The 71,803-nt window shown below is 37.5% G+C and overlaps 3 protein-coding genes and 2 long non-coding RNA genes across 6 annotated transcripts; 2 read left to right on the top strand and 3 right to left on the bottom strand.

The window, feature by feature from the left end:
• Positions 1–3,403: 3,403 nt before the first annotated feature.
• Positions 3,404–9,790, bottom strand: LOC311287935. Of its 2 annotated transcripts, XR_014626844.1 has the most exons (6): positions 8,825–9,790; positions 8,552–8,579; positions 8,144–8,389; positions 7,585–7,746; positions 4,887–4,981; positions 3,404–4,335 (listed from the first exon to the last, which is right to left on the bottom strand). It is a non-coding gene; the product is annotated as an uncharacterized lncRNA (long non-coding RNA). The 2 variants fall into 2 exon arrangements; XR_014626845.1 differs by lacking the exon at positions 4,887–4,981.
• Positions 9,791–23,928: 14,138 nt separating this feature from the next.
• On the bottom strand, positions 23,929–24,958 carry LOC311288447 (aerolysin-like protein; the record flags this gene model as incomplete). Its single annotated transcript, XM_084405867.1, has 1 exon — positions 23,929–24,958. One exon carries the CDS (start codon positions 24,956–24,958, stop codon positions 24,011–24,013), a length of 948 nt encoding a protein of 315 aa, XP_084261993.1. The 3' UTR covers positions 23,929–24,010.
• Positions 24,959–47,068: 22,110 nt separating this feature from the next.
• On the top strand, positions 47,069–55,921 carry LOC311287897 (C-type mannose receptor 2-like). The gene is made up of 5 exons (XM_084405014.1): positions 47,069–47,112; positions 47,290–47,328; positions 47,421–47,792; positions 54,731–55,078; positions 55,243–55,921. Exons 2-5 carry the CDS (start codon positions 47,292–47,294, stop codon positions 55,596–55,598), a joined length of 1,113 nt encoding a protein of 370 aa, XP_084261140.1. The 5' UTR covers positions 47,069–47,112; positions 47,290–47,291; the 3' UTR covers positions 55,599–55,921.
• A 2,253-nt stretch (positions 55,922–58,174) lies between these two features.
• Positions 58,175–67,505, top strand: LOC311288446 (E-selectin-like; the record flags this gene model as incomplete). The annotated part of the gene is made up of 4 exons (XM_084405866.1): positions 58,175–58,204; positions 59,213–59,264; positions 59,841–60,150; positions 67,184–67,505. The coding sequence occupies 4 exons, from the start codon at positions 58,175–58,177 to the stop codon at positions 67,503–67,505; spliced, it is 714 nt and encodes a 237-aa protein (XP_084261992.1).
• A 1,844-nt stretch (positions 67,506–69,349) lies between these two features.
• Positions 69,350–70,335, bottom strand: LOC311287943. Its single transcript, XR_014626854.1, has 2 exons — positions 69,987–70,335; positions 69,350–69,761 (listed from the first exon to the last, which is right to left on the bottom strand). It is a non-coding gene; the product is annotated as an uncharacterized lncRNA (long non-coding RNA).
• Positions 70,336–71,803: the final 1,468 nt, after the last annotated feature.

The following is a 71,803-nucleotide window of genomic DNA, read 5'->3' as shown; positions in this document are numbered from 1 at the left end:
TCGAGCAGCGCTGCGGTCTTAAATGACACATGAGAACCTCGTAGACTCAACCTGCCCCGCTCGGTGTCTGCTGCTCGCTGACGCTTGTGTTTTCTTCTCTTACATTTGGAGCAAAACTGGAGCTGTTAAATAGCTTGTCGCAATCAGAACTAAGTGAACATCAAGCAGACATTCTGGGCTTTCATTAGAGACTAAAAAACGCGAAGAGGAAACGTTACTTTTGCCTTCGTCAGACCAAATCCAAGACGAGCATCAGCCGCGGGGAAAAGCCGTGCTCAAATCTGATGGATAGTTTTAACGGAACAGTTGATAAAAGCATGAACGCGTAATGTGTGTGCTCAGAAAACAGTCTAAACAAGACTTCAATGAAATCAGCATCAGTGATGGGCGTTAGGAGGCTTTCATACAGCTGTTGTTTTGGGCAGCTTGAAGCACACGAACATCATCCGGAGTCTCGACTCTGTCTGTGGCCCTTATCTTCGGTCAGCAGATTATCAATATGTTATCTCATTAAACACGTTAAATACATAATTTATGTAGACCAGCATCATATCACGACATAAATAGTTTAATTGTAATAAAGAATTTGTGTCTACTGATTCGCCATGGCTATGCATTTCAAGACTATTTATTTACCAAATCCCCATCACGTTGGCTACGTTAACTTTCCAATGAAATGCATCACAGTTGTTTTTAAAGTTAAACAAATGAAAATTTATTCGCATTTGATACTCACACTCTGATTGTCATCCATCTTCGCTGGTCCTCTAATTCGGTGGCGTTGTCACTAAAAACATATGGTCCTAGAAATGCGGTCCTAAAAGTGGGGTCCTGAAAATGCAGCCTCCGATTTTGCAGGCAGATGCTACTCGAGCTGGTAGACATACGGCCCAGGCAGTTTTATGCCCCTGTTGTTCCTGATGTGTCCAGTAGGGGGATATACTGTGAAATAACATCATTAAATCGACGCTCAAAACTTACATTTATAACCAGATCAGAGACAGTGTTATCGGAAACACAGCTCAGGTATGATGCGTAATGGAGATTCCAAAGCGCTCTTCTTTGGTCAGAACCACAGAGAGCGATCGCGGATAGGTCCGTCCGTGTGGTGCAATGGATAAGACACATGCCTTTGGTGTGAGAGACCCGGGTTCGAATCCACTGTGAGACACCAATGTGTCCCTGAGCAAGACACTTAACCCCTAGTTGCTCCAGAGGTTTGCGACCTCTGACATATATAGCAATTGTAAGTTGCTTTGGATAAAAGCGTCAGCTAAATGAATAAATGTAAATGTAAATGTCTTAGCGCGCTACGAAGACTCATAGGTAGGTACTAGTCTACCACTAAAGGTATACCATTGCTAGGCGTCTTCAGAGCTGGCGCCCTCCTAGCAACGGCCGCGCTATCATCCTGGGGTGGCAGAGACGAAGATGTGCTAGGTGATGTGGATCTCAGCTCTCTTCATTTCCTGGTTGCAGCGATGACTCTGAGACTGTGTGCGCGTTTAAGGTAGCCTACTTAAACAACAGACAAGGCCGAGGGCTGGGTTAGAAAATATTTGACGTCATTATGTTTTTTAATTTAATCAATGTTGATTATGAAAGTGAGCATGCAGCATGAGAAAGATATTATACATCATGAGATGCGCAATGTCTGGAGACATGGAGTGGGTAAAACATGATTTTGACCACTTCATTGAGTCTTGTTTTGTAGAAAGTCTCTTTTTAAAAGATTTTCGTTTTGTATAAATTGTATCTTAATTTTGATCAATGTTTTATCAACCAATTGCCTGAATTTAATAGATAAGAAGAAAATATATAGCAGACAATGTAATAAGGCGCCAACACAATCACTTGCATTGCACGTGAACTGGAGGGCGCCGAAACTCAGCTTGTGCCTCACAGATTTGAGAAATATAGGCTATCTATTATAGAAAGCTTGAAATGTCTACTTGCAAACGAAAATATTCAAAACCAAAAGAAATAGGCTACTCTCTGAATATGTCATCTGAAATGTGCATTTCTCTCTGGCATTCATGGCGAATCCGCATCGTCAACTTCATCTTTGCAAATGTCTCCTTACTTTTTAGACACATTCATAATCATTACTTTTACCGGTTCTTTGTGGCAAGCTTTATGCATGCGTTCGTGCGCTTGAATGCGGCTATATGTAAACGCTCTTATAGGGTATATAGCCTAAGTAATTAAATTAATGTAAAGGGGCGATTTGTCCACGAATGGCTTAAATGAACAACTACTAGTCGACTAGAAAAAAAAATAGTCGGAAGAAGCCCTTATTCCACATATTTTCGAGCCAGGCAGCAGGCCATTCTTCTGTGTTGAGCGGCGACCCTGCGGAATGAGTGAGCGGAGCGGAATATTCAGAAATGCGCTCTCCGCTCACGAGCTCTGATCGGAACAAACCCGAACCTCACTGTCTGCTGAACTTGCACAGAAACATCAAAATGGACATAACCAGCTTTTTAAAATTGTTCTTAAAACTAAACATTTAGACTATTTTAGCACAAAGTATGAGCTTATTGACGATTTTTTATAATTCTTGACAAATTAGAATATATTAAAAGTTTTTTTTTTTTTTTAAGAAAAACAAACTCATAACCGCGCCGCGAACAAAAAAAGACCCTAATTGGCCCATAAGAAAAAAACAAAAAAAAACAAAAAAAAAACAAGTAGGTGATTGGGTAGATGTGAATTGGCCACCACTTGAAGGAATGTAAAGGAAACATTGTAGTGTTGGCTCTCTCTTACGCCAACATATACGCCCGTTTCTACACAAGAATGATAAATGAGGGCCAATGTGTGTATGCCAGTTCACCGTAGTTGCGTGTGGACCATGCATGGCACTAAATACATTTTTAGGGGGGGGCCTCACACAAAGAGCAGCCTAGGGGCCCCTGACCACCTTAATCCGCCCCTGACTATGGGTGTTTTTTCTCTTCTCTGTATAAGCGCAGTTCATCCCATACAGAAATGTAATATATGTCAATATATGTAAATTACATATATAATGTTAGTGCCCATGTATGTCTGCTGCATATATGAGAATATATGCAAAATTCATATATGTAAAATACATATACATATATGAAACATATATTTCAAAATATATCAAAAATGGCCGTTTTCATGTAAGTGCCATATATTTTCCCGTATATGCACATATATGTAAAATATATGTAAGACGCATATATGTATACATGCATATATGACGCATATATGTATACATGCATATATGACGCATATATGTATACATGCATATATGACGCATATATGTATACATGCATATATGACGCATATATGTATACATGCATATATGACGCATATATGTATACATGCATATATGTACTTATTTCTATAGTACATACTTTCACATATATTAGGGATACAAATCTTATATCTGAATGCCTTGAAATTAAATGCCTATAGTTGGAGATTTTGTCTATTGTGTGAATACCAAATATAGTATTTTAATACAATAATGCAGTGTTTTGTCATTTTTGACAAATACATCCACAAAGTACCATAACCATATGCCACAGCTTTAAAAATGCATCAGTATCACATGCATGTACACTGTAAAACGTTTCACTGTAAATTTAGTTAAATACTGGCAGCTGGGTTGCTATCCACATACTGTATTTTTACAGCACTACTACAGTAAACAGCATTTACAGTACTCCACTGTAATTACCAAATACAGTATATACCACATTTTACATTATTAAACTTGTCGACAGCAATAAATTGTATTTTTACAGGGAATACTGCTTTTATTATTACATAATTAAAATATTATACTTTAAGGTTTCATAAGAGTAGTCACACTAGGAAAAAGAAAACAACATTTTCTGGGTTTTAAAACATTTATTTAGTTAAATTGCCTTCTGTGAACATGTTGGCTGAATTACTTTTTAAACATAAAATGCAATTTTAACACTTAACAACAAACAGGTAACAGTTAGCACTTAAAGGAATAGTTCACCCAAAAATTTAAATTAGCACATGATTTACTCACCCTCAAGTCATCCTAGGTCTACATGGCATTCTTCTTTCAGATGAACACAATCAGAGTTCTATTAAAAAATGTCCTAACTCTTCCAAGCTTTATAACGACAGTGAAATGCTGATTCTTTTTTGAAGTCCATAAAAGTGCAAACGAAATCCCATTCAAAGTCTGCAAGGTTTCGCAGAAGTGAGGACACCTGTAGGCTTACAGTGGTGTTCTTGTTTTGCACAACTTGGCCAGTTTTCTTTGAAGTTACTTGTCCTTACTTTGTTTTTGATCCACGTTCAGGATTGATGTCAAGAAAGCATCTAAAAGGCAGAAAAAAACAACAATTAAATATTATTAACTGAAGGTATATATTTTGACAAAGAGAGACAGCACAAAAGCTGTCTAAAACTGAACATAAAAAAATAAATAAAAAAAATGCAATGTAGGATGTTGTGAAAAAAAAAAATGCAATGTTGGATGTTGTGATCAATAACTGATATTTTTTCTGCCCTGGTAAAATACATCAACTCAATGTGTCTGTTTACATGCGCACTGTCAACTAACTAAATTTTTGGAAGTGGGGTTGCCAGATTTAAAGTTTTATTCTACAACTTTTGTCTACTCATCACCCAGCTCATTAACAATATCATCCCCTCATCCGGTGCCATCAGAGTATCAGTGGAAAGGCAGTCTTTAGACTCTCCGTTTATATAGAGCACACACTGCCAGAATCCAGCCCAAACCTTTGTGACAGAAATAATTTAACTTAATTGCAAGCCTTGCAATGTTTATTGCATATATGACAACATGATTTACCAGACTAAAATGCATGTTTGCACCCAAAAATTTAAATTCTGTCATTATTACTCACCCTCAAGACTTTTGTTCATCTTCGGGACACAAATGAAGATATTTTTGATGAAATCTGATAGTTTTGTCCTTCCATTGATATCAATATCATTGCAACTGTCAAAGCCCAGAAAAGTGGTAAAAACATTGGTAAATATATAGCTACAGTGGTTCAACCTAAATATTATGAAGCAGGGTTTCTGCACATTTTTTAAAGTCAAATTTAAGGCTTTTTAAGACCCGAAGAAATCAAAATTAATACCATGCATTAGGGGTGTGCAATATTGACAAAATGTCTCGATCGATATTTTCAAAGTTTTCTTGATAATAATTAGATAACATTTTACTGATTGTGTTTCTGTGCTTGGTGCCATGGCTTGTTTAGGCCTGTTGACAGCTGACTGACAAAGATATTCATATTTTTCCTATTCTATGCAGTGGTCAGTTTACAGCAGTGACAGAAATTAACATTTTTTATTAAGGGGTAATATTTGCCACCTTAAATTGATTTCAAGGGGCATTTTCACCTATATACGGACATTTGTAGATGTTTCAACAAGATATCTTTCACATCTACTGCAGTCAGATTCACCCGTGTTCACTCTGAAGGAATCACTCACATGGCTGGGCACTTGTATGACACATCAAGGATGTTACGAGGCTAAAAGCAGGTTTAAAACTTGAAGTCAACAGGGTGCAAATTTTAAAAAGAGGATAACACGGTGTAGGCAACACCGATTTTTGTCGTTGTTCTCTGTACTGACAGCACTCCAAATTTACAAAAAAATGAGCTCAATGTTAAAATTGACCGGAGTTCTCCTTTAAGGTTGCACTAGTTACATGGATTATTTAAACCAGCGGTCCCCAACCTTTTTTGCGCCACGGACCGGTTTAATATCAGACAATATTTCCACGGACTGGCCTTTAAGGTGCGGCGGATAAATACAACAAAATATAAAAAATATATAAAAAACAATTAAATATAGGATAAACGTGAATCCAATGTGTAGGCTTACTTGCAATTTTATTAGCAGGGTACTCGTAATATCGCGTCTAAAGACAACTGAGAAAGCCTGAACACAAACAAAAAGCCCCCCAAAAGAAAAAAATCTCCATGTTTACGGTGCTGATGCGATGTAAGGTGGCGCTGCCAATAAAGCACCTAAAAGCTGTCACAAAGAACCGATTTTAAGAACCAAAATGAATGATTATGAATATGTAAAATATAGCAGGAGACATTTTAATTGTTTAAACAAGTGTTTTCTGTGCAAAGATGAAGTTGACAATGCTGACTCGATCTTCGCAGTATGCCTGAACGCGCCCGAGAGAAATGCACATATACGAATTACATAAGCAGAGAACAGTCAGTTTTCTTTTGTTTTGAATTGTTCTGTTTAAAATTAGACATTTCAAGCTTTCTATGTCTCAGGTCTGTGAGGCAAGTAGGCTACCTTATACGCTGAATTTCGGTTAATTTATGAGATCAGCTCCAGTTCACGCGCCCGCGCCTCCGTGTCCTGATTAAATATTTTCTATTATATTTAGGCCTACTTCTTATTAAATCCTGGCAATTGGGTGATGAAACATTGATTAAAATTAAGATACAATTAATACAAAACGAAATACAATTTAAAGACAGGCTTTTTGCTTTCTGTCTGACTCTGAGGTCTCTGTGAAAGTTTTAAAGCAGTCTTTTTGTGCCGCTTTCAGAGCGCTGCACGTCCGTAAGGGTGAACAGTCCCATCCGAACAATTATTATTATTCTTTTTTTTATATATATATTTTTTTTTGTGAAATAGGCTACATTTCTAAATTAATGCGACTTATAGTCCAGTGCGACTTAGGCTATATTATGTTTTTTCTTCTTCATGACGCATTTTTTTACTGATGCGACATATACTCCAGAACGATTTATAGTCCGGAAAATACGTTAAGTTATATAGCCTATTCTTTCTGTGAGGCCCGGTACCAAATGTCCCACGGACCGGTACCGGTCCGCGGCCCGGGGGTTGGGGACCTCTGATTTAAACAATGTTTTTACAAGCTTTCTGGGCCTTAAAAGTTGCAAAGACGTTGCTGTCTATGGGTGGTTCAGAAACCTCTCAGATTTCATCAAAAATATCTTAATTTGTGTTCTGAAGATGAACGAGTAGTCGATTGTCGAGTTCACGCGCGTGATCATAGGTACTAAACCTATTCGCGTGAACTCGACAATCGATTACTATGGCCTTCCACCGAAAACAGGATGTAAACAAAGGTATGAGCGCTGGCTGAATTAACTTCATTTTTATTAATATCTCTAACATCTACTGCAGTCAGATCCACCCGTGTTCACTCGGAAGGAATCACTCACATTTTCTGTGCACTTGTAATGACACTTAAAGGATGTTAAGAGGCTAAAAAGCAGGCTTACTACTTGCCCCATTGAAGTCAATAGGGTGCAAATTTTAAAAATAGAATAACTCGGTGTAGGCAACACCGATTTTTGTCGTTGTTCTCTGTATTGACAGCACTCCAAATGTACAAAAAAATTAGCTCAATGTTAAAATTGACCGGAGTTCTCCTTTAAGCTAAGCCCTGTATGGAAACCAGGGCCATATTGTTCATACCAGTAGTCAACATAATAAATACTGTCAAGTCAAGGTTAGTGACACAATTCAGTCTAATTATATATATATATATATATATATATATGAATGGCAAATATGCCAATGACTAACCTCTGAACAAACTCAAGGTGCTGCCTCTTCCTGGTACTGCAAGCTGAAGTTATAGGAGGAGGAAAACAGTGCTGCCAGGCCAGTGATGAAGAGGCTGTGATCCTTCACACACACCTTGACCTTCCAAACTTAATATCCAGCACTGGTTGCTTAGAGATTGACCTGTAATGGAATAAAAAAAAAAAAAAAAAAGAATAAATAAATAATATTAATAATTAAAATAACTACTGTGGATTCCACTGTGGTTCAATGTAGTTGTCTATTCATAGTTCTATGAATTACATTTTTCAACTAAAAATTAAAATTGGTTAGAATGCTAAAATGCACTGGCATATAATTTTGTTTGTTTTAAGCATAAACTCACTTAATTTTGACTTATTCTTTAAGAAAACAAGACAATTTTTACGTGTCTATTAAATGCTTCTTCATGTAAGAATTGTAGATATCTGGACTGGGAACAAAATAAAAACACTAATTAAGAAAAACATATTTTGCAGTGGGGTGAGTAAATGATGGCTTTTCATTTTAGGTTTCATCTACCCCTTTAATGTTTACATACCAGGAAATAAGTCGTGGACTTTCTGGCAAATGTAGATTGCTGGACATCAGCGATGCAAATTCCTGAAACAATTTTTAAAAAGGACAGCACAACCTTGATCAACAGAACCAAAACATAAAACATATTACAAATTAATGAGATTTGCTGAATAATCTCTACTTATCTGCTTGAAGGATAACACCGTCTAACTTCTTTGAATTAGGGAGTAGTTGTAGGACCATGGGATGGCAATCAGGAATAGGCCTACTACATTTGAAAACAGCATTAGGAACATGGATTTTCATGTGCTAGCAAAATTCTGACAACGATTCAAAAGCACGATCACAGAACTGACAGAATTTGACAGCATTTTTTTTTTTTTACCACATAGGCTAGACTATAACTGTAACACTACTTAAAAGCACTTACATTAACAATGGCCATCAGATTACAAAGCCTAAAACGAAAAAAATATATATCAAATGCACGTCATGCAAATAGCATGGTAAAGGTTGCCTATTATATGAAATGTCGAAGTTAACGTTACTTGGTAAACAGGTGGAACAGAGTCAGTGAATTGCTTGCGCGGCCACGTTAAACCGCGTTCGCAAAATCAAACCAAATACGTGAAAACAATGTAGAAACTCAAAAAAAAAAAAAAAAAAAAAAAAAAAAAAACTTATATAGCTGCTATTGGCTTACCGTATCACTCAGTTGAACAATTCTCCATCTTCTCAAACTCTAAATCCCACTTATCGTCACGCGCAGGTTAGATTATTCAATGACAAATTCTTCCATCCGTCTTCAGGTAGCTGCTACCGTTAACGTCGTCCATTTTCTGCTGCGTCACAGGCAACTAATGTTTGAAACACGAACCGAACCTCAAAAAAGCTTTAAAATTGCTCACAGATTCGCAGACATTGTTTATCTTGATAACAGGAATGATTATTTTGTTCAGTTGAATCCCGCTGACAAAACGAGTTTGCCTGTTGTAGCTGCCTAACGTTACTGTCTGCTGCTGCTGCTCGCATGACGCGTCACATTTGAACTGAATTGAGCGCGAAAGAAATCAATCCCACAATGCAATGCCTTTTCAGTCAGTATGATGGTGGTAACGAATTTATCAGGACGAAAACAGAAATGTGCTGTATATTTACAGCTGTTCTGTAAAAGATACATCTTAATACTGTATTATGGAAATACAGTACAATTCTGTAAGAAATTCGTTATAAATTTACAGTAAAGGGTTACAGTGTATGTTTACATACATTTATTAAATATGTTGAAAACAAATATGTATGTCACATATTTATAATTAATGTTGTCCATATATGCGAGAAACCAATACTATACTGTAATATATGCAGATATATGGTATCATATATGGATGAACTCAAATATTTTCTTCACATGTTTGGACACATAAATGTTCATATATGTTGCAGGCATATATTGTGTTCTCAGATAAGTCAAATATATGTATAGATATATGTTGCAGTCATATATTGTGTTCTCAGATAAGTCAAATATATGTATAGATATATGTTGCAGTCATATATTGTGTTCTCAGATAAGTCAAATATATGTATAGATATATGTTGCAGTCATATATTGTGTTCTCAGATAAGTCAAATATATGTATAGATATATGTTGCAGGCATATATTGTGTTCTCAGATAAGTCAAATATATGTATAGATATATGTTGCAGGCATATATTGTGTTCTCAGATAAGTCAAATATATGTATAGATATATGTTGCAGGCATATATTGTGTTCTCAGATAAGTCAAATATATGTATAGATATATGTTGCAGGCATATATTGTGTTCTCAGATAAGTCAAATATATGTAGATATATGTTGCAGTCATATATTGTGTTCTCAGATAAGTCAAATATATGTATAGATATATGTTGCAGGCATATATTGTGTTCTCAGATAAGTCAAATATATCTATAGATATATGTTGCAGGCATATATTGTGTTCTCATATAAGTCAAATATATGTATAGATATATGTCATGCTATTTAAAATATAAGTACATATATGGCCATATATTACATTTTTGTATGGGATGGTTGCAACGACAGACACCACGGGAAAATCGGACCGATTTTTTCTATAAATAAAGATAAGCTAATGTGCAATCTTTTTTTTTTTTGACTCATTCTTTTTATAAAAATGATTTAAATAGAATTATAAACAATAACATTATAACATGACACACAAAATCAACAACAGACAAGTTCCTATAAAAAAAAATAAGCTAATATTTAGTTAGCCTTGAGAGCGACCGAGAGCGTCAAAAAGGTTGGGCAGGTCTTGACTTTATGCAAATATCAAGTGAAAAACGCGGTCGGCAGCCAATTGCTGTGAGGTTCGGGATGTGACGTCTGTCTTGAGAGTTTAAACATATGCAAATTGTGCCGGTGTTATTGCTGAATTTAGTACGTAAATCGTTTTGTTTACGAATTAGAGGCTTTGCAGTTGTTATAGGCTATGTTAAATATTTCATTTTGGATGTGTTATATTGGCTGGTTTTATAAAAGTGTAATTGAAAGGATATATTTGCTTGGTGCATTTGGAAACAAAGCTGGTCTATTTCTAATGTAATCCCGTGAATCTCTAATGATTATACTGTCTGTGTGTGTGTGTGTGTGTGTGTGTGTGTGTGTGTGTGTTGTAAAAAAAACTTAGATTAAACACACTCGTAACAGACACACCCCAAAGCGGACGCGTTATAGCGTTGCCAGCGGCACTGAGCGGAGTTTTGCCGCTGTAGTGGACTCTCACCGTTAACGGTGCGTTTCCACTGGCGCGTTGCGAGCGGAGCGGAGCGAGCGTTTTCAATTCATTCCTATGGAAGTCGAGCTTCACGCTCGCGCAGTGCATTTTGGGATTGACAGCGGACCGGAGAAAGCGTTGAGAGCGACCGAGAGCGTCAAAAGGTTGGGCAGTTCTCGACTTTATGCAAATATCAAGCGAAAAACGCGGTCGGCAGCCAATTGCTGTGAGGTTCGGCATGTGACGTCTGTTTTGAGAGTTTAAAAATATGCAAATTGTGCCGGATTTTATGCTGGATTTAGTGCGTAAATCATTTTGTTTACAAATTAGACGCTTTGCAGTTGTTATATATATGTTAGATTTTATTTTGGATGTGTTCATTGTGATTATATTGGCTGGGTTTATAAAAGTTTATAAAATTGAAAGGATCTTGCTTGGGGCATTTGGAAACAAAGCTTGTCTATTTCTAAATGTAATCGCGTGCATCGCTGATCATGATTACTGTCCGTGTGTTGAAAAAACTTATATTAAACACACTCGGAACAGACACACCCCAAAGCGGAGACGTTACAGCGTTGCCAGCGGCACTGAGCGGACTTTTGCCGCTGTAGTGGAAACGCACCGTAACCCCCAATTTCCACCGGATGCGGAACGGCTGCGGAACGGCTCCGTGTTCCGTCGTCCGTCAATACCCACCAGGTCCGGATTTGTTGCGGAACGGCTGCGGTCAGGACTGACAGCTGAAGTCACGAGGACCCACGAGATCTCGCGAATTCACGTATGATCGCGCGATACAAGTGCTCAATTGCTGCGAAGCTCTCCGGCATCCGGCAAAAATAGAAGCTCTGCGTATCTGCTCCGGAGGGCTGCGGATCGCCGGAGTCGGAACGCAGCTGTACCGCATTCAGTGGAAATACACTCATTGACTTTAATGGAAACCTATTGACTCCGCCGCCGTGACGGAGCCGTAACGCAGCCGGTGGAAATTGGGGGTAAGCCTTGTTTACACTCGACGCAGCCGCAAGATCGCGAGGCGCGCGCGGCAAAAATGACGTCATTGCGGAGTGGTCATTGCGAACATTCCTTTTGTTTCTCGCGCGTTGGGTTCGCAAGACCCAATTTCGCCTGGTGGTGTGCATGGCACTTTTTGTAACATCGCGCGCGGCGCCGCATCCGAAGATGAACGATTTCGAGGCGACTTTGTCCGAGCTGCTACGTCTGTACCAGCATGTTTATGATCCTTCCATGCGGGACCATAGAGACAGTCAGATGGCACAGAATTCCTGGAGGGAAATTGCGAAGACGTTGGGGAAGGAAGACGTATTTTGTCGAAAAGTTTGGAAAAATCTTCGAGACAAATTTGTCAAAGCCAAGAAAAAAGTCCATGGAAGAAGCGGTGACCCAGGTGGATACAAGAACAATCCGCCAATATTAAACGAACTAAGTTGGCTGTCCCAGTATGTAAAGCACCGTGAAACCGATTCCAATATGGAATTCCAAGTTGAGGTGAGCAATATTTTTAATTACCTTTTCTCTTTTAAAAGTTAAGGAATTTAACTAGTATTTTTTGGGGTAATTTAATTTTGTTTTGACGTAAATAGGCGTAAGATTGTATGATAGGCGTTGTATAACGTAATTACTTAATTAAAAGTTATTGTATGTTTAATTTTTAAGTTATTAGCAAAGTAATACTTTTACTGTGTTGAACATGTAAGTATATAGTAATGTGCCTGAGGAACTTGAATACATTGTGTTTACATAGGCATTCTATATTTCTGTAGCATTGTGTTTTTTAAAAGACTTTTTATTGATTTTATTGGCCACACAGTCACCTGGAACATCTTCAACATCTGCTTCACCTCCAGAGACAACAACTTCGGACACTGAAGATGATTATTTTGAAGATGTCCTGCTAAAAAGACTGGAGAGGCTGGATGAAGAGAGACAAAGTGCCATGCAGCAGGACAATGAGGACTACAGGTTTACATTAGTTTTAGCTGACATGCTTGCAAAAGTGGACCCAAGGAAGAAGCTTGATGTAAAGTTCAAGCTGAATCAGGTTCTTTTTGATGCACTGAGGGACAACGATGCATAGACTTTGTTTGCCATTACACACATTACAAAGTACTTAAAAATTTGTAAACAGAAACTTTTTTTTTTTATCTATTGTGTATTATTTAAAATTCTAATTCATTTACAAAAGATATTTGTATTTATAGTTTGCTGTGAAATAAAAACAAAAACTAAAGATTGTATTTTGTGTTTGCATTCATAAATGTCTTCATAAATAAAAGTGAGGCAGTACACTGATGGTAACAGACAGTGATTAACCTCATTCTTTTGTCTCTATACACATAGAAACTTTTACATTGATGGCGACCAATAAAAGCCTCTCATTTTGTGAATAGAAACACATTTCTATTAAGCACCCAGTTTGCACTTGTCTAAAGTAACTGCTTACATTTACAGTAGCAGAAGTTTGCCCTGCTGATAAAATTAAAGTTTAAACACTCTTCAATAAGGCTTCAGCTGTTTTATTTAGTTTGCATGCAGTGAAAGTACAATAAACCTACTGCATGTATTTTTGTATTACAAACTCAGTTACTGTAAATGCTATATTAACAAAAAATAAAAACTTATATTTTTATTAACATTGCCAAAGAGTAAAAAGGTAACGCATGTTTTTATGTTAGTTAATGCCACATGACTACATTAGTCAACATTTTAAGTGGATCTTAAAAGTTTATCAAAGTTGTCTTAAGACAGCAACAGGTATCATTCAAAAATAATTGTAGAATTTTGATGAAAGGTTTTGATCCACTTCAAATGTTGACAACTGTACGTTATCATCAACAAATGAAAGTGCATTGTAAATTGTTACCAAGCCATTAATGAGGTGAATGACATTGTATTTATAGCTTGCTGTGAAATAAAAACAAAAAGTAAAGATTTTATTTCATGTTTGTCTTCATAAATAGAAGTGCTGCAGTACACTGATGGTGACAGACAGTGATTAACCTCATTCTTTTGTCTCTATACACAAAAACATTTGCATTGATGGCAACCATTAAAAGCCTCTCATTTTGTGAAAAGAAACATTTGCATTGATGACGACCATTAAAAGCCTCTCATTTTGTGAATAGAAACACATTTCCATTAATCACCCAGTTTGCACTTGTCTAAAGTAACTGCTTATATTTACAATAGCAGAAGTTAGCCCGCCCGGCTGATAAAATTACAGTTTAACACTCTTCAATAAGGCTCCAGTTGTTTTAACTACTTTGGATGCAGTGAAAGAACAAGAAGCCTATACTGCATGTATTACCTTTTTTATATGAATTTCAGAAATTACAAACTCAGTTACTGTAAATGCAATATTAACAAAAAATAAAAACTATTTTCATTAACATTTCCAAAGAGTAAAAAGGTAACGCATGTTTGAATGACATTACATTTATGAAATGTTTAAATATCAATCAGGTTTTATCTTCTCACCACTATATTTTTTGTTATTTTAAATCGATCATTGATTTTTACATGAGCATTTTGATACAGTTTATATAACAAGAATGAAAACACAACATGTATAATATGTGTTATTGCTTTATTAAAATTAAAATTAGTATAATAAAGGACAAAACAAACACAAGACAACAACACTGTTCAATAACTTTGTTGCTAGTTCGCAACTTTACTGTAAACAGCCCCTTCTGACAACAGATTCCTGCAATGGTACAAGTCCCTGTTGTGTTTGAAAAATGACTTTAGGTCATTTCTCACTGCAACGGCAGCCCGGGATGCTCATGCAGTTGACATCCTTCCTGCAGCAAGCAAGTTGCTGTCCCCAGAAACAAGCCTTCTCCATTCTCCTGGCATCTGTTCCCCAATTGCTGATGTACCGTCGGCAAAATTTGGAGGAATGTACTTGGATGCAGATGATGTTGCAGCATCAGTGAGGGTTAACATGTTGTGAAGAGCCACACAAGCCTTCACAACATCCACAGCCTTTTCCGGATGAAACTCCATTGGCCGCCCTAGAATCCTCCAGCGTGCCGCAAGGATACCAAAAGAGTTCTCGATGACTCGTCTGGCCCGCGAGTGTCTGTAATTGTAGACTTTACGGGCTTCATCCAAGTTGGCACCTGTAAAACAAACAATTTAACAGATTTAAGATAATGTTCTTTCTTACATTATTCACAATCATATCAAATACATGTTATATTAATTAATGTGGCACAATTTGTTTTTACCTGGATATGGGCGCATCAGGTTCACATGGAGTGGAAATGCAGCATCTCCTAGGAACACATGTGGAAGTTTGATGTTGGTGCCTGGCAGGTTTTCAGGTCGTGGGAGTTCAAGAGTGCCGTTAAGAAGTCTTGAACCATAAATGCTGTCCTTGAAAATCCCACCATCGCTTTCACGTCCGTAAGAGCCAATGTCCACCATAGTAAAACAATACCTGGCATCACAGACTGCCATTAGAACAATTGAGTGGGTGCCTTTATAGTTATAAAAGTCACTTCCAGCATTTGGGGGTGCCTTGATTAGGATGTGTTTCCCATCCACACACCCCAAACAGTTGGGAAAGTTCCACACTCTCCAAAACTCATGCTTGATGTCAAGCCACTCGTTGCCTTTTGGTGGAGACACAAAATCGCCTTTTAATGCAGTCCATATTGCTTGGCAGACCTCACTCACCACCACTGAAACTGTGGTTGATCCCCATTTGTAGCTTGAGGCAACACATTTTTGGGCACTTCCAGATGCCAGTATGCGCAACGTGACTGCCAGTCTTTCTTGCAAACTTACTGGGCTGGTGTGGGTTCTTTTATGGTCCAAATACGGTCGGATACGATGTAGCAAGTCGTCGAACCGCTGAGCAGACATTCTAAAATAGCCAAAGTGCATTTGCTCGTCCATTGCACGCATTTCTTTAACAAGTACACTGTACTCTCCATCTATTTGCCTGGTGGCGTTTAGTAGTAGTAGTAAATTTTATTGTCATTGTGCAGTAGTACCATACAACGAAATTTGCTTGTGCATCCTCTAAAAAAACAATGCTCACATTCATATACACATTCACACAATAAATATAGTTAAAATAACAGGGCATCCAACATTACACTTAAGTTCCATTGCATAAAGTCCATTTCTATAAAGTGCAACTGTGCTGACTGGGAGGTAGGAGTGCATAATTGTTCAGTTCTGCGATGGCCCTTGCGATAAAACTGTTCTGCAGCCTAGAAGTCCGTGCTCTAAGAGCCCGGTACCGTCTGCCAGATGGAAGCAGGGAGAAAAGATGGTTTGAGGGGTGTGTCTCGTCCTGTAGAATGTTACGTGCTCGGCGGAGGCAGCGGATCTTAAAAATATCCTCCAGTCGGTGCAGGGGAAGTCCAATGATTTTTTCAGCAGATCTTATAACTCGATCAAGAGATTTCCTATCCTTCCCAGTGCTATTGGCATACCATGCAGTCATCCCGTATGTTATGACACTCTCGATGGCACATTGATAAAAGATCTTAAGAAGCTCGGCAGACAAATGGCTCCTTTTAAGTGTTCTTAAGAAGTAAAGTCGCTGTTGCGCCTTTTTAACCATAGCGGTAGTATTTATCTCCCATTTGAGGTCCTCTGAGATCATGATCCCCAAGAATTTAAAACATGATACCTTTTCCACTTCCTCGCCATTAATTATGAGGGGTTGAGGGTCCTCCTTACACCTTCTGAAGTCCACTATTATCTCCTTTGTTTTCTTAACATTCATGGTCAAATTGTTGTTTTTGCACCATCCTGTCAGTCTGTCAACTTCATCTCTGTATGCATTCTCGTCGTCGTTTGAGATTTCACCCACCACAGTTGTATCATCCGCAAATTTTATCATTGTATTCGAGGGGTGGGTGGAGATGCAGTCATACGTGGGCGGACATACCATCTTTAATGGGCGGACATACCATCTTCTTCTCCTTCGTCTTTTAGTTAAAGCTAACAAACACAATAACTCTTCTTCAGCATTCAGCTTGTACATGTCTTTGCCATGTGTCCTCTCTCTTTTAATATGCATTTCAAGCAGCTTCACTGTGTATAATGTTCTCAAACTCTTTCTCCTGAAATTCTGTTGAGTTCAAAGTAACTCTTTTGAAATATTTTGCTGTCTGTCCATGATTAGCTTTATTCAAAAATGTTTTTGAGTCTTTTCTTATGCCTGTGTTTCTTTGTACTCAGATAGTGTCTTTACATCTGTTGCTTTTGAAGGTGCATCGAAGATTTTATCAGCCACTTTGATTAAACGATCTGACATTTTTTTTTTTTTTTTACTTTACTTGAGTGACTTAGTTTTAGTAGATAGTCATTTAGTTTGCAATCTGGAGTGTGTTAAAAAAGAAACAAAGAGGAGCTGGGACTCAGGAACAGCCCAGAGGTAGGTTGGCTGTTGTATCCAGCTTTTGGTTTAGCAGAGGTTCAAAAGGGAGTGTTTTAGTTGTTTCCAAAACTCAACATTTTTTTTAAATAGTTCTGCCAGTAAGGCTTTGTTCATAATGTTCCTATTGGGTGTTTTCATGTGATGTACAGGATGCCAGTTGGATATTTGTCTTTCACAAAAATCTTGGAAAGAGAATAGACCCCAAACCCCACTGGTGTCTGTCATCTCTATCTTTGTTTCTGCATCACCCCTGTTGTTTTGACAGGCATCTTTGTTACTTTAATTTATAGCTGCAGTTCTCCTCCTTCATTTGCTTTGTCACCTGTCAATCATTTTTCAATCTCTGAAGAGTCATTCGGTTAAATTGCAATGTGGCAAAACGCAATATAAGACAGCGAGGCATCTGTCTGCGGGGTCGCCGTGGAGTTGTCATCCCTGTAACCTCTGCACTAACGGATCCTCACTTCCTGTGCTATTGTCAGCAGACAATGTTTCTGGGAAGGAGAGCAACATTGTAGGATGAGTTCAGTCTTTCCCTGACAGCAAGCCAAGTTTGTCTTTGTCTCAGCATCTGGCATCTGTCCACATGGCCTTGTGATGGAGAAAGTGCCATCCTTTTCCTTGCTTCTGTTTCCATCCAATCAGCGAGTCTTTGCTGGTCTATCTATCTAGCCTCCAGGCACATGTGCCCTCAAAGACACTCCAGTCCCTTGATGCAGCAGTCAGCATGTGTGTGTCCCTAGCACTCCATCAAACGGCTTGTTTCTGCCCCGAGAGCACTCAACAGTGCACAGACTATTAATGTGCGGCAAATACATGCACAATATGCCACGGACAGACAAAATGTGCTTGATTGAATGGATTCACTACCAAAAAAAAAAAAAAAGAAAAAAAAAGAGAGAAGAAACCATAAGTCATTGCATTGTCTTACAAGTCAAGTCAAGTTTATTTATATACCGCTTTTTACAATACAGATTGTTTCAAAGATGCTTTACAGAGATAACAGAAAAATAATGCTAAAAGAAAATGCACTTCTGCTTCCAGAAGAAAATAGCGTCACAGTCCAGCTGAAGTAAGTTCAGTGATGTTTAATTTTTGTTTTGAAAAAAGTTATTAATTTAGTTAATTTATTTTTATATATATAAAAAAATTATCAGGAATATTATTAATAAAGCCAGCTTTAGTGGCAGAAGTGATAGTTCTAACATATTTGTAACACAAATAGTCGGCTTTGCAGCCTTGGCTAAATGGAGAATACACAAGACTAGATAATGATCTGAGATGTCATCACTTTGCTGCAGAATTTCAACGGCATTAACATTGATTCCGTGTGACAATATTAGATCTAAAGTATGATTATGACAATGAGTAGGTCCTGACACGTGCTGTCTAACTCCAGTAGAGTTCAGAATGTCTCTAAATGCCAATTCCAATGCGTCTTTTTTTCGTTATCTATATGTATATTAAAATCACCAACAATTAGGACTTTATCAGCAGCCAGTATTAACTCAGAGAAAAAAATCAGCAAATTCTTTGATAAAGTCTGTATGGTGCCCTGGTGGCCTGTATACAGTAGCCAGCACAAATGTCAAGCGCAATTTATCATTTACACTATATTGTTACATTAAGCACAAACACTTCAAAAGAATTATATTTTAAACTAGACTTCTCAGTAGTTCTGAAGATATTACTATAGATTACAGCAACACCACCCCCTTTTCCTTTCAGACGTGACTCGTTTTTTATAACCGCAATCTTGGGGGTGGACTCATTTAAAGTAATGTAATTGTCTGGTTTTAGCCAGGTTTCTGTCAGACACAACATGTCTAGGTTATAATCTGTAATCATGTCATTAACAATAAGTGCTTTTGAAGTAAGGGATTGAATGTTCAGCAACCCGAGCTTTATCATTTGTTCATCTGTATTATATCTTACTTTTTATTTGTTGAACAACGATTACATTTTTTACCCTTAAATGGGTTTGGGAGTTTTTTGTATTTCCTAATTCAGGGAACAGACACAGTCTCTATGTGATGATATCTAGGTGAAAGAGTCTCTATGTGATGGGATTTATCTGACCTCAGTGATGTGACGTGAGCCAGTCTGTCTGCTTCCTGACCTGAGCCCCAATTCATGTTTGAGCTCTGACTATGTGCCATATTACTAGAGAGAAGAGCGGCACCGTCCCAGGAGGGATGAATATCATCTCTTTTAAACAGGTCAGGTCTGCCCCAAAAACTTTTCTAATTGTCTATGATCCCTATATTATTCTGCCGACACCACTTAGACAGCCAACCATTGAGTGAGGACAGTCTACTAAGTATTTCATCACTCCTGCGAACAGGAAGGTGGCCAGAGCAAATTACAGTGCCTGACATCGTACTTGCGAGTTCACACACCTCCTTAACATTCATTTTAGTGATCTCCGACTGGCGGAGTCGAACATCATTAGTGCCGACGTGAATAATAATCTTAGAGAATTTACTATTAGCATTAGCCAGCACTTTTAAGTTTGCTTTGATGTCAGGCGCTCTGTCTCCCAGCAAACATGTGACCAGGGCCATGCAGAGACCTCTGGAGGGGCAGGTGCTCAAAGTATAAAAGGGGGGCACATGGAACAAGGTTTTAAATGGGGCTGTGTTTTTCCTGGCTTAAAATGAGGCGGAGGTGGTAAAATCCTAATAATGTATTTTAATAATAAGATAATAAAATGTGTATTTTTTTGTAGATCATCATATAGCCTAATGTGTTTCCCACATCATTTTTGTGGGTGGAGCTTGGTACCTCTAGGGGGGTCCGGGGGCATGCCCCCCCGTAAGAAAATTTTGTACATTTTAAAGATAAATTCATTAATCTGGTGCACTTTGAGTCACCCGAATCTGCCCGAATCCACTGTTAAAAATAAATAATCCACCCGCAAACCGCCCATATTCTTTGATTTAGATATCTGCATCTGATCATCACATTACAATTATTCAAATTGTTAGTGTTAAGCATGATAGTATGGTAACATATCACACTGAAGTAGGCTGATTTAAAATGAACATTTATATACAATAAAAGTTCTTCTTTTGGCAAAATTACATTTCCTTAATAGCCTAAACAGAGGCTTTTCTCCCTTCAAACTTAAATTGTCAATGTTTCATTACATCAATGTTTGAAATCTCTAATTTTTTGTATCTTTTATAAAGGGCATTTTCCCCTAATTTTATTAAATGTATGCTCCAACATTCATTTCAAATTCTTAAATTTGATCAATATATTATAGTTATTATAATAGTTACCAATCACATTAAATAATTTACATTGAAAAATTATAACTGTATTAAATTAGATTATTTTAAATATTTTTGAATATACAAAAATAAGGAATGTTGAAAAGATGATACTCTATGAAACTAAACCGCCAGTAGGAGGCGGCAGGCGACCGTTTTAATGAGTGAGTCATTGAGTCCTTCATTCAAATGATTCGTTCAATCGGCTGATTTATTCAGAATGAGGCAGTTTGAGAATAGGTAATTGAATCTTTGACTCAACCGATTCGTTCAAAATGCTGAATCATTCAGTAATGCAACAAGTGTTGCTGTGAGATGCGCGATGGTTCTGCGGTGATATTTGTTTGGAAGTATTTTCGCTGCTGAAACAGAACAAAAACAGTCATTGCGTCTAAAATGTAAGTGACTTAATTTTAACTATTTGTTTATTGACCTGTTATGAAATCAGTCTCGGTTTTAATCTTGATGGCATTCAGGAAAACAGTTACTTCTACAGCCTATACACTGCAATATAAACAACATCTCTGCATGCTCTCTTCACGTCATCCTTGTAAAATAATAATAATAAGTAAACAAACATCAAAATCACTTCGCTGAAAATGAAACGCCACTTACCAGCAGCCGCAGATTTTAAGATATCTTCTGGTAGTGCGCGTAGCCGCGCGAAATTAAAGAATGTGCGTGCAGCTTGAGGAATCGTTCCGGATGAGTTCGTCAGGTGAAAGGTCATGTGGATCATTTCATTTACGGCTAAATTATTATTTATTAATTTTACTAATAGTTAGGTTGGGCAGGCATCCACAAAAGGGCCTTTAATTACAAAAAAAGGAGAGGAAATTTTGCCTTGACAAAAGGGCACTTTGGGCACCAAGGGGCAAAGGGGCAGGTGCTCGAGCACCCAACGCCCCCCCCCTCTGCACGTGCCTGCATGTGACTATGGTGGCTGGTGTCTTTATTTTCACGTTCCATGTAATAGAATCACCAATAACTAGGGCACATTCAACAGGATTCACAGTGGGTGTATCACTGAGTGGGGAGAATCTATTCGTTATGGTAATTGGAACGGAAGAGCGTGTTTTGTCCCGCGACTACAGCGTCTTGCGGTCACCCAGTTGCCCTGCTGCACGGGCTCTACTTCAGCCGGAACCGAACAATGTACAGAATTCACTAAGCTAGTTGCATCCAAAGCAGTATCTAAAGCCCTTGCATTCTTACCATCCTCGATTAAAGTTTGGATGCGTGTCTCTAGTTCTGAAATCTTCTCCGTCAGCCTGACTATCTCCCTGCATTTATCACGTGTAGTCCTCACCGCTGACAGAGAAGGCCTATACATGTGACACGAAGTGCAAGTGACAATAACAGGAGAAGACATTACTCACCGTGTTTGTTGACTGATCCTACTCACCACAGTTGTTTGATGGACTCATAAAAGAGCGCGCAAGAGACGGCAAGCACGGATGGCAGGTTAAAGGCTGAAATGAGGTTTATCTTTTTATAAAACCTTTTTTGTTAAAACTTTATTTGAAAGTACATGTTAGTAGATAAAATGTTGCAAGAGCAAGACACTCCTTTAAAATCTGGTCATCATCTTTAATGTTATTATTTTAATGTTTATGTAAACAAAAAGTGCATATTGATGCTAATTTTATTTGTTATTTGCTGGTTTTCGACATAAAACTTGGTGAATTGATTTCATTGTGTAGTATTAGTATTTTTTTAACAAGATTCTGTGATAACCGTGATCATTTTGGTCACTATAATCATAAATTAAATGTTCATGCCATTTCATCTCTAGCTCGAAGGGGATCTCGCCCAGGGTGTAATTCACTGTAGAACCGCCACTGCCCTGTCTGTTCATGTTCAACGATACAGCCTCATAACCTTCCTCTGTTTGCAAGAGTGGAGATGACAACAGATGTTCAATTATTTTGTCATAATCAGATCAGTTACACTGCTGATAACTGGCCCGCTAGTTTCTAAATCGTGTTGTTGTTGTTGTTGTTAACAAACTCATATGAATACAGCTTGCTAATAAAGAGATACTTTTAATAATGGAAATATCCACATATCAGTGAACTTAATACATAAATGCATTTAACGTTTAGTTATGCAACACTCTGTACAGAAAGAAATAACACAGTTATGTACAGTATCATCATCGAGTTTGTCCGAAAGATTGAAGATGTTCAGGAAAACTTATTATTAAATTATGTTTGGTGCTGATAGAGTATTACAGAAATGACACACTGGACTATAATCTGTGAGTTTGTTACATTTATATTTAGATGGACTTAAAAAATGTCTGGCATGTAGCTTTATTAAACCTTTTAATACAGTGGTTTGTTACATTTATTTTAATTCCAAAGAAGTGGTTTCATTTATATCATTAATATACTATACATACTCTGTAAATGTTAGAAGCACTTTAGTAAATGCAATTATCTTTAGTTGAATACTGCAAGACTACCCCTGCTGTAGGACACTGCTTAGAATTTTTCTTTTCTTTTTATTTTTCTTATTTAATTAGAGAAAAAATCAATGTAACAGTCTAAATATTAAATATTTAAGGAATCAATCCCTTCAGCCGTGAAAGAGATCTGTCATCATTTACCATAAATGAACTAGTAAATGTGACGCCTCTATTCAGATGGGTTGTCATTGGCTGTGACTTTATCGCAGAACTCGCTGTGATTGGACTCTCTTTTAATCCATATGTGGCAGGATGGGTTATTAAATCCATATAAAAAGGCACTTCATGTAAGCAAGTAATACATTAAGTTAACTATAAAGTGTCACTATATTGTGAGAAATTACTCCTTGACTGAGATCCCAACCCTAACCCTAAGCATTTCTGCACATTCAAATGAACTACAGCATCATAGAACGACAGAGATACTGTATATTATTATTAAATCACTACTTTAAGGGTCAAATCAAATAGAAATAGCACATTAAAGTTACAACTTACAACTATATGATTCAACCACTTTTCAGATCTTGTATAAAGACGGTTGCTCATGTGGCCGAAATATTCGCCCCAATAGAGAAAAATAATGAAAATAAGAAAATAAGAAGAGGGAACAATGCTTGCAACACAGGGTTTATTTAATACTTATTATTTTTTAGTATTATTAAATGTCATTTTAAACACATTATAACAGAATCAGTAGCTGGAGATTATTTTTAATTGATTACACAAAGTATGAAGCTATATGAATATTTGTGTATTGGTATTATATAAGGTTATTTGAAAACAACAAATATTGAACATATATATTTCCCCATAACACCCAAACACCACCCCAAAAAATACAATGAGGCCTGAATGTAAAGCAACTGATACATGATTGACACAATTAGAAGTAATCAAAGAACTTCTGCATTACATGTGCAATCTGTCTTGACATTACAGAGGAGATTCCTTGGTATCCACTTTGATATCAGTGTAAGTGACGCCTTTGTATGTGCCCTTGGTTCCATACTCAAACACACTGCCGTTCTTGCAGGTCATCTTCACTGTGCCAGTGTAAGGCAGGTCAAAAGTGGCTCTGCCAATAGTGATGGAAACATGCAGCTTCTTCCCTGGTGGCACATCTACATATGTAGACAGAGTTTCGGTTCTCTCATCTGTGTACTCCTGACCATAAGTGCTTTCAATTCCAATGGTGACACTGAATCCTGCAGTACTTTCAGCAACCCCTGGAATCCCAGCCTTCACAGACATACTAAATGTTGCAGATAAACTTGCACTCACAGACCATGAAGATGTGTTAGTTATTTTCTTTGAGCTTTCAACTTTTTGCTGTTGTGTGGTGGAGGAGTCGTTCCTGAAATCGACGGATTTGATTTCTTCTACTGTCACCTTTGGTATCAGTTGGTGGAGAGTGGGATAGTGGACATCGGTGAGAACTGTTGATTCAACTGCTTTGAGAAACATGAATCCCATGCTGTCAATGTCAGAACCAGCTCTTCCTACAACTCCCAAACAATATCCAGAGCCGACATCCATGGGATATTCTGTTTTTAAACCCCAGCTTGTCATCTTTGCAAATAATTCTCCCCCCAGAGTGGTCTTGAATCTGATGGCTCCAAGACGTGTTCCTGCTCCGTTCCCCCACAGGGACAGTGAGGTGAAACACTCACCAGGTGTGAACTTGTACTCTTGATACGGTCCAGAACCTACTCCAAAAGTTTCAACTCTCCCATCTGAAAGCCAGACCCTGACAGCCTTCACCTGCGATTCTCCTACCCAGACTCCGATCTTCTCTAAACTGGCACCATTGTTCTGACCAGTAAATGAGAATGGACGACCTCCTTGTCCACCAATTAGATGTAGATTCATTGTGTCGGACATCTTGGAATTAAATCGATCTGAAAGCAATATCAGATCAGAATTAACATCAGCTTTAGACTTTATTGCAGTGTTTCCCAACCCAGTTTCTGGAGACACAACAACAGCACACGCTGGACTTCTTTCTTAATTGACCCTTTCATTTCGGGTCTTGGAGTATCTACCAATAAGCTGACTTGAATCAGGTGTGTCTGAATAGGCAAGCATGCTAAATGTGCAGTTCTGGCATTCCTCATTTGTATCTCATACGTCTGTAACTCTTGTGTTATAAAGGCAATGACTGACACATTTGAACACATTGTAAAGAGTGCTGGGATCAATCCCACATGGAAATGAAACCATATCCATACCGGCTGGGCCGGATTGGCACGGAATGGAGCAATTAAGCACCGAGAAGAGTTTGGCTGATGGTGGAAAAGTGGCTATTGTTGTGTAGTCCTGTGGTAGGCTACAGCGTATCTATAACACGAGTTCATGCTTTCATTTGGTGTACTCTTGAGGCAGAAATCAACTTTTACATTCATCTGATACACAATATCCAGGTCAGTTTCATTTTTTTTTTTTTTTTATCAATAGTAAGTGGAATTATTAGGCTATTAGTATTCTTATTTCTCTGCTTTTAAACTTTGGTTTAAGAAAGAAAGAGCATATTATGAAAGTAAATTTAATTTAATAATGTTACACTCCCAACCTTGTGTCTCCAAAGCTTTATTAATTTATTCTCCTCTGGTGGAAGATATTAACATGTTTTCTCTAAAGCCCGAGACACGCCAAGACAAAAGCTGTTGTTGCCTCTTGTCGGCTGTGTCTTCCCTTACGGAACAAAACTATATGGGATTATACTGCAAAATATAATGCAATATATTACATAATACATTTCCATATATGGGAAATTAGTGCTTATATTTTTCAATATAATGGGATATATGCATTGACCATGCTGGCTATATATTAATACATATAACATATTTATAACTGAAGACAAAAATAGTATAACATGTGATACTCACAAAAGGTTTCATCCTTTACATATATTGCATACATGTTCCCATATAAATGTGAATGTATGTTCAAACTTTTCTGGTATGTGTGAGTTTTTGTGGTTACCATTGTGTTGAAGAGCCTGTGGTTCGGTTGACCTGGCGATTGGCTTAATGCTAGGGATGAGATATATAACGCTTTTATAAAAATTATGTTTTTTTATATTAAAAAGGGAAACTTTTTTATGTTTATGTTTCCCCCAATACTTATGTTTGATTTTGTGGTTATTGTTGTATTTGTTAAAGAAAATAAAACAACTAGTATTCATTAAACGTTGGTGTATGATCCCTCTTTTATGTTGCGGCTTGAAACGAGCTGAAATTGCGCCAAAATTCAGAAATCTTTGTGAGATATCAAAGAACATGCATTTAATTATAGCAAAAGTAAATTTCTTTCTTATGTTAATTTCTCATCTCTATTTTTGGTATTGATTTTAAATTAGACAAATCTGATAATATTTTAATCTCCAATATGTTATTTAACAGTTGATATGTTTCCTTTAAAGTGCCCCTATTCTGCTATTTTAAAGTTTCCTAATGTTGTTTTGGAGTCTCCTACAACAGGTTTACCATATATATATATATATATATATATATATATATATATATATATATATTTTTTTTTTATTTTTTTTATTATTAGATCAGATACCATTATAAGCTGTCAAATGGTCATGTTACAATGAACTCCACCTATGGGGCATGTTGTCACATTTCACTTCCATTCTATCGGGGTATATAATGTATACACTGTATTAATAAAACAAAACCACATAATTGTTCTAGACATGTGTGAAAGTAATGTGGGGAAAAATAAATACTCTGAACCCTATAGATTTACACAAACTGAGACAGTCAAAAAGCGTTTATCATGTCCAGCCCTCCAGCACCCTGATAATAGGCTTGTTGGACTTGAACCGGCGCTGCACAGACCGATCGGTGAATGACATCAAAGTACCGCGAGAGTGAAGAGAGAGCAGACGCTCCTAATGCTTTTGAGTTGCTCTCGCGGTACTTTGATGTCATAAACCGATCGGTCTGTGCAGCGCCGGTTCAAGTCCAACAAGCCTAAAATGTTCCCGCAGCTCCTCAACATGAGTCGTGGCCAAGAGGAAAACAGCAGACGCTCCCTGTAACCCTGCGGATGCCACTGTTGGACAGTGTTACTTTAGAAAAACTAGTGATTTATACACTTTTTAATGTCACATTTGGTAATATTTGCTTTGATTTATTTTTATAATATGGATTTTTTCTCATCCAGTTGTTTGAGGTGGCACCGCCTCTCTTGCCTCATCAGGGGAAATGCCCAGATCCAGACTGATAATTATTTTCGTAAATATAACCCCAAACCTTTCCCTAAACCTACCCATAACATTTTAAACCTAACTTAAACATATTTTGACTTTTCATTTAAAATAACCTGTTGGTCAATGGGAGCATGGCAATTGAACACATGAACCCGTGCGATAGATACGCAGTGGGAGAAAACTGGGTTGGATAATCTCATGCAAAGTATTAGAAACTGTATAGCTACATCTTAAGTCAAGTGCCCTTGAGTGATAGTATACTTACATGGATGACTGCAGTCTGAAATTCTTCTTAAGAGCAGCTCGTCTGGTCAAAGCTGGAAAAGTGTGATGTGTTTGGTCAGTCTGCTGCTTAAATACAGCTCTGAAGGGGACAGGCAGTCCTTAAAACACACCCAGAGTGATTGATCAATGATTCCCAGTGTAATCAGCTCCACCTCACAAAGTAGAGTGTCATATTAAAACCATGTGGACGCAGCTTGTAATATAAACATTCTGATGAAAGGTTAGGTCTGAATGCAAATATGAATGCAAAACTATGTAAAAGTAGAATAAAGTAGAATAGTTTTCTAACTATCAGTCAGCCCCGCCAAACTATGAATCACTAACTTTAACTCTAACTCTAGTCCAGGGGGCATTTTACAGAAACTTTCTATCTTAAGTCTTAAGTTAAGATCTGACAAGTTCATTTAGGATTCTTCACAAATTCATAGTACAGAAACAAATGAACTTAACTTGATACTTAACTTCTATTTGACAAAATATCGTCTAATCTGTAGTTAGGAAATCTTAAACCACTCCACTGAGTTCAGTTCTCTACTCTCAGGTCTTTTAATGAAATGCTACAGAAAGAGACGTTTTGATAAGCTTAGCAGAAAAGGCAAAGCCTATCACTATATTTTGTGGGAGTCTTGTGACAGAAATATTTTATGTAGGCTAATGGGTATTTTCAACATTAAATGTACAGAGAAATACAGACTAAGGATGCTTAGGTCAAAGGTCATATTTACTTTACCAAAACGAGCTTAACACAGTGAAACTGACAGTCATATGATTAGCTCAGAACCAATCACCAGAACACATCACAATGAAGAAGACTTGAGTGACATTGATTTTTACTCAACTGTATGATGAAGCAGAATCAGTCTCTCACTGACCTTTAGTGTACTTTGATAAAGTGTACTTATTATACAAATAATATACTTTAAATGTATACACTTAATTGTGACTTAAATGCAATGCTTTCGTGGACTGAATACACATTAAGTGTAAATGATTTCAAATATTTCACATATTAAGTTGAAATAAAATGCAACAAGTTGTCATTAAGAGTGATTTTTTTGGGACAACTTAAGTGGGACTTTAATACAACTTTATATTTACTTTCATAATTGCTTCTAGTGTCTTTAAAATTGATTTAAAGTGTACTGCTCAATGCACTGACAAGCAATTAATGTGAACTAAAATGTACTGTTAACAATACACTTAAGTGTGAATTAAATGTAGTTTCCACCGCTTATGTGGATTTTATTTGTATTTAATTTCTTATTTGTCACAAATTAAGTTCATATTAAATGCAATTAGTTGAACTTTTGAATGCTTTTTTAAACAACTTAAATGGGACTTTAAAACAAATGTAATAAGTACTTTTATAATTGCATATATTGTATTTAAAATATAAAGTGTACTGTTTAATGAACTGACAAGCAATTAAAGTGAACTAAAATGTACTTTAATGTCAGTTAACAATACACTTAAATGTAATGTTTTCACCGCTTAAGTGCATTTTATTTGTATTTAATTTCAAATGTATCACAAATTAAGTTCTTTGCTAATTATGTTTTTTTTAAACAACTTAAATGGCTTTAATACAAATGTAATACTTTCATAATTGAAAACAGAAAGGAAGATATTTCGAAGAATGTCAGTAACCAAACAGTTTCCTGGTCCCATTGACTTCCATAGTAGAAAAAAAAAAAACAAAAAAAAAAACATGTTGGCTAATACATAACCTAATATTAACAAATGAGACCTAATTAAAGTGTTACCGAACCTTGTTCATTTTAGCTCTTAAACCTTTACATAGCACCAACATTAAACAGGACAAAATGCTTTCTCCAGCATTACAGTGAATATACGTTTGTCTAAAAACAAAAATCAAAAACTGAAGAAATCCAAAGGCACAAAAACAAGAATCAATTTGATTTCCAATTTGACCAAAATCATTTGTCACCCATTTTTCTGAAGTTGTTGGAAAGTGCTGTTTATGTCAATGTCCCAGAAGCTCTCCAGAGTAAATGTGAATGGAAATGTTTCAAAGAGGCAGGAAAGTCAGAAAAAATACAGAAGGAAAACATTTGTAAAACAGATCCAGTCCATTATTATATTTGGCTCAAATGAATGAAAGCGATAGATATACAGTTGCGCTTTAAAGTTTATATTCACCTTGCAGTATCTGCAAAATGTTAATAATTTTAGCAATAAGAGGGATCACAAAAATGTATATGTTCTCTTTTAATTGAGCCTGATGAAGCAGTTTATTCTGCACAGCGTACGTAAACCTTTGACTGCTAACTGTTGATGAATGTGTGATGTGATGAATTACCTCAGTCATCAGGGTCACGTCGTAGTGCTGGGCAAGGCTCCTTCTGTTTCCCACAAACACCAGGATTCCACTGACTACGCCATCTTCACTGACACTGGGCTTGAAGTGATTAAAAATAGAGAACATTTTTATTGCTACTTTACAGGGAATTAAACATAACTTTATCAATTACACAAACATAGATAAATGACACATGCAAACCTAAGACCCATGCAAATTGAGAAAGGTAATCTTGAATTTTAAGCTTCTTCATAGCTATCTTCATGAAGGATGTTCCTCTGGGCTACCACGGTTGGCACAGTAATGCTGCAGCCTTCTTCCTTTTGTTTGATACCTGTAAATATATGATGATTATACTGGCATATGTAAATGCACAAGTGGGAATTAATTACTTGCAAATGGAAAAGATTCAAAGCGTTTACAAGCTATAGGGATAGTCAGTGACTTGATAGCAGTGTTTTAGCCTGATCAATGTGTGCTGTCTTGGCAATAATTCATGATAAATCTTGTAACATCACCTCAGCAATACAGGTCTGTGATTCCACACTGCTTGTACACTGTATATCCAATAACAAATATGAACTGATCCTGCAAAATTAATGTTTAAATCCAGATAAGCACAAAAATATTACATATTCCAAAACAAATAGTAACTGAACAACTCACTCTTCAAATGCCAAACGAAATTAAATACATTACAAGCATTATTTCTAGAGGTGGGTGATATATGAAATATGTATGGTGGTTATAAGATTGATTAATATTAAATGTGTAAGAGCCATTATGCTCTATTTAAATGGCTGTTGTAGTTCCACTGGAGAACACTGGGTGGAGTATGGGTTTAGGGTATATAGGTAATCAGAGAGCAAGAGACGTTAGGTGTAATGGGGAAGCAAACCATTTTTGACATCAATTGAATGGACAAAACCTGACTTTTTTAATGACATGAGGGAGAATAAATGATGACGGAATGGTCATTCTGGGTGAACCGGTCCTTGTCTTGTTGTGCAATAATACCATTGTGAATTGTTATTTTCTTGTGAAGTGGTTACTTAAACTTTCAGGATACATTCATATCTCAGATCATCTTCTTTGCTGCAATCAAGATCGCCTCAAAGTGTTTGGCTGGTTGGTGAATGATTGTGAACCCTTGTTTTAGCAATAATGCAAGTTATCTGTATTAACTCTCAGTTGATCTTCAGTTCTGTCTGGAAAGGTGTGTTCAAACCTGGACCAAAGCCAATGTCCAGCAGATGTATCTCCATCTTGCCCAACACGCCTGACTGGACGTTTGTAGTGATGCTGAGTATGTAGTTTATTTACTTCAGGTGTGACTGTGGCCATTGTTGGACTCTGGAGTTGAGTTATACTGTAGTTAGTGATTGAGGCTGACCTCTGCTTATCTGGCGACCAGTTAAAAAAATACTTCTACTTAATTTGACTCTTGCATATTTTTGCTTTCAAATATGCATTCAGACCTAAACTTTTATCAGAATGTTTATATCACTAAACAGGTTCTTGAATTATTTTTACTTTGAGTTTACAGGGATAAAGATCATGGGTTATCAGTTGCACGTCCTAATGGCAATTTCAATTACATTTCCAGGTTATAATAGTAGTAATAATAATAATAATAATAATAATAATATAATAATATATAATAATTGTAAATAATTATAATTATTATTATTATAATTATAATAATAATACTTATAATAATAGTGGCAGTGTGCTGATTTGTGAACGTTGCAGACTCAAATGCTTGTGCATGTTTTTATTTAAGTGCCATTTTAGTGTTAATGGACTCGATCGACTCTAATCTATGTTTTGATCATCGTTCTGAATCTGATCTGGATGAAGTCTTTGACAAAAATGTGTTTTTTCTCAGCTTTTTACTCAAAAAGCTTTATGAAACTGACCCACATTCAAGTGTTGATAAAAAAAGAATGCATTAAGCTAGAATAAAACTGAAAAGCGTTGGTTCTTTCTTTTGATATATTGCATGTTCAGATATTCGTACAAAGCAATATTCTGGGGGCCATGAAAATGTTGTGAAATAGTCAAAAAATGCAACAAAAACAACAACAAAAAAGGCTGACAGGGAAAGAGTTAAGATAGTGTTTGAGTAAGGTGGAGCTGATTACACTGGGAATCATTGATCAATCACTCTGGGTGTGTTTTAAGGACTGCCTGTCCCCTTCAGAGCTGTATTTAAGCAGCAGACTGACCAAACACATCACACTTCTCCAGCTTTGACCAGACGAGCTGCTCTTGAGAAGAATTTCAGACTGCAGTCATTCATGTAACTAGATGTACCGCATGGCGGTACAAAATATGACCGCCGCTCAGGCCTGCACTGGCTTTCCACAAAAATAAATGACGTGGAGCAATTTGGCTGTATTGCGTGTTTATGTATATACCTAAAAAAAGTAGTAGTATGTGCATGTCTGTCTGTGTGTGTGTGTATGTATACCCAACAGATCACTCAGATCATTAGGATCATATCAGCTTGAAATACCAAGGGTTCACTCTAAGCATGGCGAGTCGGCTTTTAGCTATTATGCTGGAACCAGCTTCCAGAGGAGATCAGATGTGCTCCTACTATAGTCACATTCAAATCCAGACTCAAAACACATCTGTTTAACTATGCATTTACTGAATGAGCACTGTGCCACTGTTCGTCCGACTGTTTGTACTGTATTTTATTTTTTATTTTTCTAAACTGTTTTAATTATTCTTATTTCTTTTTATTATTTTAATTAATTTCTAAAAACTGCATTTTTGGGGTTTGGGGGGGCCCAGTGCGGGGGGGGGGGGGGGGGGGGGAGTGGCCCCCGGGGACCAAACGAAATTTTTCAGTAAAAGTCTAGTGGGGCTACATGCTCACCAAATTTCATGTTCCCCCGTGTTTCGGTGTCCCTGGTATCGTTGACGGAAAATTCAGTAGATTGACGGAAAAAAACAGAAAAAAAAAACTTTGACAATCCCTATATGACCGCTTTCGCTAGCTATGCTAGCGGCGGTCATAATTATACTATCACTCAAGGGCACTTGACTCAATATGTAGCTAGCTAACAGTTTCTAATACTTTGCATGAGATTATCCAGCCCAATTTTCTCCCACTGCGTATATATCGCACAAGTTCATGTTTTCATTTGGCATGCTCTTTATGTGCAAAAGTCATCTTTTATGTGCATATAGGCTTATACTAGTGGTGTGCGGTGGTGTTTTAAAAAGAGGAGGCAAAAGGCCTGAATATTTTTTTATATAGCCTACTGTATATCGAATGTAAATTTATGTCTGTAACTCATAACTTTACATAAAAAAGAGAGACCAAACTTTCGTTTACAAAGACGTGAAACTCACCGAGTGGTCAGGGGTGTTCACTGATATGCTCACACAAAAATCGCTGCAAAAGATGCTTTCCAACAGGTTTTATCATAGTTTTTGTCCAACTCCATTGACTTGTATTGGATGTGCTGTGAGGTACAGTATTACTCCGCCGCCGGAAACTGGGCTGGAGTGTCTCTTATTCAAGCTCTCAACGGAAGAATGTACGGGTGGTAAAATAGGCATTTGGTAAAATAGGTCCACAGTTTTACAACGAATGGTAAAACACCTGTTGGAAAGCATCTTTTGCAGCGATTTTTGTGTGAGCATATCAGTGAACACCCCTGACCACTCGGTGAGTTTCACGTCTTTGTAAAAGAAAGTTTAATGCGTTTTAGGAAGGATTGTTCCAGTGCACCTATACACCCATTCTGGAGGTTTTGGGGAAAGCGAAAGAAACCTAAAATTCTCGGGACAGCAGCATGTGTCCAAATTTTAATCTTAACCGTTCTATTTCATCAGAAACGATCTGTAAACAGGGCTTTAAGTGTAAAATACCGAACTTGTCCTTTAACACATCCGAGATTAAATGACACATTCAAGATGATATCATCGCGCTAATCATGATCAGGCTAATTCGGTTCTTCAAACACACCTGCTGTTTAGGATTAGTGTTCTAACTTCAGTAATATAAGGACTGAATCATGCACTATAACTGTACTTACTAGTGTAACAGAGCATCCATACAACAAGTTATCACTTCCTCTATATTGTTTACATTCCCCCTCAGAACCCACATGATCCAGAAGGTCAACTGCACCTCTTGTGGAGTGGAGTGGAATTGCCGGTAACTATAGCATAAATATCAGGATACCACATCCCTCCCCCCTTAAGAGAAAAAATACTCCAGTGATCAAACATCATATGTTCCCCCAAACTACTCACAAATGTACTGTAAGGGTGACATTATACTTAATACTGTTAACACAGAGAAATAAGACCAAATCAACAGTAAACTCTTCCAGACAGTCTGATCACCTTGTTGAACAGTTAACACAGACATACACCGCCTGGCACTCTCACGTTTCTTTCTTTTTTTTTTTTTTATAATTAAACTCTGTGAAAAGAGTTAAGACACACACACAAAAAAAAAAAAAAAAAAATGAACTAGGAAGGTGGGTAGACTACCATCCTTCCAGTGAGTCCCAGAGCTCATTCTTGCTCTGACTTGAGGGATCTCACTACTATTTCACAAAGTCTTTCAGATAAGCAGGAGTCTGTCTTGTGCGCTCGGAACGGCGCAGCGCAGGTAGTGGATCTACTCCTGCTTTTGTCTGTTCAACAACTGAGGGGTGTGCTTGAGCTGTCTCAGAAGCAGTCATTCTCTCTCTGACCGAAGTGGTGACGGCAGAGTCTGCAGGCGGAGGGCCTCTGTTGTGGAAATTTTAAACTGTATATTCATAACCATGTTTCTAACATCTAACCTTATTTAACATCTAACAATGGAACAGGATGTACTGTATGAAACCAATGGAAAACTTGTGTCTTTGACCATGTGCGTATGTCTGTAAAAAAAAACTTAGTTTTGGGAAATGAAACTAGACAGTCTGTTAGAATCTTGTGATTAACAGATGAAGTCACCGCAAGATCAGAGTTTGCTTTATCTAGTAACAGAGGGGTTTGCATATGAAGAACCAATCAAATAGTGGGGAAATTATGTAATGCAGCCTGACATTTATGTCATACCTCTATACTATAAAAACTGACATAAAAACTCAATGGAATTTGTCTGAGATCCTCCGGCCTTGATTCTTCTTGGGAGAGTTCTCTGAGAACTGCTCGAAGACTCTCCCGGCCGTTATTAAAGCATTTAGAGGACATTCGCTGAAAGTCTGTCTGTTATTTCTGCTGCGCAGCAGGTCAGTTTAGGGAAGCAAGTAAGTTAGGGTAAGAGACTCGGCCAGTTTTCGACTGAAGACGCAAAGAGCTGGAGTATAAAGGTTATTAAGTGTTGATTGTAGACGCAACAGATTTATTTTATTAAGTGTCGATTTGTAGACGCTAGTCGGGTTTTAGGGGAAAAATCCACTACACCTCCAATACTGTATCTGAGACCTGAAGACTGGTATATACCGGCTCCTCCGTCCTCTCGGGCATGGGCGTTTCACCGCTCACTATTGTATGCCTTTTTCGGATTTGTTTGACATGACGCCTCATGACTCGTCCATCTCCTGGTTTGACTGATTGGCTAATGAAAGATCCATATGAAAAGAAGCGGATCTCAGATCAAATAATAATCTATTTATTTGCAAGTTTGTTCAAAGGGGAGGCAGTTCACTTCTTATGTAATGCTACAAGTATAGCTCTTAAATATAAGCACAAAAGGCAAAAAAAATAAAATAATTACAATAACAAAATTGGACAATTAGACAGATTCTAAATTAGACAAAAATCAATTCAATACAACAAATTACAAGAAGAAGATCTGACAAAGAAACAGGACACACATTGAGTGTATTGACGAGCACAAGAATATACTGAAAACTATTAAATATCTGCTCATTCATTATCCTCTTAACATGACATTCCACACTGACAAAATCAGATTAGATAGAGCAACCCCCACCAAGCAGGCACAAGATGTCGGTCGGATGTTGGAATTTGGTTGAAAGTGATAATCGGGTTGATAATCGGGTTACTTCATATTGTAAAATGACATGCTTGCTATAATTAATAATACAAAATTGTAACATTTGGTACAATGGTAACAAGTACGAGACTTTCACTAATCTCATCCAGTGTTTAAACAAAGTAGAGAGAGCGGTTAGGGGAGTACTTTGGCCACGGATTAAACAAGCGCGAGCTGAAGGAAAAGTGGCATTCTTTCATGGTCCCTTTGCTTTCATTGAAGGGTAGCAAATGTTTGCCTGATGATGAAGTCTTGGAAAATGGGAAATGTGTTGTATTTTTGAGAGGCTTTTTTTTTAAAAGTGTTGCACTTTTCTTTTTCTGATCTCATTGTCGATAGCTTATTGACACTCTCGATCCGTTCACTGTGAGTTCCAGTGGGCGTATGTTCTCGTTGAAATCTTGTCTATCTTTTTGTTCGTTAAATGCAAGGGGACTAAAGGACAAAGTAAAACACAAAGGTATATTTTTGTTTTGCAAGGGGCAGGAGACACATTTTGTTTTTCTACAAGAGACTCACACTACTGAAGAAGATGCTGCTTTTTGGAAGATACAGTGGGGAGAGACAGTTGTGTTTAGTCATGGCTCCAATCGATCAGCAGGTGTCGCCATATGCCTTAACAATTGCCCTGGGAAGATTGTGACTTTTCAGTCTGATGCTCATCATGGTCATTGGCTTACTGCTGTGGTGAACAGTGAAGGGACTTTTCTTATTTTAGTTAATGTTTATGGTTATAATAGTAGTGGATAAAACAAGATTTTATTTTCTAATATTACAGATGTTGTCACACATCTTAAATCGGAATTTCAAAACAAATTTTGTACTAATTGGAGGTGATTTAAATCTAGCACCAGATGAGTGGCTGGACAGATCTCCTTCTAGTTATACAAGTCACCATTTTAATAACATTATTCAGGAGTTTTGCCTGTCAAATTCCCTTAATGACATCTGGAGGTTAAAGCATCCTAATGAGACTCAGTTTTCCTGGGTCAAACCTAATAGAACCTCTAAGTCACGGATAGACTTTTGGCTTATTACTGAGGGACATTCTGAGTTTGCCACTAACGTTTCCATTTCTGCCACACCATTGACAGATCATTGCCTTATTTCTTTAATTTTGACGGCAACAATAAAACATACCTTTAGAAAAGACTACTGGAAGTTTTAATGCAGTATATAATATACTGTTATGCCCTAAATTAATACATGATTAATTAACTTTATTTTTCTATGTACATTTCTGAAATGCACTTTCTGTAAAGCTGCTTTGAAACAATATGTATTGTGAAAAGCGCTATACAAATAAATTTGAATTGAATTGAATTGATAGTAATAAGCAGAATCACTGAAGGAATGAGACTCGCGTGTAGGTGGTTGGAGTGAATGAACATTACCCACATGTAGCGAGTGACATAAATCATATGATTCAAAATTAAGTGTCTGTATTAAATACCATACCATGATGGTAGTTGAACAAACTCAGGGTTGCAGGATTAGTTTTGAGTTGACAAACACCAAACCAATCCAATCAGGTTTGTTGGTACCATGACTATGGCGATGAACACAGCTAAAAGCCGAACCACTTTCATAGTGCCTAAAATCCTGGGTCCTCCTGCTCTCGAATCACTCTCGATGTACTTTGATGGCATACGTCACAGTCACGTGGCATTGGCGCTGTCTCATATTAAGTGACACCAGATATTAATAAGCAGAATCACTGAAGGAAAGAGACTTGTGGGTTCGAGTCTCAGTACCAGCAGGAAATGTAGGTGGTGGGAGTGAATGAACATTACCCACATGTAGCGAGTGACATAAATCATATGATTCAAAATTAAGTGTCTATATTAAATACCAGACTCTGCTAACACACAGAATTTAAATGATTAACAATTTGGGCAATATATGTGTAAATGGACCAATTGCGCACCAGAAAATCACAGGAACGGCAACTGGAGGTAGTGGATATTCACTGAAGAACACAGGAGTGTGTTGTGATTCATGTGCTGATTTTGGATCTCTGTGAAGAACAATTATAATTTTTTATATGAACGATGAGTTTAACCCTCCTGTTACCCTCAAATCTACCAACATCTTTTACCCACTGGGGTCAATTTGACCCCAGCAATTTAAACCCCCACAATTAGATTTTTTCCCCAAAGGTTTAAGTCAGGTACTTTATGTTTCTTTGTTGACTACTTAAATAGCCCTTTAAAATAAAACACCACCAACCCCCCACCCCCACCCCTTATACATCCAGAATACCTATTGCACGACTATGGACAAATTAGCAAATCACTATAAAATGTCACTGATTATCGAAAATTCTACAATTATTTATATTTTTGGTGTTTTAATAGCTTTTTATTTATTATATTATACAATATATTTTATCAAGGATAGGTTTGGGGTCAATATGACACTCCCATTGATAGTCTCAGGATGCATCACTGTTGGCACGACACAGGACTCATGGTAGCGTTCACCTTTTCTTCTCTGGACAATCGATTTTCCAGATGTTCTAATTAGATACATTAACTTTGCACCAGTCTTCTGCTGTCCAATTCTTGTACTTCCTGCAGAATTTCAGCCAATATTTGATGTTTTTATTGGAGAGAAGTGGCTTCTTTGCTGCCCTTCTTGACACCAGGTTGTTGTCCAAAAGTCTTGGCCTCGCTGTGTGCAGATGCTCTCACACCCACCTGCTGCCAATATTGAGCAGTTCTGCACTGGTGGTGACACGATTCCCTAGCTGATTCCTCTGGAGGAGAAGTTCCTGGTACTTGCTGGACACTCTGGGACATCCTAAAGCCTTCTTCACTGCAGCCGAACCTCTATTCTTGAAGCTCTTGATGATCTGGTAAATGGAGGCCATTTTGATGCAAAGATGATCCTCCATCTTTCTTTGGAGGAAACCATTGCTAACAGAAGAACACAATGATTGGAAGCACTTCTTCCCTTCCTTATAGCAATTATGTGCTGATGATATGATTAGTAAAATGATGTTAGCTGGTAATTTGGTGCCAAGGACAAAAACAGTAAAATTTGGGGTTTTGTGATAAAGCTTTTTGAAATGATGTAAAATGCCTCTGATCACTCTGCACAATAATCTAGAAAAATGTGAATCAACATCATAACAACTGAAGCAGCAAAAATTTCAAATTTGGCCACAGCTGTACCCTGTCATTCAAGTGGGAAGTGTCCAGTCGAACAAGGTGATGTTGGTGGCGTATCCGCTGTTCAGCTCCCGCAAAAGGTCCACATACTTGTAGGAGATGCCCTGTTGTTGTAGAGCGAGCAGTACGGCATTGATCTCTACGCTGTCGAAGGCCTTCTCGTAGTCTACGAAGGCCAGTACCAAGGGCATCTTGTACTTCCGGCAGCATTCAAGCAGTTGGTTTAGCACGTGGATGTGGTCCATTGTGCTGTAGCCAGACCGGAAGCCGGCCTGTTCGGGTGGCTGTTGTTAGTCCAACTGCCTGGCTAGTCGGTTGTACAGCACCTTGGCGAAAACCTTGTACACGGTCGGCAGGAGCCAGATTGGCCGATAATTCCTCAGCTGTTCGCGGTCACCCTTCTTGTACAACAGCACTGTCTTGGCCGTCTTCCATTGATCTGGTGTTCTTCTCTGCGCCATGTAGCGGCTGAAACGGCTGGCCAACGCTGCCCAAAGCATCGGTCCACCCTCTTTGAGCAGCTCGGCCTTGATTCCGTCCAGCCCTGGCGCCCTGTCTTTCTGGATGTTCTGGATCGCATGCCTGACCTCAGTGGTCAACACTGACGGCATGGTTGGTATGGCATCGTCCTGCATTACGGACGGGTCGACTGGTGTCTTGCTGGCGAACAGGTCCGTTAAGAACCCCCCAAAAAAAACAAAAAACTTTGCTAAGAGGTAATTTTCAATTGAGAGAGAGCTCACAAAGCACAAAGAGAAATGGTTTATAAGGCTTCTGTGGAAGCTTTCATACATTTGCTCCTCCCCTATATTATGTTTTCCCCTCCCCCACGGCACAAAATATCAAAGTTCTTGCAAGAATTATGTTATCCCTTCCCTGGAAATATATAATTGGCACTGGAAATATCTAATTTCTTGTGAGAATTATGATTCCCCCCTTCATATATCGTGTGAACTATCAGTGGTTCTCGCAATACTTCAAGTAGGCCTATATGGGGTAATGTCGGGTTAGGGCCCTAAAGCAGAGTGAAGGTTTTTGAAGATCATAAAATCTCAACTTATAATGACCTCATATATCATCCAAAATAAATGTGGGATTTGTGCCTAATCACCAATGTGTGAACAACAAAAAAATTTGATATTTCTTATGTTTTATACAGCAAAATGAGCCTGGGGTCAAATTGACCCCAAAGAACACCGATGCTACAAAAGTACGTACAGAACATTGAAAACCTATCATCATGTTAATTTTATGAATCTGAATGGGGTCAAATTGACCCCAAAGGTAATAGGAGGGTTAAAAATCCCTCATAATAGCTCATTGCTGTAGTTTCACAGTGGTGGTAATGTATAATTTAAGTGTGTTAATAATATAACACATGTCTGATAACTGATTAAACACTGGGTAACACTTTACGGTAAGGGTACATGAATTATCATGAATTCATGTATAAATTCATGCATGAAATATGCATTCATTCATGCATTAATATCTCATGAATCATCAGGAACTAACATGAGTTCAACGTTTTTCATTCATGACTTCATGGATGAACAACACCTTAATTAAAACATTAACTAAGATGAGTACATCATCATGAATTATGATTTATTACGCATGATCATGATGTTTTCTTTGTTCACACAAAAAATTGGTCTTTACCACCCATTGTGGATAAAGCTATGGTTATGGTACATGAATCATCATGAATTCATGCATAAAAAAGTATTAATTCATGTATGCAAGACTGCTCTTCGAATTATTAAAGGCATGTACAAAAATCCACATTATCTAATGCATGCATAAAGGCTAGAACAGTATATCAATTAATGTGAGAACTTTTTTTCTGAATTATGATCTGAGTTTCCAAGCATGTTCATGTCTTCTCATAGCCTGCAGGTAAATGGACAGACCCCCAAATTGGCCAATCACAGCACATAACATACGAACTCTGTTGGCATTCAAATACAGTAGTCATCATTAACTAAGCATTATTTATCTATGACTTCATCATGTGTGTGGCCCCTCAACTAAAGTGGTGACTTGGTACTTTGAAACACTGATGAACAATGTGTTTTCATTATGATCTGAGTTATCCAGCATGTTCATGTCTTCTTCATAGCCTGCAGGTAAATGGACAGACCCCCAAATTGGCCAATCACAGCACATAACATACGAACTCTGTTGGCATTCAAATACAGTAGTCATCATTAACTAAGCATTATTTATCAATGACTTCATCATGTGTGTGGCCCCTCAACTAAAGTGGTGACTTGGTGCTTTGAAACACTGATGAACAATGTGGCATAACTGTGAAATGACATGAATATGAACATGAAAGTTCAAGCATTTGCACACAATGTACTGTGGACACAAATGGACTTTGATCTTAACTTGCAACTCATGAGAATACGTGTGTATTTTTACGTACATTTATTTACGTTTTATACACACAGAAACGTATAATACTGAAAGTGGACAGCACAAAAACGTAATTTATTTACTTATAAACAACTTATACAAACAACGACGTACAAATTTGGGCGTATTCCTATTTAACTTATGCATATTCAAATCGTGGCATTAATGTTTTGACTCATAATACACTAAAACACAGCATACATTCACAAAAGAAATCAATTTATTAGCTTAATGTGATCAAATCTTTATAATCCATAGGCTACGTTGTTTGCAAGAAACAGATCCAAATGCAGCCCTTTATCCAGTGATCTTCATCTCCATTTCTCTCAGAGACCAACGTCAAATCCCGCGCTCGTGGTGAATTCAAATTCAAAAATTGCGCCCGAAGCGTTACGACATGTTTTACGGCAGTGATATCAAACGCTCATTAGCTCTCGCATGCTTCGTCACAGATGTTTGTGTACAGTACTACATTTGAAATGGAGAAGCGCGCGCGCCTTCACAGAGCAAACCGCAAACCGAACCGGATTTCATGGATTAATAACTTAAATTCTGCTCTGTAACGTTACCTCATACAAAACTATTATATAACGTTACTGCCAGAGAGGACTGCGACACATCGTCATGTGAACGACTTTTGGTACCGGTTTTGACATTTTCTCAATAAATAAATGATTGTGATTGTCTGTCTGTCTGTTGTTTTAATTTACAATTGTAACGTTAGTTACGTAGTTTTAAGAAATGGTTAGGGGTAGGATTAGTTGCTCAAACTATCTTTTAATGCTACATTGTTAATAAAACTGCCATTTCCCTACACATATCTGTCCATTACGTTTTATCCTTTTAATATTGTCTATAATATGGGTATGTTTAGGTGTGGGAGTAGGTTTAAGGGATCTTACATTTATAATCTATAACATGGTAAAAGGGAAATTATACAGATATCTTTATCTTTATCTAGTAAATAGTTTAACGTACATTTTTTAGCTGTAAAATCGTAATAATGTTATGTAACTTTACTGCTTTATTCTGAACGGTATAAACCAGTTAAATCAACAGCTGGAAAGAGCTGAGAAGGAATTCAGTACATACACCATGAACTTTATTTTAAGTGCCTGTAGGCTATATCTGAAAACTCTTTACAAAACCATAAAGCTGTTTTACAATTTCATGATATGGAGGAGTCACATCAGTAGCTTAAAGGTGACTCTTTACCCAAAAAGAGATCAAGCTGTTTGTGAAACATTTTTTTTTAAAACAGCTTTATGGTTTTTAACTGGTTTATACCTTTTAAGAATAAAGCAGTACAGTTAAGATCAAAGTCCATTTGTGTCCACAGTACATTGTTTGCAAAGACTTGAACTTGAATGTTCATATTCATGTCATTTCACAGTTATGCCACATTGTTCATCAGTGTTTCAAAGCACCAAGTCACCACTTTAGTTGAGGGGCCACACACATGATGAAGTCATTGATAAATAATGCTTAGTTAATGATGACTACTGTATTTGAATGCCAACAGAGTTCGTATGTTATGTGCTGTGATTGGCCAATTTGGGGGTCTGTCCATTTACCTGCAGGCTATGAAGAAGACATGAACATGCTGGATAACTCAGATCATAATGAAAACACATTGTTCATCAGTGTTTCAAAGTACCAAGTCACCACTTTAGTTGAGGGGCCACACACATGATGAAGTCATAGATAAATAATGCTTAGTTAATGATGACTAGTATTTGAACGCCAACAGAATTCATATGTTATGTGCTGTGATTGGCCAATTTTGGGCTCTGTCCATTTACCTGCAGGCTATGAGAAGACATGAACATGATGGATAACTCAGATCATAATTCAGAAAAAAAGTTCTCACATTAATTGATATACTGTTCTAACCTGTATGCATGCATAAGGTAATGTGGATTTTTGTACATTCCTTTAATAATTCGAAGAGCAGTCTTGCATGCATGGATTAATACTTTTTTATGCATGAATTCATGATGATTCATGTACCATAACCATAGCTGTATCCACAATGGGTGGTAAAGACCAATTTTTTGTGTGAACAAAGAAAACATCATGATCATGCGTAATAAATCATAATTCATGATGATGTACTCATCTTAGTTAATGTTTTAATTAAGGTGTTGTTCATCCATGAAGTCATGAATGAAAAACGTTGAACTCATGTTAGTTCCTGATGATTCATGAGATATTAATGCATGAATGAATGCATATTTCATGCATGAATTTATACATGAATTCATGATAATTCATGTACCCTTACCGTAAAGTGTTACCAAACACTGGATTAGATCAGTTAATCAGGGGCCGTACCATGATGGTAGTCGAACAAACTCAGGGTTACAGGATTAGTTTCAATCAGGTTTGTTGGTACCATGACTATCGCGATGAACACAGCTAAAAGCCGAATCACTTTCATTGTGCCTAAAATCCAGGGTTGGTGCAAACTAAACTGAAACACCTTGTTAACTTAAACCGGCTTCATGGTTTAGGCCTCAGGCCACTACATGTTATCATCAATACATAATAATCATCTACTACGTAATCATTTGTCACTGCTTTTTTTCTATAACAAATGTGCTCTATAACAGCCAGATAAAAACTAATGTTAGAGTTAAGTGTAACTTAATAAAACTAAACAGATGAATAAGACTGAATGAAACAATGGAATGTGTCTACAACAATAACTCACTGTTTCTGCTTCTGTTTCACGTCAGAGATGCAAATATTGTCCACCCTGAAAGTCTGAATGTGGACCTAAACAAATGAGTGATGAGGATGTGTTTACATGCAAATGTGTTCATGTTCTATAAACTAACAAAGAACAGCAGGAGTATGACAGGAAACAAGATAAGAATTTTCAAAATAAGACTGATTCTTAAAAATGTAACAATGGTTTAATGAACACATTCCAGCCAATCACAATCAAGTATTTAGACGGAGGAAATAAAGACGTTTATTCTGAAACAGCAGAAGATGACGATATTATTTCAGTGGGATAATGAGTCTAATAATCTTTACTAACATTAGAGATGGACTATATGGGAATGAAAGCATGATATGAGCATTTTTATGTCTTTATCTCGTCTCTGTTGGGAATGTCTGCCATGATCTCCTCCTCAACACCAGCGATCTCGGCTCTCAGAAGAGGAAAAAGAAGAAGCCTATAAATATGAGCAAAACAGTTTATACCTTTTTTCCACAAAAAAAAAAAAAAAAAATTGTCTTCCTTTATTCTTCATTATGTCTTTTTTAATGCTTCAAGCCCCAAACTCCCTCACTGGTCAAACTCACTCCTTCATCTCACACACGTTTCTTTCTATTTGACTGGAGCCTCAAACGGTGGGTTTTTAAAGGCTCTCAGTAACCAGTATCACCAGTCTTCACTAATGCACTCAACCCTTCTCTGTTCAGTTCAAACAGCAACAGATAAAAGTGGCCCAAAACAGAGAAGCTCAAACATGGGGTCTGTCCAAATACCCACACTTGGCCACTAGAGAGCATGTGCACGCAACAATGAGCACATTTTACTGGTGCAAACATGAGTATGTATATTTTGTCATTTGTACAACATTTGCAACAGGTTTTTATCACTTAAAGCTGCAGTCCGTAGCTTTTTAGGGTAAAAAAATCATCCAAAATAATTTTTGGAGCAAGTACATAACCAGCCAGTGTTCAAAACTCTCTGCTTGCCGTAGCTCGATTCAAAACGGTACGTTTGTAATAATGTTTTTAATTCCAGTGGTACTGGTGGATTTCCGCGGGAAATTCGAGCATTTCTTTGCGTCATTACGTCACATCTGTCCACATAAAGAAGAGTCTCAGCTAGTAGGCTATATTGCGTGTGAGGATGTTGGAGGTGGAGATTTGTAGCCTTTTCTCACAGCACTTGATATAATTAAACTTTTCAATTTGATGGCGGATCCAGAAAGGTTCAAACGACAATAACCAGTGACAACTAGAGATTCACCCGTTGTAAATCGTGAAAGACTTAGGACTTCGGAGAAAAAAAGAGACTGCAACCTTTTGCGAAAACAAGGACAAATATCGGGAGGGCATTAAATGTAGTCACGCAATGCTGATGTTGTTAACATTAACAATTTGAGAACAAAGAATAATTTGCACGGTTTGGCGTGATATGTCATATATGATAAGCGATCGTTAGATTTAATCGGCGCGATTTACTGCAATGCTTTTTTCCCCTTAGTTGGTCAGAACAAAAGTGGATGTTACTTACTTGTTCAGACGACATTTTCCAGTGAAAATTCTAATGTTGTTCATATTTCCCAAAAGTAGAATCTGTGATTGCGAATGACAGTATCCACACCACCAGCGCGGTGATTGACAGCCGCACATTCTCCTCAAAACATTGGATTCATCCGCGCTGTGCCGTGCCGAGGCACAACGCACGTAAAGTTGATAATTCCGCGAATAACTGCAATTGCAGATTTCGAACAGAGATGGCGACAAAGAGGAAAAACTGCGGACTGCAGCTTTAATGAAAAGCACCATCATTACTTGTAAATCGTGTTACATAGGCACTGCTGTACAGACACTTAGATGATTATTTAAAAATGCAAACCTTTGAGAATCAAAATAAAGCTCTGTAAACACTTGCATTTTTACAACACCATAAGCGTGTCCCATCGGGTAATCAAAAGTTCTACACACACTTGCGGTCTTCATGACCTCTTGAACACTTGGGCCAAACACAAGGAGAATGTCCTGCAAGTGTAGCAGGCGTGCATTAACTTGCTATGACCATTTTTGGGCTTTCCTCATTCTTTCCGTCCGCCAGTGACACACTTTGCTTCTTCCCAGTCTGCATGCGCATTCACAGCGGTGGGTCACGCAAGTTTACGTGCTGATTTATTAAGGTCGTAATCTTGTAAATGATTGTTTCATACGTTATACTGCTGAATTCAAGTCCCTCTGTGATGGACACATGTATGTTTTATTAATTATTTTCTTTCTTTAAGTGGTTTTCTTTACGCTTATTTTATCCTTTATCTTTCTCAGCATCGTTCATTACTCCTCTAAGGGCTGCACGAGTCCTCATTATCTGTTTTTTACTACAGATGTTATAAATGGAGGATTTGATGGGACAAATTTCTGCATTCAAGAGTGATTCTGAGTAGACACAACACAGATAACACACCGACACCGCTACACACGTAGACAAATGGTGAAGTGCAAAGATCGCAAGAATGGAACGGCCATTAATGTCAAGATGAACAGGGATGACACACGAGTTATGCAGTCCAGCAATATCTTTAAAGCAGCTGTTTAGTTGTGAATGTTCAAATGCAAATCGTAAATGTTCATATAATTTTTTGATTAAGGTTCATATAAATATAGACTAAAACTGACATAGACGTCAATATGCAAATATAGAGAAACAGAGGTAGGCAAACACAAATAAGGAAGAAGTAAAACATGAAAATTAGTTTTAGATAAATACACAAATGATGTGATGCGCTGAATGAGGGATGAGAGCAGATATAATAATAGCGTAGTGTAAATCTGCAGACAGAAACATCAGACTCAGGACAGAAACACACGACCTCTAAAGTAAGAACATGTTCATTCTTCAAACACAATTACACTTTCAGATGTTAATATTGTCTCAATGATTATGTACAGTGAATTCATGCTGCTGTTGAGATGCTAAATGAAATTGTCATATTTTACTCCAAAATTAATCTGGGAATGTTTGATTTCTGAGTTTTTCTATGTGTTTTTCCTCAGAAATGGACCAAACTCTATATTTGATTCTTCTTCTCATTGGTGAGTGTGTTTGGTGTATTATTTATGGTTTATAGTTTCATCAGGTTTGACCCTGTTATGAAAAGCATTAAATCAAACGCTCTCTTTCACAGCTCTCTGCTCCGTATCTGAATGTGTTCAGCGTCAGTATCACTTTATAAACGAGAGGAAGAACTGGACTGAAGCTCAGAGATTCTGCAGAGAGAATTACACAGATCTGGCCACCGTTGACAACATGAACGACATGAACGAGCTGAACGAGCTGAAGAAGAGTGTGAATGATGGAGATGTTCAGTTTGTCTGGATTGGGCTGAAGAGGACGAGTGTTGATAAATGGCAGTGGCCTTCAGGTGAACCTGCGCTCTATCTGAACTGGGGACCTAGACAACCTGATGGTGGAGTTGAGTGTGCTTTCATGAGAAATGGAGAATGGGATGATTGGCCATGTAGTAACAGCCTGACTTTCATCTGCAATTCATCTAACAGTAAGTGCAGCTCCATATGATCACAATAAACATTCATTTGTAAAATCTAATTAGTTAGACTTACTGAAAAGCATGCAAACCAATTGCCTTAAAAAAAGTAAGAAAAGTGAAATAGGAATAGTTTGTTGTACTGACAAAGCTTAGTTAGAATAGTTCAGTTATACAAGAGTTCCAGTAACTAAACAAGAACCGAGAGTACTTGATATACTGGGCTACTGGACAATCTGAAGGGAAATTATGAGAAATGGACAATTTCATGATTTGCCATGTAGTGATACTCGTCATTTCATCTGCAGTGAGTGCAGCTATTTATAATTACAACCATTCATTTATAGATGCACCCTTGGGCGTTGGAACCATTGTATATGGGTGGGACAAGACCCACCCACTTTTTAAGACCAATGATATTGGACCCACTCACTTTTACCGTCTCTAATTCAGCGCATATGTCTGTTCACTCTTCAGAGCGCCGTCAGTCAAATCCATTCCACTTGAGGAATGCCCTAATAAATGAAACTCCATTACGCGCTTTAGCTACAGCGTTGATATCCACGCTGCTGCTCAAATCAACTTGGCTCATTCAGAGTCAGTCCAAACCAAGGGGGTAATCCAGCACCCGGAAAGCGTACCTTCCCCGGGGGCCGCCATTGGCTAACAAGCCATCACCTGCTGTTAGCATTCCACTGACTCCCATTCATTTTGGCGTCACTTTGACAGCGAATAACTTTACATCTGAGGCGTTTAAAGACTCTATTTATCCATTATTTCTAAAGAAACACGAAAATGTATAAAAGGCTCCATTACCTTGTATCTTACGTTATGGCCCTGTAGAAGCAGTTTTTGTAAAAATAGGCTAACGATTGCGTCATAACCACGCGACTCTCTGTCGCACAGTAGAGAGATTACCGTATGGACAGGAGGAGAAGCTTGCGGGCAATCGGGGGGACCGGGAGGCATAAAGTCGAGGGAGAAGCCCATAGTTGCTCCTGCTCCTAGCTCATGGACAGCTCCTGCTCACACTCTCCGTCTCTGCAAGTTTCGGAAGGAAATGATTCAGATTTCTCTCGGCACAGCTACTAGAAGACTTACAACTGTCAGACGGGTTGCTCACGTCACATCTACGTCGTCAAGCTCAGTTTGAGTCTGCGCAGTCGCTCAGCCATCAGGAAGTGAGTGCTTCTCATTGACTTCACTTTTCTCCGATGAAGTCTATGGAGTCGCTGTGTCCATTTCTTTTACTGTCTATGGACCAAACCCTTACTTTTCAAGCCTGAGGAGCCAATGCGCATGTGCTGTCCTAAGCGCGAGTCTCAGGTTCCTATGGGAACCGGAGCTTCTAACAGATCAATGCAGTGACGCAATGACTTTACCAATCAGCGATTGGCTCTTTTATTTAGAAGGCAGGACAGTTTCTCCCAGGGGATTTTTTTTTTCAATGTTCAAAGTGATAAACTTCTTTAAATTCAGCATTATGCTACAATTTTTTATAATGCTACAGCAAGAATAAAAGTGTCAAAACACGTTATAAAAACAGACACTTCCAGTTCTTGATTATTATTGGCTGAGCTGTGTTCGATGCCATTGTGATATACTTTGTAGCCACACAGTTGAGAGTCGTAATAAAATGAGACGACGCGCAGCCAGCAAAGTTGCAGTGGAAAAAAAAACTCACAGCGCCAAATACGCACGGGGACAACGAGGTTCAGCTTCAAGAGATAGTGAGACAAAGAAATATATCATGTTGTTTATCACATCATACGAAGTTTAAAACGTTTAAATTGACATATCAAGAAGTAATTACACTGTTAGACTTTTCAAGGTTTTTTTTTTTACAGTAACTTACTGGCAACACTGTTGCCAGTAAGTTACTGTAATTAAGATTTACAGTACATTACCGTTTTCAGTTTTATAGTATGGTACTGTAATTGTGTAATAGTGCATTACTGTAAAAACGAAGCTAATCAGTACACTACTGTAATTATTTTTTATTTGTACTAAATTAGATTTTTATTTTTATCCTACATAAATACTACTAACATACAAACGAATTAGACAAAGTTATTACAAAATACCATATTTTTATTTAAAACATTTCATATATATCACGAAATATACAGTCTGCCAATGCTGGAAATAATGTGTGGAATTTTTACACATTAATGGGTGAGTTTAGGGACAACGTTTTTTGTGTTAATTTTAACTCATTCATTGTGTTAATGATTTTAACAAAGTAAATATGTCAGAAAGGTTAGCACAAATATGTGTAAACGTGTTAAATTAACACACTATGTGCTGTCCTTCACTGCAAACATTGTTAAAAACATACATAAAATCATAAACAAAACGTTAGCATTTGACTAAATGAATGTAGAGTCATTGGTTGTTTAGCTTATACAAGTATTATAATGAAATATCAACCATTACATTCATAAAACTGCAGAATAGAGAGAGAGAAATAAATATTAGTGTCAAAATATTTTTAACCTCCTTTTTTACATTTTTATTATTATGTTTACAATAACTTAAGAATATATATTTGTAGACAGCTTTGGCAATAGCATATTCAAACATAAATTAAATTATTCCAGATTAAATTTTAATACTTACAAATGCTAAATTCTGTCCAAAAATGCTGAGATCCATAGAGAGAAAGACTGACATCGATGATTTAGCCCATTTCAGCTCATCTGCAGTGAAGGGGTTCCTGTCTGAGACAAATATACATTAAGACACATGCAAGAAATCACTGAGTGATGATCAGTGTCCTTCCTTCAGTATAACCCACCTGTGCGCTAATGTTAGGACCTTCCTGGTCAGGTGGGACTGCAATAGAGAGTCTTCTGCCTAATAAAATATCAAAATAATGCAAAAATATAAACTTAAGTTGTTTAGAATGCTAGATTTTGTATGAATGAATTAGTGAGAGTTTTAGTGCAGTGCTTACCTGGATACATTTAATCTGGTGAGACTGAACAAAGAAAATGGTCCATCTTCTGATTGGTTCATTTGCTGTGTAATACATATAAAGTTAGACATGATGCAAAGGTCACTTATTTGATATAAAGTTAGCCAATTTTATAGAGATTTTATAAGATATTGTACCTAGTCTGCACCAGTGGCTCCAAAGCACTTATCACATATTGCTAATCATTTCAGCAAACTTATGTCAAAATATATCACAAATGGTCTAACGTTAACTTATCTCCGGAATCTTGCTAGATGTCACTGGCGCGAATTGGCGCTTTGTTGCAGTTTAAACACATACAAAAATGGAAGTAAATATTAAATTCCATAAAAAAAATAAAAAAAAAATATAATATGTTATAGTTTGCAAACTAATGCTAAAACTAGAAAGGTGGCAGCTAGCCAAATAAAACTTAACATTAGCTAACATACAATGTTATTTTCTCATCAGTAGGCCAACATTATCTACAACCAAAACAGAATTTCACATAGTTAATTTATTGTTAATGTAAACTAAGCGTTGCTTGTTGGCGTTTTTTTAACTCGACAACAAAGTGTGTAAAATGAAACGTTAGCGCAGTTTACTGTGGTAAAGTTCGTTACCGCCATGTTGACGAGTATAACAGGTTAAACTGGGCACATTCCTGTCAACACACACAGAATGTTTTGTTTTACCTTGCTTGCTGGTCTCTCTCTCGGTGAAGTGAATTCCGTCTCTTCCCCGGGCCAGACACGAACGGCGCGGTCCAGCAAAAGACAGTCCCAGTGATATTACACTGGATGCTCCAGCGAGACACGACAAATCCCAGACAGTGTATAGTGATGCGCCGTTATATTTCGGACGTACGGACGGTAACGTTACGAGTCCAAGCGCTCGCGCTATTTCTGGCAAGGGACAAACAGGTTTACATTTTGCATTAATGGTCCGGCCCGGTCGCTTCAATGTGTCCAATATAGACAGCCTCTGACTGACTGTTATAGCGTTGTAGACACGCGGTGTAAGGCAAAAATTAGGAAATAAAAAGCACGATGGAATAGTGCCAGCCAGAGAGGCCGTTACGTCAAATACAGTAGTATACAGCAAATTAAAAAAATACAGTAAGCCTCTGTATGTGGTGTTAGACGTCACAGAAAATTCCCATGATGCAATGGGAATCACAGTTGTTTACTGTACAGAGAAATAGCAGTATAATACTGGGGGATTTAAAGTAAATAACTGTAGAAATTACAGAAAAGTCTAACAGTGTAATGTATATCAATCTTAGTTGATTATAGGCTATTAGAGCGGAGACGCGCAGAGACGGCAATTAAGGCGCTGTTTGATTTGTGATCATGCTATGCCTATTCCATTCATTCGAGTATATTGTACAATACTTAAATCATTTAAATATGCATACAATAATATACAATATCATTTCGTAGAACATGTCTATGATGTAGTAGCCTATTTGAGTTGATATTATTCTTGCCAAGCTCGGATTTCTGAAAGATGCACGCAATTTCTGAAAGACGCAAATTCTGAAAGACGGAGTTGCGCTCGCTTAAAGTGTAAGTTGCAGGTTAAATTTTTCACGAAGATAATGCAATGTGTTTATTAAACATAAAAATAATAACCGCCCACCATTGTTTTTTATAGCAAAATGCTGATATAATATGAAAAGTTGGCACTTCTAACAGTGGTTTTAACCGCTCCCGCTCCCTTCCACTAGATGGGGCGTGACGTCATAAGAGGAACTCACTAGTAGAGTTACCGTACACTAGCAGCTATATTCTCCCCATTGAAAATGAATGGTATCGCGTCGCGTGTAGTGTGAACGTACCTTTACATAACTTCAGAAAAGTTGGTTGTATGTTTTATTTGATAAAAAAAAAAAATATGGATAAAATAACTCCATTGTAAACATACTCGTGTGTGCTGACTTCAAGGGGTTCGTGATCCTGCCTGAAATGAGAATAAGCTATTCGCAAAACAAATGGGTTCAGGCACGTCAGATCAGCCGGTCGCGCAGGTCGAGCTGTTCCACTAAACTCCACAACGCGTTCACCTCACGGCAGCACATACTCTCCACTGCTGATTCAACTGGGTGGCATAGCCCACACAAACACAGTGATGGGGACATCGATCTCTCTTTTTCTTTTCTGACAATAAACATCGCTAATTAAATCGTGAGAAATTGATAACGCGTGGATTGAGGAAGGGTATTACATGACGTTTGAGGCGCCGATGAGACTAGCGATTGGTGCCTGTGCAGTGTGTGCATCTCTACGTTGCAGCTCTGATTTGGACTGACTTACTGTAAGTTAATAATGTCTTCAGTCGTTGTCCCTCCTTGCTATTTTACTTGACGGCAATATTTTGAAAAGACTTGCTTGTTCCGTTATATTATCCGGGTTAAGTTTGCACCAGGCTAGACTAGCTCTAACGTAGCTAACGTTACTCACCGGGGCACCTGGCCAACCCTCCACTAATTCTCCTCACACCAAGCATTAATAACTCTTTGAGTGCCATGGCTCCCCTCTCTCACGCCTGACCGGTTAAAAATTGTAGGGCTGTGGTCCATAAAGAATTTGATGGTTTCCCACATCCTCAGTCGTTCTCCAAATAGCCATAATACAGTAAGAGTCTAGCAGAGTATGGGTTGCGAGTTCCTCTTATGACGTCATCACCCAGTAACTGAAAAAACACGCTACCGTTGAAGAAACCCCAATAAATGTTATTTTAACGCATTTTAAGACAGAACTAATTAAATATATACATATAGAGCACTTTAATTTACACATTAATTGGCTGTGGTGGTTAACCTGCAACTTACACTTTAATTTTTACTCTCACTCATTATTGCATAGAGATTTTAGATAAGGTAATTGGCTTCGGGAACACCCCTAATCTACTCCAGTAAAAAAACTTCTGGAGGATGACCCACCCACATTTTTATTTTGCTTCCGACGCCCATGCACCATATACAGTATATAACGGCTCCAGAACGTCTTCTACTAACACACACACAGTATTAACTTATAAATTAAAGGTGGGATAGGTCATTTCAGAGAGGCTAGCAATAGCCAGCTAGCTTTGAAAGCATGACATCCCACTCTCCCTTCAGAGTCTCCAAACCCACGGCTCCTTTAAAGATAAACAATCGGCAATTACGTGTCCTGTTTTATGACAATAAAATATCAATATAATATAAAATATCATCACTAAAGCTTCTGACAACTCTTTCAGTTTTTATCTAAAACATGTTCCCAGAACATTGAGTTGAAATATAGTTTATAAGAGCAGAATTATAAGCATAATGAGTCTGTAAAAGCGGATTGAGTTAATCTGTTCGGCGTGATGATGTTTAATCTCCGACAGCCTCTGTAGTCGCATTTAGCCACTTGTTAGCAACAGCCTTTTTCATACTCTATGCTTTGCCTGTTATATAAAGTCCATTCCATTTCTGGCCTCGCTCCTGGTGTGTGTTTGCGTATGTGTGTGTGTGTGTGTGTGTGTGTGTGTGTATTTCAATGTTTCCCCGGAAATATTTCCATATTAATTGCAGTTTTTCCATACAAATTATATTATCAGCATAACAATTTGAGTAAATGTAACTGTAAAATATAATAATGTAATTATTGTATGTAATTCATGTGATTTATTAGTGAATATAGAACAGACTGTGGATAAGTGTAACACTTTGTGAGTCAATTTCTGTATAAAAAATCTTTTTCAGAAAAAAAGTCCAGTTCATGTAATGATAGACAATCAAAACAAAATCAAGCATCAAGATACACTGTAACTATATTAATTTATTAATATATACTAGTAATTTACTAGTATATAGTATATATATATATTTCATATCAAATATGAATTTTGTTAAATAATCAACATATTTAGATGCAGTGTAGCATCTTCTCTCTTCAGGCTCTTAATCAAGTGTAATCTCACAAATCATAGTAATGTTCAGAATTTTTTTTTTTTCTTAAAGTGAACACAGGACTTGTCTTCGTCAATCAGACGAAGAACTGGAGAAACGCTCAGAGTCTCTGCAGACAGAATCACACTGATCTGGTCAGTGTGAGGAACCAGGATGAGAATCAACAGGTTAAGAAGTTCATTAGTGGTCGTCAGTTATCAGGATCACGGATCTGGATCGGTCTGTTCAGAGACTCATGGCAGTGGTCAGATCAGAGTAACTCCTCTTTCAGATACTGGAAGACTAATGAACCTAATAATGCTGAAGGTGTTGAAAACTGTACAGTGATCGAACCAAATGCTCAGGGTCAATGGCATGACATCTCTTGCAACAACCAATATCCTTTTGTGTGTCATGAAGGTGAGCAGATCCTCACAAACACACACACTCCATCCATCACCTCTAGATATCTTAAAGTTCACGCTACATGTCTGACATGACAGATTCCTCCACAGTGTTTGTTCTGCATGTTGTTTTTGATCAGTCTCTCTCTAGTTTTTGCTTGTGGTTTGTTTTGTGTCCAGATAAACTGATTCTGATCAAAGAGACTCTGACGTGGCCTGAAGCTCTGAGATACTGCAGACAGAATTATACGGATCTGGTCTCGGTTCATTCAGAGGAGATGCAGCGTCGTGTGATGAATGTGGTTAAACGTGCGTCTACTGAGGCGGTGTGGTTGGGTTTACGTCACTCCCATATTTTGGGCATCTGGTACTGGCTGAGCGGAGAGACCGTGTGCTTTCATAACTGGGCTCCAGGAGAGGAGAACTGTGTGTCTGGAGTGAGATCTGGAGCAGTTCAGTCTGGAGGAGATCAGCGCTGGATCAGCCGTCCTGAACACGACAAACTCAACTTCATCTGCAGCAGATCTGAGGAGTGAAGGAAATGTTTGTGTTCTTACATAACTGGCGAATGTTTTTTTAACTGGCAAACACTTTTTGTGTTGTTTTAATCATCAGATAATGTGCTTATATCAGTACATTGAAATTCATTTCTGTAATTTAAAAGTATAATATGAGTCTTTTCTCTATCAATGTAATGTTCTTTGGGTATTTAAAATACTAATGTGCACTATATGTTTTAAAGACCCCATGACATCAACATGAGTTTTAATGTGTGATTGTTCAGTCAAACATACTTACTGTTAAATATAAAGTAGAAGATCATGATTCGAGGATGTGGCTCAAAGTATATCGGCTGTTTAAAATAAAAGCAAAGCACAAGCTCGTTCCGCATGTCTTCAACCCGCCCATAGGGGGATCTCACTCACAGAATGTACAAATAGTGTCAGCCATCTTTTTTTTAAGCTAAGCTAACAGGCTCTTGCTCTGTGGAGAAAGCTGAGTAGTAGGCTAAACACGATGGTGAAAGGTAGTTTTGAAGATGATATGGCAGAAGGGGATTTTGAAGATCTGGTGTGCGAATCCGATGCTCGTGGCTGCCTGTACGAGCCACAATACAGTGATGAACAGTTGCGGATGATGGAGGAACAAGAGGCGGCCGGAGCAGCTGCAGCTTAGGAGTGGCCTCATAGGGCAGCGAAGCAAGTGCATTCTGGGAGTTGTTGTCTTTCATCCACATGTGCCAAAAATACATTTTCTGGCTTTTCTCAGTCTAGAATAGACTTGTAGTCAAGACCGCCTAAACCGAGACCAAAACAAGACCAAGACCAAGACCAAGTCGAGACCAAGGCCGAGACCAAGTCGAGACCGGAGGGAAAAAAAATAGACTAGTGTTGAAGCTAAGCAATAACTTGTATGAATTCAAGAACAGCAGCATACTAGGGTTCAGCCGCAGTTTACATTCAATACATATTAGATGGTATTACTTCAACTACACAGGCAGAACAATACAGAGACAGACCATGTCATGTGTGTGACTGAGCTCACTGTAAATGTTTTTGCAGGGTGAGATCAACTATGTGTAGCAATTGCATGACGGCTGTTACTGCACTATTAGACTCCCTTAACTTTTGTGTAGTGTTGAGGACTGACATGACTGGTACTGACTGGTTCATCTGACAAAACATCAAACACCTCCAACACCATCTTGCTCCTCCAACAACTGTCTAAAGAATGAGAAATATGTAACCAATTGAAATTATACTTAATGTGTAGATGAAATCGTAACATCAAATTAAAGATACACAATTATAAACTTGGATTAGGCCTAATGTTTAGTCAACACAACGGAGATATGCAGATGATATTTAAAAGACCATTTATTAGACTAACACCATCTTAAATACAATACTGTAATCAAACAACACACACACACACACACACACACGCACACACACACACACACACACACACACACAGAGAGATATCAAAGACACAAATTCATCTAAGCAAATGCCTGCCTATCTCTGCCGATTTCGGAGTCTCCAAATTAATCCATTCTGCAACTTTTAAATACATAATAAAATGTTAAAAAACGAAATTATAGGCTTAAGTGCAGGATCCGAAAGTTGTTTTGTCGCTATGGTTACACACACACACATGTGTGTCGCTATGGTTACACACACGTTGGCGGTGTGCTCAAAGTCATCTGTCAGTTGTGCAGTTACCCAAAATCTCCTGAATGAAGTTAAAACCCATCATGTCACTGATATGTGTTTTTTAAATAAAGTGATCAAAGTGCTCGTTGCCGCTGTGATCAGTGGCGCGGATACAGTGTTTTCTCGTATATTAGTCCAGGCGTTTTAGGAAAAAAGGGTGAACAAATTGCAACAGAATCAAACTCAACTGATTTTGTATCCTCCATATGTCCTGGGTAAGGAAAAAAAAGCCCCGAAGAATCCCATTAGGGGAAAGTTCCGAAAAAGACCCAAATTATCCTATTCATTCGCCTATTCATTATTTTTCTCACATGAATAGGGTAAATAATTTAACCTTTAGATATCACCATGAAAATTACTGAGCTGATTACTTATATCAAGACAAACAAAAAATGTATTACAAGTTTTTTTTAATTGTTTGTTAACATGGACAAACAGTGCATAATCTAATTACAGATGTGCTAATTTGCATAAATACCACAACAGATCTAAACATTGGCTCTAGCCAGGTGAAAATATCTTGTTGAATCTTGTTGACAAATAACAGTAAAATATTTAATATTAAGGTCTGAATGAACCCATTTAGGCTACACATGAACATTAATACATAGAGGCAGGAAGAAGTATGGTGTGGTGTGGCGCAATGGATAAGACACATGCCTTTGGTGTGAGAGACCCGGGTTCGAATCCACTGTGAGACACCAATGTGTCCCTGAGCAAGACACTTAACCCCTAGTTGCTCCAGAGGCGTGCGACCTCTGACATATATAGCAATTGTAAGTCGCTTTGGATAAAAGCGTCAGCTAAATGTAAATGTAAAGTACTTTAGAAACCAGCCTTTATTAATTTTTAAGAGACTGGGTTTGGGGCTGGGTCCGTGGGACTGTTTCTGGGGGATGAGCCTGAGGCAAGAACAGGAGACAATGGTAAGGAGACTGCAGAAGACAAAAGGTAAATAAAATAAAAAGTAAATCCCCAGAAACAGACCCATGGACCCAGCCCCAAACCCCATCTCTGCAATAATAGTCAATAAAGGCTGGTTTAAAGTACTTCTTCCTGCCTCTTTGTATTGATGTTCATGTGTAGCCTAAATGGGTTCATTCAAACCTTAATATTAAGTATTTTACTGTTATTTGTCAACAAGATTCAACAAGATATTTTCACCTGGCTAGACCCAATGTTTAGATCTGTTGTGGTATTTATGCAAATTAGCACATCTGTAATTAGATTATGCACCGTTTGTCCATGTTAACAAACTATTTAAAAAAACTTGTAATACATTTTTTGTTTGTCTTGATATAAGTAATCAGCTCAGTAATTTTCATGGTGATATCTAAAGGTTAATGTTTTTACCCTATTCATGTGAGAAAAATAATGAATAGGCGTATGAATAGGATATATTTGGGTCTTTTTCGGAACTTTCCCCTAATGGGATTCTTCGGGGCTTTTTTTTCCTTAATCAGGACATATTGAGGATACAAAATCAGTTGAGTTTGATTCTGTTGCAATTTGTTCACGGTTGACCCCCATTTTGGCTTAAAACGCCTGGACTATATTGGGCGCACACGCCGCACTGTCTTCACTCGGACGCGCGCTTCAATCCATTCCGTTGCGGATAATAATGTTGCATTATCGAACGTTGTGTCGTCGTGGATATTGTAGTAGCCTATTGTATTGCTAAATCCCCGACCACTATGTCGGTCTGAGACAGCGAGACCTAGACAAGACCGAGAGGTCCGAGACCAAGACAAGACCAAGACCAAAGACCGTCAAGGCCGTGACAAGACCGAGACCACGTAAAAGTGGTCTCGAGACCATCTTTCTTCATTTTGTCTTTTTTAATGCCCCAAACTCTCTCAATATTCAAACTTTAAAGGCTCTCAGTAACCAGTATCACCAGTCTTCACTAATGAACTCAACCCTTCTCTGTTCAGCTCAAACAGCAACAGATAAAAGTGGCCCAAAACAGAGAAACTCAAACATGGGGTCTGTCCAAATACCCACACTTGGCCACTAGAGAGTATGTGCACGCTACAGGATATAAGTGAGCACATTTTACTGGTGCAAAGACGAGTATGTGTATTTTGTCATTTGTACAACATTTGCAAATGCTTTTTATCATTTAATTAAAAGCACCATCATTACTAGTAAACTGTGTTACATATATGTATATGCCTATAGGCACTGCTGTACACACACTTAGAGGATTATTTAAAAATGCAAAGCTTTGAGAATCGAAATAAAGCTCAGTAAACACTTGCATTTTTACAACACTGTAAGTGTGTCCCATCTGGTAATCAAAAGTTCTACACACACTTGAACACTTGGGCCACAATACAAGAACAAAATGTAATGTAAGTAGACAAATGGTGAAGTGGAAAGATCGCAAGTGTTGGTGGACAGGCCGATACATGTCAAGATGAACAGGGATGAAACGAGTTATGCAATCCAGCAATATCTTTAAAGCTGCTGTTTAGTTGTGAATATAACAATATAAATTACTAATGTTCACATCTTTTTTTGATTAAGGTCTCTTTAAGGTTAAGGTTTTTGCTTTCACAGCTCTCTGCTCCGTATCTGAATGTGTTCAGCGTCAGTATCACTTTATAAACGAGAGGAAGACCTGGACTGAAGCTCAGAGATTCTGCAGAGAGAATTACACAGATCTGGCCACCGTTGACAACATGAACGACATGAACGAGCTGAAGAAGAGTGTGAATGATGGAGGTGTTCAGTATGTCTGGATTGGGCTGAAGAAGACGAGTGTTGATAAATGGCAGTGGTCTTCAGGTGAACCTGCGCTCTATCTGAACTGGAGATCTGGACAACCTGAAGGCAGAGATTATTGTACAATGATGAAAAATGAACTAAAGTAATAATATTACTTAATTTAATAAAACTACCGTTCATTTATAGATGCACCATACCAAATATGACGGCTTCAGAAAATGTTCTACTAACACACACAGGGCCCTATTTTAACGATCTGAAACGCAAGTGTCAAAGCGCAAAGCGCAAGTAACTTTGTGGGCGGGTCTCGGCGCTGTTGCTATTTTCCCGGCGGGATAAATGACTCTTGCGCCCGACGCAAATCTAAAAGGGGTTGGTCTGAAGTAGCTTCATTATTCATAGGTGTGGTTTGGGCGTAACGTGAAATAAACCAATCAGAGCGACATCTCACATTCCCTTTAAGAGCAGGCGCGCTTTTTCTAAGCGGATTCCTATTATAACGGCGGATTTGCCAGGCGCACGACAGGAGCGGTTCACAGCCGAGGAGACCGACGTCCTCGTCACGGCCGTAAAACACAGAGAAGTGACATTGGGGATGGAGAAACAAACACACCCAAATTAGCTTCGGTTAAACAGGCGTATGATAATTTGGGCGTGTGATTAAATGTGTAAGCTAGATTTATGCCTATTTTATTTTCACATCTTCATGGACACAACGATGATTTCCCTCGTGTATTAATATGAATAAATGAATGAAATCTTTATTTCGAACAATTAAAAAATAAATTAAACCAAAGACAGCAACACATTAAATATCCATCAATAAAAATAAAACAAAATCAAGAAAAACAAAACCTTTTTTTTTGCATAATAATCACACTGTTCGAAAAGGGATATGTAGAAGCCCTAGGCTTATCAAGACCTACAAGACCTAATATTTTTCCTAGTAATAATGTATGATTTGCAAAAATGAAAACGGCTGCTTCTGTGTAGATGAGAGCATCAAATTGTAATGCGCGTTGTGCACACGCTACATTGATTATGGCCAAGCATGCGCCCTTAAAATAGCATGAATAACATGCGCAACGCGCCACTGACTTTAGACTAGGTTTTTCCTGGTCACTGGCGGAATTGTTTTCTAAACCTGCAAAATAGCATGAGGGAACGTTTGCGCCGGAACACGCCTCCTCTTTGCGCTGAACCGCCCCGGGGAGCGCAAGTGTATTTGCTAGTTAACCGACGCGCGTCTGTGGAGGGAAAAGTCCGCTTTGCGCGGGTGCAAAATAGGAATGATACATGCGTCAGTGTACAAAGTCAATTGCGCTGGGTGCAAGATAGGGCCCACAGTCTTAACCTATAAATTAAAGGTAGAGTAGGCAATTTTGGAGAGGCCAGCAATAGCAAGCTAGCTTTGAAAGCATGAGATCCCACTCTCCCTTCAGAGTCTCCAAAGCCACGGCTCCTTCAAAACACATGAACACACACAGCAGAGTCGGCTAAGCGTCACAAGCAAGGTTATAATCGTAAACGAAAACGAACGAAAAAACGAAAACTAGGTGGGAAAATCATTGTCGTTAACTGAAATAAAAATAAAAATGAGGCATTACAAAAAAATGATAACTAACTGTCCTTAGTTTTCGTCTTTATCAGTGTCTTTCATAGAGCAGATAACGTTCAGCGTTCAGCTGGATTTCCTTTCCCTGCTCTCTCTCCATCTCTCTGTCACACACACACACACACACACACACACACACACACACAGCCCCTCCCCTCCGTGTACACCGCGTCTCCATGCAAACGAGTGTTCGTTGAAAGCAAGTTCACGAAAGGTTGATATCTCGTGAACACCTTCACAATCACACATTAAAAAGTGGCATGAAAAATATTTTAAATTCTGAATACAATTTTGCCAGTGTGTTGAAGTGATTGCGCCTTCTTTAGAAAGTTAACTAGTCGCAAGTTTGAGGTAAAATGCAGTTGGGTTGTCGATGTCAAAACACTATATAAGCTGTGATTCTGTCATTTTTTTACTCTTACAATGTTTGCTGCTTCAATCCAGATGAGTATTGTATTGGGTACATTTAGTATAGGGTGTGAATTTTGTATAGATGTATCAGATATACAAAATATATCGTATATATATATCAAAAGATAATAGTATTAAAAGACACAACACACGACAGTAAATCATTCACAAAATGTTCTGGAATGCATGTTTATTTCATGTTAATCAGTTCATCAATAAATGAATGCAGGACAGTCTGTTCTAATATCTGCTAGGTTTTGTAGCAGGGGCCTTGTTCACATTGCAAAGAGTCATAAAACCAACTTATCTGATCGTGGTCACGGTAACTAAGACCGTCTTGCCCTGTATGGGGGGTGGGACCACAGATCCCAGAGTGAAGTTTAAAGATTTTTTTGGTACAAATACCAAATAATTGTGTCTGATTTGTCTCAGTCGTTACATGTCTCAGATTGAGCTCCCTGACACTCTGACAGCAATGTCTCGTGTGGCTCAAAAATGGGTTAAATACATGCTGTTCATGTACGTCTTCTTTAGTCTGTTGGCTATTTAGGGTTATTTTCCTGGCACACGTCACTTACACATTTTGCACTTACTGCAGAGTAGACTGTTTACATATTTGTGCCCATATGTACATTTGGTAACACTTTACAATACGGGTGCACTAATATGCATTAATTCATGCTTAACTAATGCACAGATAATGATGTGTTAATGTATGACTCATGAAGAACTAAACCATTAATTAATGATTACTGCATCAGCAACTAATAAAGATTCTAAATGATTAATAGATTAAGTAATATATGAATTGTTATTAATTAAATGTGTCATAATGTATTAATTCCTGAATAACTTATTTTATTAACTAAAAGTGTAAATTACTGCGTTAATTACCACAGTTGGTCAAAACAATGTACTTCAACTTCCAGTTGTCTGCTTTAATTAACCCATTTGTGCCCAAATTTTTCTGAATGGTTTCATGCATATAATCCTGTTAATAGTGTCCTATGTGAACATGTTCTGCATTTATTTTCCCCAGGTTTTTTTTTTCTTTCTTGAAAATCATATTTGAATGTGCGGCAACTATAGTTGCCGGTGGGCAAATATGTTGTATGCACCCCTTCAATGTAAAATATGAATAGGAGGAGAACATTTGGCATTTATCTCAAAATAACTGCTTTCAACAGATCAATCTTTATTCATAAACAAATTTATTATGTATAAAAGTCGAAAAACATTTGATGCAGACCCAAAAAAAAAACTGCATCTAGCTTATAATCTCTTGAATATGAAAACACAACAAACAACAAATCCATTTGCCTTAACCATTGTGCGCTGTTCAGGGTCTTTTTGACCCACATTTCTGACTTTCATTCATGGGGATAACAGGGATAATTTGACATGGTTAAGTGTTTTTAAAAGATTTTTGCCCATCTTTTGGAAAATGCAGTTCTAAAAGTAACAATTTATCACTTTAACAGGTAGATGGCTGCAGAGCACCACTATTTGCTATTTGCTTTTTGACTAACTGAAAGACATCTTTTCACAAGTTTTTCCAGTTGTACTCATATCTACATATAATGAAATCACAATTATAATAATAAAAGTTACTTTTTGTACTGAAAAAAAAATCAGTTTTTCAGTAATGTTATATATTATGATTAGAATCAAATGAATTTGATCAATGGACAAAATTCATCCTCAAAATCAGAAACAACACAGAACACACAGACAGAAGTGAAGTGGCACACTTTAAATGTGTAGAATTATATGAAAAATAGATGTTTGAAATAAATGATAAACTATAAAAACTCCAACTTTTCTCTTTGTAACATCCTGATCAGGTTTGATTCTAATCATAATGGAACATTATTGAAAAACTGATTTTTTTCAGTACAAAAACTGCCAAACTTTGACAAAAAGTAACTTTTATTGTTATAATTGTGATTTCATTATATGTAGATATGAATCTAACTGGAAAAACTTGTGAAAAGATGTCTTTTAGTTTGAAACTTTTAGTACTTTTAGAGCTCTGCAGCCATCTACTGGTTAAACTGCATTTTCCAAGATTTGGCCAAAAATCTTACACTAAACCATGTCAAATTATCCATGTTATCCCCATGAATGAAAGTTAGAAATGTGGGTATTTTATAAGGCGAATTTTTCTTTTCTTTTTTTGAACATTTTGTGGAGTAAAAATGTCCAAATGTAGAGTAAAAACATTAATAAACTGAGTAAAATTACATTTGTTTAAAATAAATATGTTGTTACAAAATAACATTTTGTTACCTGGGGTCTCTCAGATCCCAAACAGCCTGACTGTAAACCGCAAACGAACAGCGCACAAGGGTTAAAGTTGTGGAACAGTGCAGAACAAAGTGCAGCCATAACAGGGCATTGTGTATCAAAAAGTTAAATGAAAATAAATAAATACAAATAAATAGAATGAAGAAAAAAATATATCTATATAGAGATGTAATTTAAAGGGTTAAGTTATGTTTATGCACTAAACAAGACCAATAACCTTGATTTATTAACCTATTAACACAGTATACCCCATTTTCCCATTATATATGTACTTACAAGGCATTTGCCCACCGGCAACTATAGTTGCCGCTTGGACTTTTGACTAAGTATACAAAAAACTATAGATCTCTTGTAAGATTTGTTTTGTTTGGCTGATTCTAGAGACCTTCATGATTATGTAGATATATATATGTCAACAAAAAATACTTATTAGTAACATGAAAATGACCTTTCTTTGGGAGGGTTTGCCTTCGTCCTGCTTCCTGGAAATAGGGGTAGGAAGTTGACAGCCTCATGTGACAGGGAGGAAGTGAATACCTTTTTTTTTTTCTTGAAATCCTTTATTTGGTTGTTTGCTTGCATTCCATTGAGAATTAAAACATGGACAACATCTAGAAAAATATTTACAAAAGGAAAATGACAACTATGTACTGCGGCAACTATAGTTGCCGGTGGGCTTAAATGGGTTAATCATTAACTAATGATTTGCAAATGTATCATTATGTTATGACTTTACTTGTTGAGGCACATGACTATTAACTAATTGTTAAGTAATATGTCATTTATGGGTTTTGACAGTTTGCACATGCAGTGAATGTAATGTGTGTGAATGTGTGTGAAGGACGGGTGAGTTGGGCTGCACAAATATCAGCACACACACCAGAATCTGAACTCCTGACGCTGTTACACTGTGTTTACACTGGACATGACAGACCATCGCAAGTCCATTTGTCCTTCGTAACAGAACTAGCACAAGAGCTCTGAGTACGTCAGTAATAGAGTGTGGCATCGGTTTACTGTCGGGTTTTGTCGTGTAGTGTCGTGCCACATCCAGTGTAGTATCACTGACTATAATGGACGTTCTGTTGTCTTTGTCCAGTCTAGACACAGTGTTATGAAATAGCAGTGCTCGACCGCATGTTCTCAGTGTTCCACGACCTCAAGCTTAACCTGTCATAGTCCTGTGCGTGAACAACAAGGTTCATCGGACTCAGTGAAATCTTGGTTGTACATGATTGGAAATTGAAATCCATGGCTTAGTGTGGATGTCAAAACCAAAATTAGTTAATAGTCATGTGCCTCAACAAGTAAAGTCATAACATGATACATTTGCAAATCATTAGCTAATGATTAATTAAAGCAGAAAAATCGACGTTGAAGTACATGACTTCAACCCATTGTGGTATTTAACGCATTCATTTTCACTATTAGTTAATCAAATATGTTATTAAGGAATTAATACATTATGACACATTTAATTAATAACAATTCATATATTACTTAATCTATTAATCATTTCGAATCTTTATTAGTTGCTGATGCAGTAATCATTAATTAATGGTTTAGTTCTTCATGAGTCATACATTAACACATCATTATCTGTGCATTAGTTAAGCATGAATAAATGCAGATTAGTGCACCCGTATTGTAAAGTGTGTTACCGTACATTTTATGTACTGGTGTTATTGTTGTTGAATACATATTTCTAAAATTGTATGATGTTTTTGTTGAATTATTATTACACAATACTTTTTTCTGACCTTTTTGAATCTTGCCCCTGACAAATAACCCAAATTACAAAAAAAAACAAAAAAGACTAAAACTAACACTAAAACTAATAAAAAACTAAAACTAAAAAATCTTTTTCAAAAAAAGCATTTTCAAAAAATAAAAAACTAAACTTTAAAAACTAATTAAAACTAAACTGAATTTGAAAACAAAAAGTCAAAACGAAATAAAAACTAATAAAAGATGCAAAACTATAATAACCTTGGTCACAAGAGACTGTGTTAAACTACCTCATGTCTCAAACCACATAATGTAATTGTCACGGTGGATCGCAGGAAGGCAGACTGAGACGAGGATATATTTCCAAAACGAAGGTTTATTTGTAATTAAACACAGGATGGCAGAACAGGTACCAACACACACACCCACATAGTGATGTTACGTATGACACTGAAGCTTCGATGTGCGTATCACAGATGCGACACAATTTCTAGTCAAGCCCTGTATCGGGGTGTGTATTGGTTTACTAGAGTCACGTGATCGACGACAAATGAAGCCTCACTTTCTGTCCAATCACGTGCGCGTTTCGCTTTGGGTGTCAGAAGGCTCGAACCCCAGATCTTATTTAACAAGTTATTGTTGGCTCAGTCTGGTTCATGGGTTTGTGAGGAGAGAAAATTAATTAATTTAATGAACAAATCAAACACAAACATGTAAGGCTTTTATTTGTACACATAACATTGAAACTATGGAGTGTGTTGTGGTTGCTTCATCTGCCAGAGCTTCTAACACAGGCTTCTGGCTGCTTTATTTTAAATAAGCACCAGATGGCGCTGTTCTCCACACTCTCGAAGCTTTGAATCTTTTCCCGGAACAGTCAGGGGAAGCCTCAGTGATTCATAAGGCTTCATTTCCCCATCCCTACAGTCTATAAGTCTGCATTTACACTACAGCACTTAATGCACAGGTCTATTTTGACAAATGTTTTGTCCCGTCCGTCGCTACGGTTATCACTGTAAATCATTGCAATTTCAGGAGTGAGTGCGCTTCAGTGTAACAGATTAACACCCGTAATTTAAAAATTAAATTAAATTCTTGGCAATTTGGCATGCAGTTTTTACTGCAGACAGAATTATACGGATCTGGTCTCGGTTCATTCAGAGGAGATGCAGCGTCGTGTGATGAATGTGGTTAAACGTGCGTCTACTGAGGCGGTGTGGTTGGGTTTACGTCACTCCTGCACTGTGGGCCTCTGGTTCTGGGTGAGCGGAGAGACCGTGTGCTATCAGAACTGGGCTCCAGGGAACGGCACAGGAGACGAGGACTGTGAGTCTGGAGTGAGATCTGGAGCAGTTCAGTCTGGAGGAGATCAGCGCTGGATCAGCCGTCCTGAACACGACAAACTCAACTTCATCTGCAGCAGATCTGAGGAGTGAAGGATATGTTTGTGTTGTTCTTAAGCAAAAGATGTTTTAACTGGCAAACACTTTTATTGTTTTAATCATCAGATAATGTGCTTATATCAGTACAATTAAATCATTTCTATAATTTAAAAGTATAATATGAGTCTTTTTACTATCAATATATTGTTCTTTGGGCAATTCAAATATTAATGTGCACTATATGTTTTAAAGACCCCATCACATCAACATGAGTTTTCATCTGTGGCTTTTAGAAACATTTACATTTGAAATTCGCATTAGTTCTCTGAAAAAACGGCTCATTATTTTCAACACAGACCGTTCAGTCAAACATACTTGCTGTTAAATAGAAAGTAGAAGATCATGATTCGAGGATGTGGCTCAACGTATATTGGCTGTTTAAAATAAACGCAAAATAAGATTATGAGCATCTATATGTCTCAATAAAATGAAATATGGTTTATTCTTAAAGCTACAATATGTCTTGTTATCACCACTAGGGGTTGCTAACCTCTAACAATAACAAAGGCGTCGGTTGATGACGCGGTGATAAGAGGAATCATGGAACTTGTCGTCATGCTGATGGATCTAATAATATTTGTGGATGAGTGAATACACTCATGTTTTTTAACATGACTGTGGTGTGACACAGGACGTGATTGCTAATGAGAGACGGACACACGAGTCCCGCGGATATTAAAGGAATGAGGATATTTCATTCTACCGAACTATCCACAAGTGCTGATCACTACTCACACAGGACAGTTTATCTGACAAATTAAACTTGTGAGGTAACGCAGGACTGTTTCACTTGCTCTACACTATCACACTAAACTGCATTTGAGTGTTGAAAGTTATAATGTGATTTATTGTGTTAGTTTGTTGGCTATATGAGACTTGCAGTGAGCTAGATCATAGGTCTCCTCAAGTCTTAAAGCTCTGTCAAGTCCAAGTTTGTCGAGAAGCTCTCTGGATCTCGAAAACGACATGCCGATATTGATCCTCGTTTTAGTGACAAGAAACGGGCACTGTTTAAAATTGTGAATTTCTCTGAATTTACAAATTCTTGAAAACATTTAGGATAATGTAAGTACACAATTGAAAGAAATATATATATATATATATATATATGGCCTCAGCTCATTAGAGATAATGAAGGGACAACGAAAAGACTGTACATCTCCATGGTTTCAAATGGATTACATAAACTGAGAATATTTATTTTTTATATTAATTACTTCATTTAAAAGAAGACAATTCAAACTTTATAAAGACATATCTCTCGTGAAAGTGTGGCAAGTATTCGCTGAGTTACAGCCCAGCTAACACAGTTACGTTGTGAAGACATAACCGGACCAGACCATATTCGTCGTAGCGACGTACCACATAACGTTCCAGCGACGTAACTTTGTGATTCCCATAATTGTCGTGGCGATGTTATAGTGGTACGTCGCAAGAACGTGACGAGTACGTCTCGATGACCAAACTGGCATGTTACGAGGACGTTATAGTGGTACGTGGCTGGTACTTAACGACCAAAATACAACGTCCACATTTATTTTTAATATACTTCTCACCTTTAGTCCTGGGAATTAAGATGTGCTTGATCCATAACCTCGAAATCCACATAGAACTGATAAACTCAAACATTTCACTCTCTGCTGTAAAACCTTATAAATTCTAATAGGGAATTGTGTACTATCGTTTCCAGTTAATACATTTAGGGATCAATACATATAGGTTGTATTGAAGGCTGTAGAATGCACTGATTGCTATTACGGTTCTAAATCACCTTAGAGTATTAATACACAATTAATGTCCAGTAACTAGGAGAAGACTGAAGAAGCCAGAGACAAAGATCAAATTCACTCACTGTATTGATTGATTGATATTCATTTCCTCACAATGTCAACAAAATGTAAATATCACAATAAACAGCGTAGGCCTACGTAAAATAAACAAACAATAAAAACAATGTGGTTATATTCAAAGATACAATTATATTAAGAGAGGGCAACTAAGTGGTGGAAATAAGTAAGTGTACTCAGTTTCAAGAAGTCCCAAGTATTCCAGAGGAAGTCCACTTAAGGGAAGAAGGGTGCAGAAACGTCGGTCCTCAGACGCGATGCCGTCCGGTCCTTATAGGGTTAATATGATGATGCTCAAAAGGGCCTGTAGCTTTGTGTGCTGTAATGTTCAGTGTGTGTTTGTGTGATGGGTTTGTGTGATTTGGTCAGCTGGACAAATGTAGATAAACGTGTGTGTGTGGTTCTATAATAAAACAACAAACTCAATTAGTTTCTGTTACAACTCTTACAATAAAAATGCTGCGTCATTATCACTTCACGTGATTGAACGTGAGAGACATCACAAACTTGTGATACAGGTATAATATAGCAGCTGTACTTTTATAACTGAATAAAGATCTTATTGATGCATTAAACAGAATATCAAACAATGATTATTAGACAAAATAAATATAAGATAATCACTTACAGTCTGCAATGACGCACACGCGAGTATTCACCACAGAAATCCAACAACCTCAGGAGCGATCACACAACATCAGCCGCCCATCACATATGAAATACCAAACTGCTCACCAGCTATATTATCGATCTATAGCTTTATGGCTTTCTGATGCACCTTAACTCGTCTCGTTTGCTCACAATAACAACTCGTCGCGCACCCACATCTCTTCTTTCTTTCCTCTATTGCCGCGTGTGTGAGATCTCGCGTCATTCTCACAGAACTCGCGAGACTTCCGATTCAAACCCCGCCCACTCGGCAAACTCAACTCTTGAATGGAACAATGTAAAACTATAATAACAACATAAATATAAAATGGCCATGCCCTTTTGCACATAGGTAGTGGAAAACAATACAAACCCCTATTAAATTCTAAATAGAAAATGGCCCAAAAAACACACTGTATTCATTTATTAATCAGAATTTATTCAGTGCTACTTTGTACAATTACTAAGCCAATACATTTTGAACATTAACGATTTTTAACCATGTAAAGTGTTCACATGTTGTACCATGCTATTGTACCATGCTATTGTAGTCAGGTTTATAGCTTTTTGTTAGAAAGGTATAAGAAAATTGTCTAACTTACGTGTTCCTCCTCCTCCTCCTCCTCCTCCTCCTCCTCCTTATCCCGGGCTGCACTGTCACCTCATCGTCCTTCTAGGCAGCTAAAACAAGAGGAGAACTTTATTAATGTTGCTAATCTACAGCTTTTAATGCTTTTGAAAGTAATTTATGCTCACCAAGGCTGCATTTATTTGATCGAAAATACAGTAATATTGTGAACTTTTATTACAATTTAAATCTGTTTTCAGCATAATTGTGTAAATATATAGTGAAGATCAGTGTAACCCAGGTTACTAAAGATGTTTTTATTTTTGAAATAGAAAAGAAAGAGACTGACACTTGTGTGAATGAACAGTTATTTTATTAAATATCTGTAAAGAAAAGAGAAAATAAGAATACATAAATTAGAGAAGAGTGATTTGATTTAATGAGACGATGATTGGTCCTAATAAACGAATCAGAGTTGGCCGCCTTAGTGGGTGGAGTCATCGGAGTCGAGAGATGATGCAATGATCATTTTTCCCAGAGAAGCACCTAAAAATGAAGCAGTGAGCGCGATCTGAGAAGAGAAAGAATTAGACTGAGCGAGCTAGTAGTAGTTTAGAGAGATTTAGAGATATAGAACATTAAGATTTTGAGAAATAGAAACAGAATTTGATACTGTGATGATTGATTTTGAGTAAAAGTGAAACTAGCTTTTTGTACGTGCATTGAAGTACGGGCCTAAAGCTGAAAGAGCTGCCGCGAACTTTTTCTAATTGATATTAGAGTACTCTTGGTAAGTGAAGTTTTCGTTTTATTGTTATTACTAAGGTTCTTATGTATAAATATCCGATAAAATGTGTTCAAATGCCAGATATGTGTGTTATACTTAGCTTAGTGCATGTAAGAGTCAACCTTCTGGGAAAAAAAAGGGAAAAATATAGAAGATTTCTTCATAAATGTGTTAAATAAGTGATATTATAAAGGGAGAAGTTATTTTTGATGATTTGTGAAATGTGAATTTATAGGTTTTGTCGAATAACTGAGTTTGAGCAAACGGATGAGTGTGACGCACGTGTAGATTGAGCAGATGAGGCCTAGCGCGTCATTTGAAATCCTGTTTTTATGTATATATGAGAAGTTAATGTGTTAATATTATATGAAAAGTGAAGTTTGAAACGTTAATAGTTGAATATATTGATATTAAGTGTGGTAATATGTGTATTTTTGAGAAA

Source organism: Rutilus rutilus, assembly GCF_951802725.1.
Source record: "Rutilus rutilus genome assembly, chromosome: 3".
Taxonomy (NCBI): Eukaryota; Metazoa; Chordata; class Actinopteri; order Cypriniformes; family Leuciscidae; genus Rutilus; species Rutilus rutilus.
Note: the sequence above shows the minus strand (reverse complement) of the source record. Positions and strands in the feature narration are given on the sequence as shown.

Coding starts and splice junctions, on each gene's coding strand:
- LOC311287897 (XM_084405014.1), top strand. CDS start 47,292: ATGGACCAAACTCTATATTTGATTCTTCTTCTCATTG. Junction 47,793..54,730: donor CATCTGCAATTCATCTAACA/GTAAGTGCAGCT, acceptor TTTTTCTTAAAG/TGAACACAGGACTTGTCTTC. Junction 55,079..55,242: donor TCCTTTTGTGTGTCATGAAG/GTGAGCAGATCC, acceptor TTTTGTGTCCAG/ATAAACTGATTCTGATCAAA.